The 62,855-nt window shown below is 52.7% G+C and overlaps 23 protein-coding genes across 23 annotated transcripts in view; 9 read left to right on the top strand and 14 right to left on the bottom strand.

Moving 5' to 3' along the window:
• Nucleotides 1–2,322: 2,322 nt before the first annotated feature.
• On the bottom strand, nucleotides 2,323–9,625 carry DACRYDRAFT_95335 (uncharacterized protein). The gene is made up of 28 exons (XM_040777288.1): nucleotides 9,221–9,625; nucleotides 8,922–9,164; nucleotides 8,749–8,866; nucleotides 8,414–8,693; nucleotides 7,441–8,367; nucleotides 6,994–7,392; nucleotides 6,726–6,944; nucleotides 6,205–6,674; nucleotides 5,865–6,154; nucleotides 5,775–5,808; nucleotides 5,614–5,728; nucleotides 5,545–5,562; nucleotides 5,437–5,495; nucleotides 5,341–5,380; nucleotides 5,098–5,294; nucleotides 4,868–5,046; nucleotides 4,666–4,818; nucleotides 4,030–4,616; nucleotides 3,858–3,976; nucleotides 3,759–3,806; nucleotides 3,513–3,708; nucleotides 3,390–3,462; nucleotides 3,184–3,337; nucleotides 2,979–3,133; nucleotides 2,873–2,927; nucleotides 2,576–2,821; nucleotides 2,441–2,522; nucleotides 2,323–2,393 (listed from the first exon to the last, which is right to left on the bottom strand). Exons 1-28 carry the CDS (start codon nucleotides 9,535–9,537, stop codon nucleotides 2,386–2,388), a joined length of 5,781 nt encoding a protein of 1,926 aa, XP_040628048.1. The 5' UTR covers nucleotides 9,538–9,625; the 3' UTR covers nucleotides 2,323–2,385.
• Nucleotides 9,626–9,837: 212 nt separating this feature from the next.
• Nucleotides 9,838–10,897, top strand: DACRYDRAFT_116954 (uncharacterized protein). Its single transcript, XM_040770290.1, has 3 exons — nucleotides 9,838–10,209; nucleotides 10,266–10,672; nucleotides 10,720–10,897. Exons 1-3 carry the CDS (start codon nucleotides 9,852–9,854, stop codon nucleotides 10,816–10,818), a joined length of 864 nt encoding a protein of 287 aa, XP_040628047.1. The 5' UTR covers nucleotides 9,838–9,851; the 3' UTR covers nucleotides 10,819–10,897.
• Nucleotides 10,898–11,413: 516 nt separating this feature from the next.
• DACRYDRAFT_100628 (MFS general substrate transporter) lies at nucleotides 11,414–13,671 on the bottom strand (the record flags this gene model as incomplete). The annotated part of the gene is made up of 5 exons (XM_040767475.1): nucleotides 11,414–12,044; nucleotides 12,094–12,387; nucleotides 12,450–12,809; nucleotides 12,856–13,042; nucleotides 13,096–13,671. 5 exons carry the CDS (start codon nucleotides 13,669–13,671, stop codon nucleotides 11,590–11,592), a joined length of 1,872 nt encoding a protein of 623 aa, XP_040628046.1. The 3' UTR covers nucleotides 11,414–11,589.
• Nucleotides 13,672–15,381: 1,710 nt separating this feature from the next.
• DACRYDRAFT_53804 (glycoside hydrolase family 13 protein) lies at nucleotides 15,382–17,182 on the bottom strand (the record flags this gene model as incomplete). Its single annotated transcript, XM_040775204.1, has 4 exons — nucleotides 15,382–16,077; nucleotides 16,128–16,723; nucleotides 16,770–17,011; nucleotides 17,064–17,182. The coding sequence occupies 4 exons, from the start codon at nucleotides 17,180–17,182 to the stop codon at nucleotides 15,382–15,384; spliced, it is 1,653 nt and encodes a 550-aa protein (XP_040628045.1).
• A 1,188-nt stretch (nucleotides 17,183–18,370) lies between these two features.
• Nucleotides 18,371–18,793, bottom strand: DACRYDRAFT_22917 (uncharacterized protein). Its single transcript, XM_040773015.1, has 2 exons — nucleotides 18,758–18,793; nucleotides 18,371–18,701 (listed from the first exon to the last, which is right to left on the bottom strand). The coding sequence occupies exon 2, from the start codon at nucleotides 18,613–18,615 to the stop codon at nucleotides 18,460–18,462; it is 156 nt and encodes a 51-aa protein (XP_040628044.1). The 5' UTR covers nucleotides 18,616–18,701; nucleotides 18,758–18,793; the 3' UTR covers nucleotides 18,371–18,459.
• A 12-nt stretch (nucleotides 18,794–18,805) lies between these two features.
• DACRYDRAFT_53696 (macro domain-like protein) lies at nucleotides 18,806–19,543 on the bottom strand (the record flags this gene model as incomplete). The annotated part of the gene is made up of 2 exons (XM_040775192.1): nucleotides 18,806–19,298; nucleotides 19,350–19,543. 2 exons carry the CDS (start codon nucleotides 19,541–19,543, stop codon nucleotides 18,806–18,808), a joined length of 687 nt encoding a protein of 228 aa, XP_040628043.1.
• An 833-nt stretch (nucleotides 19,544–20,376) lies between these two features.
• DACRYDRAFT_108476 (uncharacterized protein) lies at nucleotides 20,377–22,503 on the top strand (the record flags this gene model as incomplete). Its single annotated transcript, XM_040768656.1, has 10 exons — nucleotides 20,377–20,408; nucleotides 20,469–20,536; nucleotides 20,588–20,884; nucleotides 20,950–20,967; nucleotides 21,023–21,088; nucleotides 21,137–21,459; nucleotides 21,509–21,639; nucleotides 21,705–21,799; nucleotides 21,880–22,138; nucleotides 22,188–22,503. 10 exons carry the CDS (start codon nucleotides 20,377–20,379, stop codon nucleotides 22,501–22,503), a joined length of 1,605 nt encoding a protein of 534 aa, XP_040628042.1.
• Nucleotides 22,504–24,035: 1,532 nt separating this feature from the next.
• DACRYDRAFT_89506 (MFS general substrate transporter) lies at nucleotides 24,036–26,817 on the bottom strand (the record flags this gene model as incomplete). Its single annotated transcript, XM_040776917.1, has 6 exons — nucleotides 24,036–24,061; nucleotides 24,732–25,415; nucleotides 25,462–25,576; nucleotides 25,626–26,183; nucleotides 26,235–26,394; nucleotides 26,465–26,817. The coding sequence occupies 6 exons, from the start codon at nucleotides 26,815–26,817 to the stop codon at nucleotides 24,036–24,038; spliced, it is 1,896 nt and encodes a 631-aa protein (XP_040628041.1).
• A 2,214-nt stretch (nucleotides 26,818–29,031) lies between these two features.
• Nucleotides 29,032–29,442, top strand: DACRYDRAFT_22912 (uncharacterized protein; the record flags this gene model as incomplete). The annotated part of the gene is made up of 1 exon (XM_040773014.1): nucleotides 29,032–29,442. A coding segment is annotated over one exon (153 nt), but the record flags the coding sequence as incomplete, so codon positions are not given.
• Nucleotides 29,443–29,587: 145 nt separating this feature from the next.
• DACRYDRAFT_116950 (uncharacterized protein) lies at nucleotides 29,588–31,533 on the top strand (the record flags this gene model as incomplete). The annotated part of the gene is made up of 5 exons (XM_040770289.1): nucleotides 29,588–29,611; nucleotides 29,665–30,016; nucleotides 30,067–30,695; nucleotides 30,746–31,200; nucleotides 31,251–31,533. Exons 2-5 carry the CDS (start codon nucleotides 29,836–29,838, stop codon nucleotides 31,531–31,533), a joined length of 1,548 nt encoding a protein of 515 aa, XP_040628039.1. The 5' UTR covers nucleotides 29,588–29,611; nucleotides 29,665–29,835.
• Nucleotides 31,534–31,751: 218 nt separating this feature from the next.
• On the bottom strand, nucleotides 31,752–32,804 carry DACRYDRAFT_108472 (uncharacterized protein; the record flags this gene model as incomplete). The annotated part of the gene is made up of 1 exon (XM_040768655.1): nucleotides 31,752–32,804. One exon carries the CDS (start codon nucleotides 32,802–32,804, stop codon nucleotides 31,752–31,754), a length of 1,053 nt encoding a protein of 350 aa, XP_040628038.1.
• A 5,555-nt stretch (nucleotides 32,805–38,359) lies between these two features.
• DACRYDRAFT_116948 (kinase-like protein) lies at nucleotides 38,360–39,817 on the top strand (the record flags this gene model as incomplete). Its single annotated transcript, XM_040770288.1, has 2 exons — nucleotides 38,360–38,598; nucleotides 38,647–39,817. 2 exons carry the CDS (start codon nucleotides 38,360–38,362, stop codon nucleotides 39,815–39,817), a joined length of 1,410 nt encoding a protein of 469 aa, XP_040628037.1.
• A 304-nt stretch (nucleotides 39,818–40,121) lies between these two features.
• Nucleotides 40,122–42,535, top strand: DACRYDRAFT_116947 (uncharacterized protein; the record flags this gene model as incomplete). The annotated part of the gene is made up of 5 exons (XM_040770287.1): nucleotides 40,122–40,492; nucleotides 40,541–40,555; nucleotides 40,601–40,673; nucleotides 40,726–40,901; nucleotides 40,953–42,535. The coding sequence occupies 5 exons, from the start codon at nucleotides 40,122–40,124 to the stop codon at nucleotides 41,302–41,304; spliced, it is 987 nt and encodes a 328-aa protein (XP_040628036.1). The 3' UTR covers nucleotides 41,305–42,535.
• Nucleotides 42,536–43,980: 1,445 nt separating this feature from the next.
• Nucleotides 43,981–46,199, top strand: DACRYDRAFT_22910 (natural resistance-associated macrophage protein). Its single transcript, XM_040773013.1, has 3 exons — nucleotides 43,981–44,266; nucleotides 44,325–45,290; nucleotides 45,345–46,199. Exons 1-3 carry the CDS (start codon nucleotides 44,193–44,195, stop codon nucleotides 46,009–46,011), a joined length of 1,707 nt encoding a protein of 568 aa, XP_040628035.1. The 5' UTR covers nucleotides 43,981–44,192; the 3' UTR covers nucleotides 46,012–46,199.
• Nucleotides 46,200–46,737: 538 nt separating this feature from the next.
• DACRYDRAFT_108466 (uncharacterized protein) lies at nucleotides 46,738–47,553 on the bottom strand (the record flags this gene model as incomplete). Its single annotated transcript, XM_040768654.1, has 1 exon — nucleotides 46,738–47,553. One exon carries the CDS (start codon nucleotides 47,551–47,553, stop codon nucleotides 46,738–46,740), a length of 816 nt encoding a protein of 271 aa, XP_040628034.1.
• Nucleotides 47,554–47,789: 236 nt separating this feature from the next.
• Nucleotides 47,790–49,296, bottom strand: DACRYDRAFT_22909 (uncharacterized protein). Its single transcript, XM_040773012.1, has one exon. The coding sequence runs from the start codon at nucleotides 49,110–49,112 to the stop codon at nucleotides 47,985–47,987; it is 1,128 nt and encodes a 375-aa protein (XP_040628033.1). The 5' UTR covers nucleotides 49,113–49,296; the 3' UTR covers nucleotides 47,790–47,984.
• Nucleotides 49,297–49,988: 692 nt separating this feature from the next.
• DACRYDRAFT_100623 (uncharacterized protein) lies at nucleotides 49,989–51,230 on the bottom strand (the record flags this gene model as incomplete). The annotated part of the gene is made up of 1 exon (XM_040767474.1): nucleotides 49,989–51,230. The coding sequence occupies one exon, from the start codon at nucleotides 51,228–51,230 to the stop codon at nucleotides 50,079–50,081; it is 1,152 nt and encodes a 383-aa protein (XP_040628032.1). The 3' UTR covers nucleotides 49,989–50,078.
• A 299-nt stretch (nucleotides 51,231–51,529) lies between these two features.
• Nucleotides 51,530–52,548, bottom strand: DACRYDRAFT_22908 (uncharacterized protein). The gene is made up of 2 exons (XM_040773011.1): nucleotides 52,436–52,548; nucleotides 51,530–52,368 (listed from the first exon to the last, which is right to left on the bottom strand). The coding sequence occupies exons 1-2, from the start codon at nucleotides 52,487–52,489 to the stop codon at nucleotides 51,625–51,627; spliced, it is 798 nt and encodes a 265-aa protein (XP_040628031.1). The 5' UTR covers nucleotides 52,490–52,548; the 3' UTR covers nucleotides 51,530–51,624.
• A 448-nt stretch (nucleotides 52,549–52,996) lies between these two features.
• On the bottom strand, nucleotides 52,997–54,199 carry DACRYDRAFT_100622 (uncharacterized protein; the record flags this gene model as incomplete). Its single annotated transcript, XM_040767473.1, has 1 exon — nucleotides 52,997–54,199. Exon 1 carries the CDS (start codon nucleotides 54,131–54,133, stop codon nucleotides 52,997–52,999), a length of 1,137 nt encoding a protein of 378 aa, XP_040628030.1. The 5' UTR covers nucleotides 54,134–54,199.
• Nucleotides 54,200–54,442: 243 nt separating this feature from the next.
• Nucleotides 54,443–55,728, bottom strand: DACRYDRAFT_22906 (uncharacterized protein). The gene is made up of 2 exons (XM_040773010.1): nucleotides 55,705–55,728; nucleotides 54,443–55,641 (listed from the first exon to the last, which is right to left on the bottom strand). The coding sequence occupies exon 2, from the start codon at nucleotides 54,795–54,797 to the stop codon at nucleotides 54,582–54,584; it is 216 nt and encodes a 71-aa protein (XP_040628029.1). The 5' UTR covers nucleotides 54,798–55,641; nucleotides 55,705–55,728; the 3' UTR covers nucleotides 54,443–54,581.
• A 313-nt stretch (nucleotides 55,729–56,041) lies between these two features.
• DACRYDRAFT_22905 (uncharacterized protein) lies at nucleotides 56,042–57,804 on the bottom strand. Its single transcript, XM_040773009.1, has 3 exons — nucleotides 57,285–57,804; nucleotides 56,997–57,234; nucleotides 56,042–56,943 (listed from the first exon to the last, which is right to left on the bottom strand). Exons 1-3 carry the CDS (start codon nucleotides 57,627–57,629, stop codon nucleotides 56,123–56,125), a joined length of 1,404 nt encoding a protein of 467 aa, XP_040628028.1. The 5' UTR covers nucleotides 57,630–57,804; the 3' UTR covers nucleotides 56,042–56,122.
• A 143-nt stretch (nucleotides 57,805–57,947) lies between these two features.
• DACRYDRAFT_22904 (Pkinase-domain-containing protein) lies at nucleotides 57,948–59,586 on the top strand. The gene is made up of 6 exons (XM_040773008.1): nucleotides 57,948–58,117; nucleotides 58,174–58,250; nucleotides 58,305–58,574; nucleotides 58,626–58,874; nucleotides 58,930–59,227; nucleotides 59,281–59,586. Exons 1-6 carry the CDS (start codon nucleotides 58,039–58,041, stop codon nucleotides 59,334–59,336), a joined length of 1,029 nt encoding a protein of 342 aa, XP_040628027.1. The 5' UTR covers nucleotides 57,948–58,038; the 3' UTR covers nucleotides 59,337–59,586.
• A 1,870-nt stretch (nucleotides 59,587–61,456) lies between these two features.
• DACRYDRAFT_89497 (uncharacterized protein) overlaps nucleotides 61,457–62,855 on the top strand; it is a gene marked incomplete at both ends in the record, with an annotated part of 2,015 nt that continues 616 nt past the window's right edge. Inside the window, 5 exons of the mRNA XM_040776916.1 lie at nucleotides 61,457–61,654; nucleotides 61,707–61,817; nucleotides 61,876–61,956; nucleotides 62,019–62,595; nucleotides 62,660–62,855. The exon at nucleotides 62,660–62,855 is cut by the window's right edge and continues 150 nt beyond it. Coding sequence (XP_040628026.1) covers nucleotides 61,457–61,654; nucleotides 61,707–61,817; nucleotides 61,876–61,956; nucleotides 62,019–62,595; nucleotides 62,660–62,855 — 1,163 coding nt within the window. The remainder of the gene's footprint in view (nucleotides 61,655–61,706; nucleotides 61,818–61,875; nucleotides 61,957–62,018; nucleotides 62,596–62,659) is intronic.

The following is a 62,855-nucleotide window of genomic DNA, read 5'->3' as shown; positions in this document are numbered from 1 at the left end:
TTTGAAAAGGGAACGAGGAGACAAGGAGGGCGGAGGCGGAGTACGAGGTTATCGACCCACGCGCGAGGGCGAGGTGGGCGAAGGAGGAAAGGAGGGAGGAGAGGAGAAGAGGCGGCGGCGGCGGCGGGAGGAGGCGATAGTGGTTGATTTGAGGGATGTATGAGTGTTTATGAGCACGAGTTGGTGCGTCACACTCGCCTAGGCTGGTGCATCTTACTCGAATAGGCGCAGGTACGGAGGTGGTACACAGATGACAATTCATTCAATTTCAGGCATACAACCCATCAAACCAGATCCACTCTTCACAACTTCTCCTTCTGCACCACTTGCAGACTCGACATAGCGTTCATTTCTTGCCGCATTTGCACTGGCCGGCCTATGCGGGATGAGAGACGTGTATGGGAGTGGGGGAGTTGACGTACCGCGCAGCTGCAAGCATCGCCGCACTTGCAATCGTCGTTCCCGCAATGGGTGTTCGGGTAATGTCAGCAACCTGTGCGCCAGCTCGCATCAGTTTTCAATTCCACACAAGGCAAGGGGACATACAGCCATTACGTTCGAATTCAAGAATAGTGAATGTGGTGAGATGCGCTTACTATAAGTATCCCAGCGTGGGGTGGAGTGGCGTGTCGGTTGTCGACAGTCATTTCACCCCGCCAACCCTCTACTAGTAATGAGGTGGCACTATGGACTGTCTACACCGCACCTCTATGGAGGTCGTGACGGGACAGCTCATTAGTTAGGGAAGCGCCACCCTCGTTACATTCTTTCTATGCGGATGTGAACTGCATAGCGTTGAAAATTCATTTGGTCGGTCGCAGATAAGTTGTGGAGGAAACGTGTTCGATGTCTTGGTTTCTGCCATTAATTCAAGACCGTCCGGTAAGATACATCGAAGCTGTGTCTCGTCAGCTGTACGCCACAAGAGTTCGTTCAGAATGGACCAAACCAGCCGGCAGGTGATCGCAAAATGGTACGTGTCGCTCACGTTGAAATACTCGGCGATATCGAGAATAACTGAAGACACGATGGGTAGGCGTTTTGAGAGCCATCGTACACATGCGCTGATGACCAACGGGGAGGTACTACGTCTCATTGGAGCGTCGCTAGAAGCGCTCAGGGTGGGAAAGGTGAAGATGGGCTAGGTAACAAACGATTTGAGAAAACGAGGAAAGCGGAAATTGAAAAAATAAGGATACAAGCGGTGATCCGCCAGTACTGGCACTCGCAGTGGGATGATATGCGCAAGTGCAACGGAGAAGTCATGTTCTGATTTTCCACCTCATCACCGAGCAACAAGTTCGGGCAGTACTACACGCCGATGAACGGTTTTGTGCGAAGCACCCCAAATCCCACCCTCCCCACCTAATCTACCAGTACTTTCAACAAAACACAAACTGCAGTTATCCTGACCCAGACAACGGAGAAATGGATCAACTTGCACCACGGTGACGCCCTAACCAGCGTTGAATTCCTCAGCGATCCCGTGCATCAACTGCCATTAAACCGCTTCTTCCCTCTTGCTATTGCACATCATCCCCGTGCAAGTGCTGGAGCTTCCCCCGCACATCATCCCGGTGCAAGTGTTGTTCGTATTTGAGCCGCACATCATCCCCGTACAACCGCTACTAGAGCTTCCTCCGGAACCACCACCCATCATAGCTGAAACAATCATGTCAGACGTCAATTTCGCCTTCCCTTTGGGCATGGGACATACGAACAGATTGGACGGCAGCGATGCCGAACGAGAGGATGGCGAGAAACGTTGCGGTGATACGCATATGCATGTCGTTGTACGTTATGGAGGGTTTATGACCAGTGGACTTGCCTGTCGTTAAAGGAACGACACTTCTGAGTTAAATGTGTTTTCGAACCGGCCATCAACTTGGAGGGGGAGAAATTCTGGAAAAACCTCGCATCCCGCCCTACAGTCAAATAGAACTAACGAGAGCAATTATGGTCCAACCCGCGGTACGTTTTACTGATCGAAAGGGGCTATCAGATTGCATATCCATGCTCAAACGGGGATCTGAAGTTGGTGAAAAGAAGACGGATTGCTGGCTATACACCGTGGCCAACGATAGGATAATTGTTCAGTATGAGGATAATAAGCTATCAGGAGTAGGCTTCGCAGATGAGGCGAAGAAGCATTCTGGACGAGAACGAGGCATTATGGCTCATCGACTTTGAGTATTTCTATTCGTCTACCTATGCAGCTTGTCGTCCGTTGAATACTGCCGCATTCTGCCGATATCCGACTGGCCAACCGTCTCAACAATGGCAGTTTTATCCAGGTTGTGTAGGTATACAATGTGCAGGTATATTGAGAATCTTTGACAAAGCTGAATAGATCATAACGGATGGCATTGGACCGGTGCTTGAGTTTCATGCATCTGAAAATTATCAGCATAACGAAACCGTGCAATACACTGAAACCTACAATACGAGGTGCCGCTGATAATCGTCTGCAGCGCCTGCATTTGCTCTTCATCGAACATATTCTTATCTGTATGCCACGTGTCCTATCATTCCACAGGTGAGTTACATTGTTGTCAGGAAGACAGGGGGCCGTTACCTGATGCGTTCTTCGGAAGTTTGCGGCACACTTGCGTACAGTGGTGGAGATTGGTGGTTTCTCATAACTTTGCTCGGCTAGAACGGGAAGCAGGGAAGGAAGCCAGTTGGGCACCGTGTAAGGATATGCGTCGATGAGGGCCGTCAATCCCAGTACACCTGCATGGAGAACACGCAAAGATGCGCTGTAAACCGCATCTGTCCGCGGAGGAAGTCTGACATGGTGGACCGCGGTCACGAAACGTGCCTGGATCTAACGTGAGTCTTCGTGGTACGATTCGAATATGGGCCTTTGAACCTTTAGATCCAAAATACTGTGGCGTTGTGAACAACGGATTACCCCAGACAATGTTCTTCACGCGAAGCATCAGCTTGAACAAAAGACAACTCATAATGCCACTCACTTCGCCGCCATCTCCCGTACTTCGATGGCTTCATCCTCCAGACATTCTACAAGCACATCCAGTACACGGATGCTGCATTCATCGCTAAGGATGGGCAGCTGTCGGAAGTAGAAAACCTGCATGATAGGTAGTACTTGTAGTCGAACCCTCCATGACTTGGGATAAATTGAATACCCGAACTTTCCAGGAAAGAAAGACTACTCACGGGAGAAGTCCGAACAGCTTCAATAAGGGCATCCATCACTGGTTCAACGTATTGTACAGAAGGGGTGACTGCAGAAAGGATGTAGAGTAAACCAATGGCGTAAGAGCGAAGGTCGGACGAATCCATCAACTCGCTCATGCGTAATGCTTCCTGCCTAGGAAAGGATCGATCTTTAGTCGCGAACTGCCTAATACGAGGAGACTCACATTAAGGGTTGCATGTATGGGTAAATAGAAGGTGCAACACTGCTATGAGCTCGCAACCAGATCCACTTCATAGCTGGATAGATAGTTGGTAACAGCCCCGACGGATGACATAATGATGCTCACCGCTTAGGCCAACTTTGTCATACTCAGATTGATTGACTTTGGGTCCTGACAGGCGTGTTTCTTTCAGTTTTGGTAGGATATCCGCCAGACTTTCAACCCGCTTTAGCTGAGCGGGATTGACAACGGACAACGCATCCACTCCATGCTTCCTACAAGCATCTGCAAAGGTGTGGACATCACTGTACAGTGGGTGCCACTGCAGAATACAATAAGCATAAAAAGGTAGTTGACGCCTTTAGCACTCACTTGGATATTCAAGAAAATTTCAATATTCGCAGCTACTTGCGTGCGCACCTGCACTTCGATCAACAAAGGTCAACAATTGGGGGAGAAGATAGAAGGTACTTCGGCAAATCCCGATCCTAGATTCTTCCACGAGAGGTCGAGGAATCGAGATGTCCAGGGCTCAAATTTCATGGTCCATGCAGCCCCGACAATGCCGGCTGCAGCTACGGCGTTACTGACTAGATATGAATTTAGCCTCAACTAGAAAATGCATACTAAGTGTGGAACTTACTCTTGAAGGCAGACTCGCCAGCGAAGTCGACAGCAAGGCCTCGGTCAATAACAAAGTTAAGCCCAGCGCAACGGCGGGGGTCACGATCCGACAAAACAATGGTCAAGAAGTACTCCCAGTAATTTAAGGTGTCAGGCGTAATACGGTCAAAAATGCCAGGTAGCTTTGGAGTAACCCAATCCCACAGCTGCTTGGTCGATTTCCTTGGCCAATTCTTGCTCCCGCGAAGAACGCCCGCTAACATTTCTGCGGCAGCCCTCTGCTTGAAGCGGTCCTTATCATCCATCATAGGCTCTAACACGGTAATAGCACGTCCCATGGGCTCATCTTCCAAGACCTTGAAGATACGCATGATGAAGCGCACGTTATCGTGCCGTGCGTCTTTGCCGCTGCCACTAGACTCCTGCGAATATAGATTTGCTAGTCTATTGAACCATTGGTCATCGACGACGGCCCGGATAGCGGCAAGTGTTGGATGGCTGTCAGGCTCCCATTCGAACCCGGATTCAATTTCCGGTGCAGGCTTGTAGGCGTCGACCGATGCAGTCATTATTAGAACCCCACTTGGGACCTTGTCATAGAGTGGGCTGGGATAAGAGTGAGAGGACACACGGAGCATTATCGCTGTACCCTCACCCGTGGTTAGATGTCTCATTCTCCCAGAAAGTTTCCGCGCTTGGGTATGGCGCCTTGATTTTCAGCGGGTTCTGGCCCGACTCTATGAACAGCTGCCGCGTGTCTTGGGCCATCGTTCTCAGTTTGATCAATTCCAATACCTTCTCCAGGGCCCTGTTTGTGCGTCAGTGACTTCATTCTATAATATCGCACGGAATCGTACAGTTGAGAATACCGTCTGGTACTAGGGTTATCTGAAGCAACGTTTTTGGCAAACAGCGCTGCTACCTCAGGATTGGTGGCTCGATCTCGCCGTAACAGAACGCGTAAAAAGCGTATTGCCATCTGACCATATCGCCAATGAGTTGTGGGAGCGTTGCCTACAGCGACAATCTTGTCCAACTTGTCCAACATGAGTCCAGGTACCTCAATTCATAGCAGATCACTACGTACGAGATCAATGTAGGCAGACTCTTTTCGCTTCAAGTTCTCCATGGCACACGCCTCAACTGCAGCGATCAATACCTCATTCTCGCCGGCAATCAGACTCGTCAGCCTGATATCATTGACAGCTTTATCCAGGATGGGCAATACGACATGAGGATCCCGCATGACCGTGGCGGATACCGCCTCCGGTAGTGCCGCAAGAACTGGTCTGATGTTAACAGCTGGTCAGAGAGAACCATCTTATCTCACTTTCTTGAGCAATTGAAGATACAAGCTGCTGGATTGAAGGCTTGATGACACCGTCAGCTTCCGTTACATAGAACGCGTCCATGCATTCACGCGCACCTTCTCCTGCCAGGATGACTCAAGGACAGCCATCATGTACCGAGCCTGAAAACGCCAATCTGCGAGACTTCATGAACGAACTTGGGTAACCTAGGCGTGAGGACTCACTCTGAATAACGAAGGCAGCTATGTAGCGTCAGAATCTGCACGCTGTGTAGGATTTGAAGAAACACATACTGGTCGTCTTCTGCCCGAGGACGTGCAACGCTCCTTTCATGCGATCGGGATCTGTGCCCGGATTCAAGGCTTCGAAAACTTTCGGCAGTATGAAATGCGTAGAGCGAACATAAGTCTTACAAGATGTTGGCTTCATAAAATCAAAATGAAGGCTGGCTCACAGTCGAGAGAGCTAAAAGCACTGATTGGCCCGACCTGCAAGTAGATAGATTGTCAATCAGTGAGCAAGACAAGATATTACTGGCACTCACTTCCTGACACGGGTGTAGGGTGAGAGCGAAAATTCTGTGAGCACAGAAATCAACCGATCATCCAGCTCGGATCGCTTCCGGAATAGAGAATGCTGGTACTTCCTAGCCAGGACATGAAGGTATGCTCGTCGAACCCAGATATGCCGGGGGAAGGTCTTCTGTTTAGGCCAGACACGAGTGAGTTCACGGGTGACGTTGTATCGCTTGTGGTCGCTGTCGTATGTGGACCGCTGGACACCGTACTCCGTCATGTATCCATCAATCGCGCGAACGATTTGTGTTACAACATCCTAAGAAACCCTTGAGTGCTCATACCAACCTGACCACGAAAGCTGCTCACAGTGAAATCCTCATTGCCGGAGTTCAGCAAAGACAAGGAAGCACGATGAAGTACCTCGCCCCATGCTTCACGCAGTGCCACAACCTTCTGATATCGTGGATCCTTGGGATCCGTCAAGACAAAGCAGTCTTGTGGGTGTGGACCCTGAGGAGAAAAGTGCTGAAGGTCGACCTTAGGATCCATCATATCCATCCCGCCTTCCTTCGCAGTCTCTTGATACAACGAGCCGAGTCCAGCCCAAGTTGCCTTGGCAGCCGCGGTGAAACGGACAAAATCGTTTCTCCATGCACTGTCGCGAGTTGCGTCCTCAGCCAACAGCGCGTCAAGCTTCTCAGTCAGAGGTTTGATGAGCTTCTCCAGAACATCCAAGATGAAAGCAGTCTCTTCATCGAGCGGCACATGCCACTTGATGTTTACTTCTTCGGCCTTATACGTCTTTCCCCAATACTTGTTGTGCCTCTTCTGAAAGTCTGTAATGAATGAGCACTGAGCCCATCACACCAAATCAGCACCGTACGTGCCTTCACTGTCGAGTTCTTCTGGATTGACAAGATTATACTCTGCAGGATAGACCGTCGAAAGAGCACCCATGACCTTGGTGATGATTCGTGAAGTGTATGAATAGCCTCGTTCACTCTTTGCTTTCTCAATCAAAAGCGCCAAGAGATCTATGACCTCGTCCTTGATCTTCAGCAGCTCCGGGCAGCTGAAATGGAATGCGCCCCTCAGGATAGACAGATCTAGGTACAGGGTCAGATCAGGTATTGAACCCCGGTCAAATTTGCTCACTCCAATGCAGCGCCGTATCACCAGGCACACCCACGCCACTGCTCGTGCTCCGGATACTACTTGCGCCATTCTCGAGCTCCTCTCTGACCCTATTCCTGCAAAGCGGCCAGAAACGCTTGATCGTCTTCCCAGGATCCGCCTTAGCCAAGCTAAGCACGAGGTTGCCCACCGCGCGCACGCCGTTAGAGCGCACAGTTGTCTTCGCGTATTGGTATATCATCTCGAGGACGAAGTCGAACAGCGTGGGCGAGAGGTGCGAACACAGTACATCAACAGAGGATTGGACAGACTTAAGCACGTTGTCTTCCGACTTGCCGCCTGTACGATTGCCCCGCCCGCCCTCTTCGGGCAGGTTCTCGATAAGCGTGAAGACACGTTCGATGTACATCGTTACCCAGTCTTTTCTGAGCTCAGCCATATGCTCTTGAAGGAACTATATGCGCTCACCTGCAAACGCAGCACTGCTATTCTTCAGCGCTCTCTCTTCTTCGGAAATCTCCACTCCATCGAGGTCGACCAAGCTCAGATCGGATATATAGATCTGCTGACAGATAGCCACAACCACCAAAGTGCTACACATTGTCTTCCCCGGATCATTGAGATCGATGCCAGGTAGACACAGCTCAAGCAAAGGAGCAACATGCTTCCCGGCATCTTTCCACAAACTGCCGTTCACCAGAGGCGCCGCTACTGCAGCAGTAGCGCTCATCACTGCAGTCGTCCGGTGCGTCTCGTTGATCACTTCCAAACCCTCATATGCCCGCTCCACAAGTTCAGGCATGATCTCCCCCGGTTCCAGCAAAGCCATGTTACGCAGAGCGAGCTGGGCGTTGAGCACGCTGACAGGATCTTTGGAGAACATCGCTAGCAGTGCGACGGTCTTGAGCGAGCGGACAAGAGAAAGCCGCATGAGTGGGGTGAGCCGCCGCTCAGGTGGCGTTTTGCAGTGCTTTCGCTCTTCTTCTTTCGTACGCTTCAGGAACTCGTACGTAATACGGTTGATGAAGTTTGTCAGGTCGACAGTCCAGACTCCGGCATTAGATGGGTGGAAGAAGGATTCGGTAGAGGTGATGAGTCGATCAAGACTCTCGAGCGCCTTGGACCCACCAAGATAGCCCTTGTTCGCCGCTCCCCCGCCGAGGGAGGCAGGCATTCCACTGGCGATAATGCCGTTCGGAGTAACGGTGCCGCTTGGGCCTGCCCCACTCGTGGCACCCTTTACCGGTCCATCGGGTGCCATGGAATAGACGATGATCTTGGACAGGGACTGGATGGGGGAGCCAGGCCGGTGCAGACGCTGGGCTTTGGTAGATGAGGCAAGGTCAGCATGCGCTGCTGTGCTCGAGGAGCCTGAGGATCCTGCGAGGGGCACATCTGCGCGATATGAGCTGGAAGCAAAGCCTGAAAAGGAGAAACACACTCAATGCCCTCAGGCATTTGCCCATAATCCTCCTCCAAGTCTTGTCCTGCCACATGCCTACACCGTCCTGCCCCTCTCTGATCCGCACCCAGTCCCCACCTTCTCCGCGCTCGTCTGGCTCTATATGGCGCACAGCGAGCGTAGATAGGAAGGAGAGCATCCGCTCGTCGATGATGGCACTGTTTAGGGACTCCCAGATGGTGAGCAGAGGGGGAAGGTAGCGTTCAGGCTCAGTGCGGGGTAGGAGCGCGAGAAGAGGACCCATGTGCAGGAGGTAGGTCTGCACCGGTCATCGGTCAAAGGAAGCAAGTTGCTGAAACAGGGAAGGGACTCACATCGGGAACGGTTATATTCAGCTTTGAAAGGAACGTCTCCAGAAGAGGGGTGATCTCGGAAGCGGGGATGAAGCGGTTAATGTTCCCACACGCATGCAGGTATATGCTTGCCAAGCTCCTGCACCAGCCACATATCAGCCTTCACAACACAACCAGCGACGGTAAAGACTCACGAGGTGGAATCGGCCCTTCGATCAAGCTTATACTCTCTCTGCATCAACTCCCACAGCGGCCTCCAGTCGGGCTGCCAGTCCTCGATCGCGAGGCGCTTCCTATTCTCGATCAAGTTGTACAGACTTGAGGCGAAGGCGTGTATGAGGCGGCCGTCGATGCCGGGGGTAGTGAGGAGGGCATAAAAGAGGGCTGCGAGCTTAGCACGCAAGGGACGGGAAATAGGATACTGGAGCATGTTCCAACTACATTTCGTACATGGTTATCCTACAAGTTGAGAGGCTGGAGGAAAGGAACGTACCACTGCATGATCCCTTCCCAATTAGCGACAAGACCCCAGTCTCTAGCCTTGACAGCATCAAGAATCTTTCCCACGATCTCTCCAAATTGCTGCATCATTTCCTCCTCACTCTCCGGTCGCAGAGGGGTGCTCTCACGGTGAATACGACAGGTCCTAAAGTAGTGTTCGTCGTACTTCGCGTGTATTTGCTCAACCGTGAGATTCTCTTCAGAATCACCTGCTTCTCCGTCGGGCGCACGGTCCCCGGTAGGTGTAGGCACGTCCGTGTCGATCTCCATCTCAGGTTCGCTCACCGGCGTCGCAGGTTCTGAATCCATGTTCTTGGTTGTTAACGTACGCTTCGTTTCCAAATGGTTCTGTTGATTTGCCTGAATAGTGTTATATATGATCGAATGAGAAGGGCCGCGCGTCGGTACACGCAATACGCAGCTGATGAGCACTGTAGAAATGTCGAAGTGTTGAAACTGGTACACGCGTCCCCTTCGAATGTATTGACTAGCTGGTTGCTCCTGATTTGGACCTTACAGATGCCTCCGCGGACCACGCGGACCATCTGCGCCGTCCATCTCGGGCGGCGACAACGACGACTTGCTCGAGCTCGTCGTCTCCCCTGGCAAGAAGACAGCGAGCAATGGCATCCCGCGTAGCCTGGTCACTACTCCGCTCTCCGGTGCTCCCAGTATCCGTGGTGCTCTTCACCGCGCATACATTGTACCGACCTCACGTAGCACTCGATGCACCTCCCAAACCGAAGCGTGCGAAAGAGCCCACCGCGTCAGAGCTCTTTCCTCCTACGCTTCCCCATCCGTCAGGTGCTACGCTCACTCTTCTGGGTACGGGAATACGCACCGTGACGTTCATGCGCATGAAAGTGTACGAAGTCGGTTTCTATGCGGATCTGAGTGAGGTCGCGCTGGAGGAAGGGGAGAAGAGCGCAGCGGAGCGAATGAAGGGACTGCTTGAGGGTGGGGACGTGCTCTTACGCATTGGTGGGTATTGTTCATATTCATCACTCTCTTCTTGTACGAATCTGACCCTCTCGTAGTACCTTCCCGGCGCACGAACTTCACTCACCTCCGGGATGGGTTCATCAAAGCCCTCCAACATCGCGTCGCGCTCCTCCCCTCCCGGCCTCCCGAATCGACCCAGCTCGCAGTAGGAAAGCTCCTCACCCTCTTCCCCAACGCGCCCATGTCCACTACTTCAACACTCGACGTGGCCTATTTCCACCCCGGGCCGACGTCAAGCCAACAGGGTACGCGGGAATGGAAGTCTAATGATGGGAGCAAGGTAGCCCGTTGGAGCTGGAAGAGCGGCAAAACTGAGGGATGGCCCGACGCATGGGTTCTGGTGGGGTGCGATGGGCGGGAGCTTGGGAGGATCGAGGACGGGTGGGTTGCGAGGGAATGGGTGTTGGCGTACTTTGATGCGAGCAGGGAGATCTCGAAAGGGGTGAGTCTTTGATCAGGGTGTAGGCCAGATGCTGATATCGATGACAGCTCAGGGACGGCGTAGGGAAGAGGCTTAATGACCTTGCTAAGGAGGGACCGGCGGTGCCCACTGGAGAAAAGCCCGTCAAGCTCAACTGGGTCTCGTAGCATGAATATGCCTTATGAAGAGAACGCTAATCACCGGAACAATGTACAACAACTTATCTCATTCTGAGCTGCTGATTTATGTCTCATCTACTGTCGATGTCAGATCCTGTCTAGCAATGGAGCATGTTTTCATCTCCTTTCCTTGCTCAATTTCTGGCCGGCAAACCGGCAATGGCCCCGTAAGAATCACCGCCCATTTATTGTGTCTCATGGTGTTCTGTTTTCACCTGGCGGCGTTTCCAGCAATATATCCTATGATGGCGAAAGGATCTCGACGAGGGTGTACAATGACCTTGATCAACGACCAGAAGTCCCGACGGGCGCTTACTCCGGTGAGGATCAACCTGACTTCACTGCTTTGCCTGTTTATTCCAGCAGCAACTCGCTCGAGGAATTCTCCCTGCGTGTCTACTGTTCATCCAATCACACCAGCCCTCCAAACAGTCAAGCCCATCTATTTCACATTCCAAGGGCTACAAGCGCAAAAGCTCAAGAGCGTACAAAAACGAGCCTACATTGGAGTTTCCTGATCCAGCACCAGCCAGCCTTCAGGGTGTCAAACATACACAATCGGCAAAAAATCACAAGTGGTCGAGGAAAGAAGAGGGGGGGGGAAGAAAGGAGCAGAGGAAGAGAAAGGGGAAGGTTAAGAGCAAGAGAAAAAGAAGGGCAAGAAAAAGAAAGACTGTATTTACATATCCTCAGAGGTGTATCCCATGCGCGGTATCCTCAAAAGCCCGCATCGAAACCCAAATGTCAGAACCCATCGACCTATACGTCCTCTTCCTCCAGTTCCTCCTCTTCTAGCTGTTCGCTCCCCGCCTCCTCCCCAGAAGCGAGCTTATACATCCCCTCCTCCCTCCTATCGAGCGGTACCTCCTTAACGAACCAAACGAGCGCAACTGCCCCGATCGCCAGGGCGCCGTTGAGCAGGAAGACAGCGCGCAGTGAGGCAGTGTAAGCTCCTATACTGGCTTGCCTAAGCTCGGGGGACAAGTCCAGGATAGCGGTCGCGTTCCGCCTGACTTCGGAGATGATCTCGGCTGGGGAGAGCGAATTGGACGGAGGGAGCGAGGAGATGCGCTGCAGGAGCTCGGAGGAGAGCACCGACTGCTGTACTGCGGAGGAGATAGCCATGCCTATGAGGTTTCCTAGGGATTGGGAGAGGAAGCGGATCGAGGTGATCTGTGCTATCTCGGTGCGTTTTATCGTTGACAGGATGGCGACTGTGCTTGAGTTAGCGTTGTTTCGCAAGGCAGAGCATGGGAGACGTACTGAACAGCGTGCCGTTGAACCCGCTACTACCAAATCGCTGGGGCATGAGGATGACCCAAGTCCACCCCTCCCACGTATGCTCGCCAAACGTGCTGAGCAAGAAGCACGGCACAAACTGCAAGACCCCCAGGCCGAGGAGTATCCCCCGGTACTTGCCTACCGTGCGCAGGTAGATTCCGGATGAGATCCCACCCAGTGCGGAGGCGACGGTGTTGGGGATGAGGTGTAGACCGGCGAGGGAGGCAGAGTTGGAGCGGACGATCTGGAGTAGCATGGGGAAGAAGAGACCGAGTGCTGCGTTCATACGTCCGTTCAGGGCAGTTCGGAATTAGGGTAGAGGGAGAACGAGAACATACAGATCATCGCTGCCGCTGCGAGCCAGACGCTGCTGAACGACGCTACCCTTTCCCAGGAATTGAACAGCGCCAACTGGACCACTGGTTCCTCGGCCCGCTTCTCGACCCACAAGAACGCGCCTGTGCATATCGCTGCTAGTAGCGCTGTCCCCCAGACCCAGGGGTGCGAGAAGGGAAGGTCCTCGTTTGTCTTGAACGCTATTGAGAACACGAGCGCTCCGATGCCTGTTATGAGTAGGAAGGAGCCGAGCCAGTCTATGCGCTTTGATACTGCGGCCCAGGACCCCGTTTGACCGGGGACGACGTAGTTCACGGAGAGGGATAAACCGAGCATGATGAGTACCAGCGGGGGGACTTGTACTGCTTGGTGTTAGTGAGAGTGGAGAAGAAGAAACAGAGGACGGACAGAGGAAGGCCCATCTCCAGCCGAGAGTGTCCGCAACTACACCGCCATATACCCCTCCTAGGCCCGAGCCGACTGCCCAGCAGACAGAGCCGACACCGTTGAGCAACCCCCTGGTGCGCAGGGTCACCACATCGGAAATGATGATAGAGCCTAGCATGCCTGACCCTCCTCCGCCTGCACCTTGCAGCTGTTACGGTCCTTGTCAGGTGCTTAGGAGCAAGGGGGGAATGAAGGACGCACAAGCCGAGCAACGATGAGCGTGTTCATACCACCCGCGACGCCACACAGAGCGCTCCCAGCCGCGAACAGCGCTAAACCGCAAACGACGGCCCACCTCCTCCCGAGGACATCACTCAGTTTCCCATATATCGGCGTGCAGCAGGCTACGCTCAGCAGGTAAGCACTGTTTAACCACGCGGCGCGGTTGAGCTGCTGGAAGCCGCTTGCTATGGGCGTTGCGAGTGTTGCTACTACGGTACTGTCGATGCCGTAGAAGAGGGTTGCGGTGTAGAGCAGGGTGAGGATGATCGCTGTACGACGGGGGGAGAGCTCGTCCGGTCCTGGTAGCCGCTCCGTGTGCTTTTCCTGCTGTCGACGAGACGGTGGGTAGCTAGGCGCCGGTTCTGGAGAGAAGTGCTTGTCCCTGCATTCTGTTGTGTGCGTCTCGCTGCCTGAAGTGTAGGCTGGCGGTGGGGAATAAGACTCGTTGTTTGCTGTTGCGTCTGAGGGAGAACCTGGAGGTGTCGATGTATCGATTGAGCTGAGGAGTGCGACCGTCGTTGGAGAACGCAAGTGCTGATGAGGTCGTTTTGCCATATTCGTCGCCTAGTCCGTTGAAAATCCTGCTGTCTAATATGTACAGAAATGTACAAAAGTGTTCTCTTGTGAACACTAACAAGAATGAAGGTGGTAGTCCGGGTACAAGGAGTGAAATGGTATAACCCCTGCCACTAGTTTACATTTACTTCTCTCCTGAGCGGGAAAATGCCGCATCGGAAAGTTGAATACATTTCGTCGAAAGACGCAATAATAACTCCCGTCCTATCATAATATTTATTCCTCCAATCATCGCCATCATTGATCACATCAAATCACATAACAATCGTTCACACACACTCGGTCTCGCCCATATTCACTAATGAATATCACCTGATTAATACACTAACTCATTCACACCTATCAATATCTTCAAAGTATCCCACATGGAGCAGAAAGTCGTGTGATCTATCGGCAACCGCTATTATTGGCTCCTCCCAGGTCCACACTCGAACATGCGCCTCTCTTCCCAGGAGTGCTTTCCCGTACGCGAACACAGTTTCCGTACCATCTATCAGTATCTGGGCAGGTTCCTATCTCGACGTTACCTGAATATTCTGTTACATGGCCTGATCTCCCTGCCACGCAACAGTCGCCCAACCCAACTTCTAACCACCTCCAACTGCTTTAGTTGGCCTATCACGCCCTGGATATCCCCTCGGCCCGATTCTTCTTGTGCGAGAGCACGTGTACACGGGGGCAAACTTTTGGCTGGCATGTCAATTAATGCTCCACTTTTGTCTGAGAAATCTAGACTGGCATATTACCTTGTGTTAAACTGGACGATATACTGCGACTCATTGTTTTTCGAAGGGCAAATTTTGGTTAAATTTCCGGAAGGGGGAGCGCATCGTTAGCCACCTAGATTTGAAAAAAGTAGATCCAAAAGAAAAGGGAACAAAGCATAGTTAGATCTTCCTGTAACAAGGCGGGCCTGCAGCGTTATAAGTTGGTCTTACGGGAATGCAGAGGTGTTAAGCCGTTCGAAATCAGAGGCAATTTTGTGCGTGGATGAAGAATGACTTCGCTCGACCTTTGGCGGTGTCCCACGAAAATATGGCAACAAAACGACCTACTGTGCTCTCGTCTAGCGCGACCTGCATATAGAAGGGCGCCCCGCCCAGTCCTGGGACCTTGGTCGAGTCACTGACATTGACAGACCGCACACTTGCTACAAGCAATCTGTAGTCATAATTGTTCTAATCATACATCATACAGTTAATGGCCATGGACTATACGGTAGAAAACACTTTCGAGAGAAGAATACGTTATCATTAAGCGTTTGGAGCAGATACGCTAAGTTCGGATTCCTTGTCGTTGTCTTTTTCCTTTTCCAGTCGCTGTGCTCAATCGGGTGCAATACGTTCGAAAAGATGGGACGACAGCAGTCCTCGATAACTCTTTCTTATTGCAAAGGTCCCCAAAGTTAGCATGATATTTCTTCACTTCCGAATCCGATCCGGAACAAGACCTAATGCGCCATCTGACCAGGCCAAAACACATGCCACACCTCGGGGAATCTGTACCCTAAAGCACTAAGTTACCAAATCACCCAGCTAACGTACAACAAAAGAGTGGTCTGAATTGCCTCCCTCAGTGATTAATGACACTGTTTGAACCGTCCCCTCCTGCTCCTACAAACACCCCCCGCCCCTCTCCCCTTCGTCTTCAGCTCCGCTGGAGATGCACGCACCGCGCGCAACCCAAGCCCTATGAGAGGAAAACGAGCCCCGCCAGGATCAACCCCGCCATCATCACCCACCCCCCCAGGCGCACCCGCACCGCCCGCGCAGCACTAGCGGCGCTAAGCCCGTTCATATCCGGGTTCACGTCCGTATACTGCCCACAAAGCCCGCTCCCCCTCAGGTCATTAGTCCGCATGAAGATGCTCGCATGTCCTCCGGAGGAATAATCTACCAACAACGTCCCTTCTGAGCCTGAGGTCACTTGTTTGCAGTAGAGGATCTCGGTCAGCGGCTGGCCGGCCATGAACCCGGTGTTGAATATCCCCATCGTGGCGTTCACGGGTGGAGATCCGCGGTTGGTCATCACCGCTACCAGAGGCCCACGAGCGATCGCGACTTCGTTACTGGACGTACCGAGGACAGTAACGTTAGACGTCAGAAAATCAGGCGCGTTCGCGATGAGGAAATTGCGTAGCTGGTTCAGGGTAGCCGTAATCTGGTAGGTGGTGGTATTGGCGTACCCTGTGGGCCAGAGCGGCTCGCGGTTGTACGGATCGGCGTTCCCCCGCAGCCCTTGTTCCTGCCCGTAGTAGACGATCGGGATGCCTCCGGCTAGGAACTGCCAGACCATGGCGTTCCACAGAGATTGGGGGTCGACGGAGAGGTTTGCCCAGCGCGGGTTGTCCTGGTTCTCGAGGAACGTGCCGAGGACGGACATGTCCTATTCCAGGGTTAGCTACATGCGCTCGGGAATGCAGGGGGAAGGCTCACTTGGTACAGCTCTTGACCCTGGTGCAGGCCATCAACGAGCCCGGAGATGTTCCCCGGCCCGGGGATGGTGAATGCCGAGACGAGATAATCATAAATAGGATAATCGAGTACCGATGCAAGTGCTCCAGGGCCTTGATACCCCGCGTTGTACGGGACGTCGCCGCCAAACACTTCGCCCATACAGAACACGCCTGCGGCAGAACAGAACCCGGGCCAGAAATCCTTGCGCACATGCTTGGCAGCGTCGATTCGGAGCCCGTCGATCTGGTACTCCTGGACGAGGGAGGCGATCCAGGTGTTGTAGATGTTGATCACGTCCTGATTCTCTGTGTTTACGTCCATGAGCGCGACGACCGTGTCTCCCAGCCAGCAATGCTCGATGCTCGTCTGGTTGGAGAAGTCGATCGGGCAGTAAGGGTGGTACATATCCGTTGATGTGAAGGCAAACTTGGATAGGTCAGGGTCGGTGTAGTTCAGGGTTATGACGTTGTTAGCGACGATGTCGACCATGAGGTACATGCCCCGTGCGTGGAGGGCGTTGGAGAGAGCTTTGAGGTCGTCTGGTGTTCCCATACGCGGGTTGAGTGCAGTCACGTCTGTACGAATCAGCATGAGCTGTCTCAACCCGTAAAGAGAACTCACTCTGACTCCAATACCCATGGTACGCATCCCCATACGGTGTCCTTGGTCCATCATAGTTCTCGCTCACGGGCGATATCCAGATGGCCGTGAAGCCCATACCCTGGATATAGTCCAGGTTGGAGATGATCGATTGCCATGTCCCGCCGCACCAGGTTTGGTCGCCAGGATTGCAGTTGGGGTTGGGGACGGTGAGGAGGTTGGGGGAGGAGGGGTCGGGAAGAGCGAAGCGGTCTGTTATTATTCTGTGCATATCCTTTGGTCAGAGTGTTCGCGGCGAAGGGATGGAGGACGCACTGGTAGATAGAACGCGAACGCCATTGTTCAGCTGTTGCTGCGTGTGCGGAGGTAGGGAAGAGGGAGAAGAAGAGAAGAGTAAGAGAGAGGAGGGATGTGATGAAAGCGAAAGAGTGCATGAGAGTTGGACAAAGGAAGGTAGATGCCTGTTGGCGAGTGGGGCGCTGCTGGAGCGGAGAGAGCGCAAAGAGGTGAAGTGCAGCAGAGATGGGGGTATTGTAGTTGTTTGCACGCGGGGATGCGACGCCAAGATGCGTTTCAGAAGAGCAGAAGGTGGACCACGCTGGTGTCCGCCCTAGTGAGTACTAGTTGACTAGCACGGTGAATGAAGAGACCAAACGAATGTTGCCTGCCAGTGAAGAGGAAGGAAGAGAGGAGTGACCCATTCCCCTCCCACACACGAGACGATGACCAGACATTTTCTCCGAGTGTCAGCACTACCACACAAACAGCGAGAATGCCGTTACCCAGAGCAGGAGACACCCACCCACAAGGTCGTCGATGTCCCATTCCGGCAAACGGCCCTCAGTAATTGATCCCGCACCGGACCTCACCATGCGACGTGCTCCGTTTCTCCCTTCCTCACCTTCTGTCCGCGTGACACACTTGGCGACACTTCCCTGCGATGGGTTTCATCAGTCTATATAAGGTGTTTACATTCCAGTCTCAAATGGAATGATCAATTATCCTCGACCCTCGACCCGCGACCCCAAACCCATACATCCATCACCACAGAAGACAGATTGTAAACCCAGCCAAGCTAGTTAACCCAAGCATCCCTCACTCTCTACTCGAACCCTGCACCCTCTCAAACGTAACATCGCGATATTTCCGCCTTCCTTCCGTTCCATCCATCATTACTACCACGTGTCCCATCCACCAGTTTTTCGCTCCCGCTGACAGGTGTGGGGAAGGAGGTGGGGGAGAGCGTTAACAGCATCCGAGAGAGCACGTGAGACGCGCCTTTCTACGGAAACTTTCTGCTGAACGACGAGCCATACGGACTGTTCATATTCGCTGCTAAGCGGTCCATTCTCTGTTAGATGTTCCCTTCCTCGTACTCGCCCTGTTTCACTATGGCAATCCTATACGATGATCCAGGGGTATGTGGTTGCATGGGGATGAGCGCGACACCGTGCCCGACTTGAGAATGTCGATCTTCGTAATCCTTTCAGTCCGTCCGTGCCTTTCAGCCGTTCCCACCTCTGCCGGTCGAGGTACGAGGCACACAGTCGGTCCGAGGAATAAATACGCAGGGATGAATATTCTGTTCTGGAGCAGTGTACTGCCTTGAATCTGGTTGTGCCTGGGGATACTCGATCTCTCTCGACTGGATGGTGGCTTGCTCTGTGTGTTCGGCGTCTGATTTTCTTGAACGATACAGAATTCTTGGGCATTAATATTGACCTAGTGATTGGGATCGGCACTGCACATTGAGATCTTGTATCTGAAACGCTACCAGCTGCAATCGTGTTCTTGGCGAATCTAGCAATATTGATGAGCTCTCTTCAAGAGGATCATGCGATTGCGGGGGACCAGAGGGATCGTTCATCTCTTCCGCACGTTTTGGACGAGCGGTTGCGTCTTTATCTGACTTGATGCTGTCCGTCTATGATGCATGATCGGTGGATTCGCCATCTGATGCATGTGGTTGTGATCCCAAACAGACCATGCCTTCATTCCAATGTCCGTACCTCGGGATACCAATCCAAGCACCTTCCACCCTCCACCTTCTCCACTCTCTACATCTCCCTCGTCGGCTCCAACTCCTCATGTACCCCATTCACGCTCACCCACGTCATCCTCCTCCACTTGTCCGCTTCCCCCGTCGCCTCCCGATAATGCTTTATGGCCAGTACCATCTGTTCCGCGCATTTGTGGGGTGAGATCCCTCCCACGCCCGTGCCCAAGCCGCTCATGACCACTGTTTCTATCTTCCCCTCCCCAGGAGCGGAATTATGTGCATCAAGCGAGAGGAGTAGGTTCCACATACACTCGTACACTATCTCCCTCTGCCAGTCGATCCGCTCCGGCACGCGCATCGTAGGCAGCACAGCGACGTACTTGCACTTGAGGACATTCTCCTCCCCGCAGAGCCCTTCAAGCAGAGGCACGAGCGTACATTGTCCGGGGGAGATGTACCCTCTGTAGTGGGTGTACAGATGTGCCTGAACAACACGGATCACGGGCATCATATCTCCCGGAGAGATAGCGCGAGCGATGTACAGGTCGATCCTACGCGGCTATCAGCTGCAGCAGGGCAAGAACACCTCTGACCGCGCGCACCCGCCGTCCATGATCCCATACGAATTGGCAGGAGAGACAACGCAGTCGTACGTTCCGGCATCGCGGATATCTTTCTGCAGCAGGGTGACGCACGACCCTATCGCCCCTGGGAGGTACTTGTCCAACGCCGTCTTCCACGCCTCGTGCAGCTCACCCTGTCTGTCCAGAAGCGTAAAATGGATCCCTGTAGCCATTGGCTACGTACAGGCTACGGCTGGGGAATGGGATGCTGAGTGTAGAGTTGAGTACGCATGGTCTGCGGGCCCGATACCGATTCTGAGGCTTGTCATCGCCACGCCACGAGTTGATGGATCTCACGTGCGAGGGCGGTCCGAGGAAAGCTAGCGCTATCTTGAGCGCTCTCGGTCCTGATTCGTTATTATGCATTCCAACGACCACGAAGACAGATGTCAAGGACACGCTGCATGGTGCTATTTGAGAGCTCGGGCGCTGTGCATGTCTTTGACGAATGTTGGACGCGCACAAGAGGGACGGTGAGCTAATCACAGTGGACAGCCCCAAGTCGCCGTTGCGTGCATACTCCCGGTCGTAGGGCCGAGGGTTGATGAGAGAATATTTGCTGGATGTCGGAAGATAGTACTTGCGTTGAATAGGTACGCCTTCATTTCAAGTTCCGACTTTAGGCGCGCGTTAAAGTGTGATTCCAGCCATGGTAAGCCGAACATCTGGGTTTCCAAGGATATGCAAACATGAGGGCTCGGGATATTGGGCGCATTACACGTTCCTTCAACATGTGCCTACGGTCTATCCTAGCAAACCCGATCCAAACTCCGACTAGCTGGCGACTGCGTGTAACCCCTGCGACATCGGGTCATTGTCAACATGGCACTATTTGTGTCCTTGGGGTTTGTTCGTCCTTGGACAGCCATTGTATTGTGAGTATATATAATTGTTAGAGTCGGTATACGGAGCGCTGTGAGTACTGATACTCTTAAGGACTTGGATTGCTCTTTGTTTCTTCGCACCGGAACCACCAGCATCTTTCAGGATATACCCCTCCATCATCATGCCACGCACATTCGGTTACGCGCCTACCGAGTAAGTTTATCAGCCCCATGTTCTTCTCAGCTGATTCTAACTTGATTGGACTTCCAACAGCGCCCCAAGCATTAAGACGGTAGTCCTGCGTGGCAAAGTACCTGTTGATCCCGATTCATCCTACGTCCGTATGTATGTTTTCCCTTTCGTGTTTCTGTTTCACTCTGATCAATGTCTAGATACACACCAAGTTTATGTCGATGACACTGGAGAAGTCTACGATGCGCTGCTCACGCGAACTGACATTGATGTCAACGCAAACAGGTCCTATTTGCTGCAGCTTCTGCACCCCATCACCGACCGGGAGTCTGTTATCCTACATACACGTTGGACCAGGGTGGGGGGGAGGGGACAATATCAAGACAAGGGACCGTGGAAGCCTGCACTCGCGGTGGAGGAGTTCCGAAAGCAATTCAAGAAGAAAACAGGATTTTCGTGGGAAGACAGGAAGATGCCACCGAATATTGGGAAGGAGGGTGCGTGCAATTGTTAACGTTATGGTGTTTCTTGTCCTCTGGCTGACCCGCCGCGTCGCCCATAGGGGAGTACAACCTTTGTGGTGAGTGTTATAATATGTGTTGCTTTCCACTCTAATGTCAAAGCGATTGCGACAGCGCGTGACTTTGATCATTCTGGACCTGAAGAAGCAGCTTCTCCAGTGGACAGTGAATACGTGGAAGGTACGTAAAAGACAACGACATGGATGCGTTCTGAACTCAAGATCGCAGACGGCATGAGATCTCCTGCCCTGCAAGAGCTCATGAAACTGATCTTCAACGTCCCGTACATGGACGCAACCCTCTCGTCCTTCTCGTATGATCAAAAGAAGGCGCCTCTGGGCAAGATGTCGACATCTATACTGTTGAAAGGGTTGGAGGAACTGAGGAAGATCAGCGAGGCGATTGCTCAGCCGGATACGAAGGCAATCAACGAAAAGGGCGGCCTTGAAGCGGTATGCCTGCAGTATAGCAGTCGGTATTACACGTACATTCCCCACCTGTTCGGTCGTACCCGACCCGAAGTTATCAATACTCAACATCTGCTCCAGCAGGTGAATTTGGCCAGAGGTGCTTGTAATATGTTGTTCATCCTTTGCTCAGGAACTAAATCTTATTGATGCGCTTAGCGACATGGAGGTTACTTCAAAATTACTCTCGGATACTCTCTTGCACTTCGGCGAAGGGGATGCTATGAAACGGTTTGACATGCAGCTCGCTTCGCTCCAACTGAAGTACATCGCTCCTCTCGCAAAGGACAGCACCAAATTCCAAGGCATTGCCAAATATAATATGCCAGAGACACGCATGGTACTGCGGAGAACTTCGGAGCTGAGGTGGTGGATGTGTTCCGCATCGAGAGAAAGGGCGAACAGGAGGCTTGGGAGGCTGCTGGTTGGCCAATGGAAATAAGATGTTGCTGTGGCACGGTGAGACCTTTGTCTCGAGCATGTTACAGCCTTAACATAAAGCAGGTTCTCGCGCGACCAACTTCGGAGGGATCCTCAAACAGGGCTTGCGTATCGCCCCGCCCGAAGCCCCTAGCTCTGGATCGAAGTTTGGCAAGGGTGTCTATTTCGCAGACATGATGTGCACTTCTGTCGAGTACTGTCACTCGGAGCTTTCGGGCAACACTGGCCTCTTCCTGCTGTGCGAGGTCGCGGTAAAGCCCTTTTTCGAGGTGAGCCAGGATGACTTTACCGCGGGAGAGAAGTGTTCCAAAGCGAGCGCATTGTGAGTTTTCTCTTTCTCGCCTACGTTCGCAGATGCTTGAATGGCGCAGGGCGACCAAGGCGCTGGGTAAAACGGCTTCTGATATATGGATCGACGCTGGTGTGACTCTAGACCGGGACGAATTGAAGGGTGCCATCATGCCCGGCGGACGGGGGAAGGCCGCCGATATACAGGATTGCCGTCTTGAATACAACGAGATAAGCATCGAGCACAATTGCGACCGAGTAGAGGCTGAGGAGCAAACAGTATGTGGTTTACCAGACGCATCAAATCAGGCAGCGGTACTTGGTGCGGTGCAAATTCCCTCCAGCGGAGAAATCCAAATAGAGCAGTTGAGGTTGATGCTTTCATTCACGCCCCTGTAGCGTAAACTGTGTGCTTCGGATTTGGCTCGGTAGAAGTTGTAGAACGCCGGGAGATCCTGGTGACGAGTAATTAATCATAATACAGCAAGCCCCTTTCAGCGAGGTCTATGTGACCTTTGTCATTTGGATTCCAACCGCAGAAGGATAGACTAGACGACACCAGAGAGTCATCACACGTCCATCATTCAGATCCAACACGAAAGGAGACGATCCTCACGCACGGAGAGCGAAACCCGAAAGAGAGGAAGTAAGCAAGAGAATACCTCTGCAGCCCATCACAATCGACCTCTAATAGTCGTTTGCTCATACTGTAGCAGGTATGACGCAGACGTGGATAAATGACGGGGACGAAAGGCGCAACGAAGGGTTTTCGAGAATAAGATGGGAGAGCAGGGCTTGGCGGGCCCGCTTGTTAACCTGCACAATATGCCGGGAAATCAGAGATAAGAGAGCTGGCAAGAACAACCAAGACCCCGAATATAGGAAGCAGGATCCCAAGGGTAAAACGAGCTCAGGCAGGCTCCAGAGCTACTAGCTTGGGTTGAGGAAGTTCCGGAGGAGAGAATTAGGACAAGTGACCAGAGCTGAAGCAGGTTCATTGATGCCCGAGCGCTGCATCTGATCTAATCGTCGTTGACCGGGTATCAACCAACCCACCCTGGTGAAGGTGTGCCAGGACTTGGACAACCAGTATCCTAGAAATCTATCGGGTAACCGGCAAGGGAACCAAGGTGAGATGCAGACAAAGGTGAGAGAGAATGGGTGAGAAATATAATGCAAGATCATACAGACCCCACCATCCGCAAACGTCCTTACCGTCGCGCACAGTTAGTCCGGATGGGCGAAGTGGGAGGTACGCACAAGGCTGGGGACGTCGGACATGCTAGGAATGACAGGGTCATATGACCAGACAGCAGGTAGAAGGGGGAGCTGAGGAAACAGCCAGGGATGCGGAAGATGCAGCAGGAGCAGTTGAACCCAATGAGCCCCAAATCCTGCAACAGAACCGTTGCGGGGTGAGCATCACTGGTGCATGGAGGACAAAGGCTGGACATTGGGGACTTTCTCCTCCGCTCTTGTCGTAAATGTCGAGATTAGAGACAGCGGAGATAAGGAGATTAGAGAGGATATGGGACAGGATGATGCAGGATCTTGGGAAACCGACTGGCATGGTGCGTCTATGCAGATTGAGTTATCATGCCCCAGCAGAGGGATAGTTCACGGGAGAAACGCAAGCAGGGAAATGACAAAGAAATGCAGAGACAAGAGGGAGGCAGGAGGAAAGAAAAGGAAGGACGAAAATGGTTGCAAGGGATTTTGACCCTCATAGACGCGCACGGACCATCTACGGAACGGAACAGCGGTTAGCGTTCGGAGCCGAAGTTGGACATGCGCAAGGATCCAATTAATAGGAGCACTTTCCTCCGGTGCCCCCTCTGCGGAGATACCCTGCCTACAATGCCCAAGCAATTTCCTCCGGTGCCCCCTCTGTGGAGATACCCTTCCTACAATGCCCTCTGGGGGCAATTGCCCTAAATGCCCCTCTTCTTCACATGTGCTGCGTATTTACTTGCGCGCTCTGTGGCAGTGACAGGAAACTCGTAAGGGAGATAGTTTAGGGTCCCACAGTTGTTAGAGGTCATAATCTAAAGAACATACACATATTCAAGAAGTATAAATTCTCGGTCAATTTGGTGCATTGTTGTCATTATGGCCCTCAAAAGTACCTGCCTATTCTTTGTGAGCACATCTTCTTTATTTTTTATAACACCGTGGGAGAATATATTTTAAGACCCCTGCAACCCCGGGCCCGTTGAGGTGTGCCGTATTATTTGCCATCACCGTCCCTGGACTGGATGTGTGTGGGGTGAGCAGCTACATATATTGTAGATCTCCTTACCGGGAATTAATGTCGGGGATCGGCTTTCTCCACCGCCTTCAAGTTAGACTGAAGCGCACATGACACGTAACGATACAATAGCAGGTCTACATGCACAGCGTAATAGTTCGTACATTCTCGTGATACGTGCGATGCAAAAGCCCCAAGGAAAACGACATTCGATCGAGAGATCCATCCGTCCTGATATCTTTGCCTGTGTCATGTCAACCCCACTCCCCGCTCTATGCGATCCCCCCGCCGGCAAGAGCAGCCTCCATCTCCGCCTGCTCCTCTTCGGAAATCTGCTTCTCTGTCTGCCCCTCCCCGCTTGTTTCGGCAGCGGGTTCACCCTCAGCAGCAACAGCAACAGCGGCAGCCTTTGCTTTCTCCTGCTGCTCAAGATCCTTCGCTTTGACAAAATTCCTCTGCAAAGAATAGTGCCTCACAAACAAGCTTAGGACAAGACATACCCCGAGCAGGGGTGCAATGGCGGTCCATACAACCCCTATACTCTTCGCGAACGCATGCAGCACTTCTTGACGAACGGAAGCAGGTTCGATATTCCACAGCGTGCGGTAATCTATGTTTGCGTTGGACAGGCTCTGGTACTGCGCTGGAAGACGCTGCGCAAGCTGCGTATTCATGATCGTGCCGCCTATGGCGATACCGATCGTGGAGCCGAGCATGCGGAGGAGGAAGAACGCAGAGGTAACGCTGGCCATCGCGTTGAGTGGCATCGCTGCCTGCACAGCAACGAGCGGGGCTTGGAAGAACATGCCTATTCCCAGGGCAGGGATGAGGATGTATATTTCCTGCTGTGCGACGCTGCTGGTCTCGTCCAGCGTGGCCATGAGCGAGAAGCCGAGTGTCATTAGGGTGAACCCGGCCCAGAACGCAGGGCGGATGCGGCCTGTTCGGGTAATGAATTGGCCAGTGCCCACGCTGGTGAGGGCGGAAACGACAGAGAAGGGTATCATCCGTACACCAGACATAAGCGCATCTGAATCCATCACGGCTTGGAAGTAGACGGGGACTGCGCGGGTCAGTTTGGATACAACGAGATAGGGAAGCGGGCTTACGGTAGTATGATCCAGCTAGGAAGGCGATACCGTGAATCAACACGTTGAACATGAGAATACCTGTTGTACGGGTCTTGAACAACCGTGGCGGGATGATCGCGTCCTTTGTAGTATACTACACGGCCATCAGTACGTTTCGTGCATGGAGATAGCAAAGGACTCACAAACTCCCAAATGATCGCAGGCACGTACAGGACGAGCCCAGAAATAAGCATGCCCAACGTCCTAGCATCCTGCCAGCCGTTGGAGATGCTCCATGTCAATCCCAAGAGGACGAGGATGGTTGCGCTCATGATAAGCGCCAATCCGACGAAGTCGAACTTCCTCGCCATCTCAATCGCGCTCTGCTTCTTCGGCGGATTGAGGTGCAATGTGATGAACAGCATCAAGATAGCTGCGCCGCCCGTGGGGAGGTTGATCCAGAAGATCCAGCGCCAGCCGACCTTATCCGCGAAGATACCTCCAATGAGTGGTCCGATAACGGCGGCGAAGCCCCAGGTTGTCCCAAGGTAGCCGGACCACTTGCCACGGTCTTTGAGCGATACGATGTCCGACATGACGGTGATGACGAGCGCGACAACGCCTCCACCGCCAATGCCTTGCACGGCTCGGCAGACGATTAGCCAGATCATGCTCTGTGCGGCGCCACAGAGAGCGGAGGCGCCGAGGAAGATGAGGATGCAGGTGTAGAGAACGGGTTTGCGCCCGAAGAGATCTGAGGTCTACGACAGCGTTAGCCCAGTATTCGAGCGGTGTAACCGGGAGGGACGCACCTTGCCGTAGATGGGCATCAACGCAGTTTGGGCTAACATGTAGCTGACTCCGACCCATGAATAGTCGCTCGCGCTACTCGACAAATCCTGGGCGATCGTCGGCAGGGCTGTACCGACGGCGGTCTGATCCAAGGCCGCGAGGAACATCACGAGTGCTAAACTGCATGTGGGGGAGAAGGCGGATGTCAGCGGGGATGACACGGACAGCGGTACCATGGGTAGGGACGTACCTAATAAATACCAACGGGAGGTTGTTCTTCGGTAGCACTATGGCTTCCCTCTCCTCTGCCTCGCGCCAACTCTGCTTTTTCTTCCCTCCCTCACCATCCTCTTTACCCTTGCCTTCTTCTAGTTCTCCTGGTGTGGGAGAAGCGACGAGCGTAGGTGCCTTGGAGAGCACTATGCCGATCGGTTCGTCATCGACGTCCGCGGGGGAGGCGGTGAGCTTGCCCTTGTCGGAAGAGGAGGAGGAGAGGATGCTGCCTGGTTTTGGGGGAGTAGGGACGGAGGCGTTGAGAGTGGGAGTGGAGAGGGCGACGCCTTCTGACGCGTCGAGCCAGGTGGAGGGCTCGAGGGATGTCATGTTGCGGGTCTGGAGAATGACGAGCAGAGCACGCAGAGGCCGCCTTTTAGGGATATCGATGTCCTCGGGTGCGGGGAAGGATAAGAGACGGTCCCTCGGTCCAGGCAAAGAGAAGAGGGGCTAAGAGGGGCACCAAACGTTTTGTCATCTTGCAGTCCGGATTATCCACCCAAGCATATCCACGGATGAAAGGGCATCGGGTCGAGTAAGCCGTCCGTGAATTGGGCAATCAGGTGAACCTTTCTCCACCCAACAAATCCACAGTATTTCCCCCTCGTGTGGAAGTAGACCGAAGGGGGATAAAGGGCCTAAAATGTGACGGCCGATATGCCGAGACAGAATGCGGGCCGAGTAATATGCCGCTGGTCAGCAAGCTAATATTTCTTCCGGAGTAAATTTGTCCGAATGTACCACCGAAAGTTCCTGCTTGCAAAAAGGAGATGAGACGTGGCATGAACCGCTGACTGGGCGACAAACAAATGCGTTTGAGGACGGAGGGCTCTCGCCGTCTGGTTCGCGGTCGTGGGAGGAGATCCGACACCTTCTACATGACCCCTGACCCTGCGCCCGTGCCGAGCGTGGACCCAAAGGGAGAGATCGTTTTGCAGTCTCCGAGACAACAAGCATGTTCGTGCGTGTCGTACATGCACGTTACGCAACTTCGTAAGCTGGCCGAGGAAGATCATATCTTGCTGTGGACGCGGTGCGCACGCTTGCAGACGCACGTTCCTGAGGAGCTGCGGCAGGTGCCGAGGCGGATCAAATTTGACTAAAGGAAAAGCACTCGGACAAGGCCGGGTTGGGCGGGTTGGGAAGTGGGAAGATGGCTGCGCATGCTGGATTCAACGGTCTGGCCTGTGGTTGCCTGACAGTCGGCTCTGTTGATCGAATGATATACTCCGCTGTTGATCGCTATTGATCGGGGCGGGCCCTTATCGTCCGTTTCATCAGTCAAGGTCAGTTGTCGAAAGGGACAATAACACTACAACAGTGACATCTTGAAAGAGGCTGTTAAGTGAATGTCATGGTGAAAGTAAGAATACCGGAGTAGCTTACCACACGAGGTATACAGTGGGGCGGCGAGGCACGTGACGTCTGTGTCATCTCTCAGGGTCCCAGCCGATAAGCGCTCATCCAACTTGACCAACTCCCATACAATTACAGTAATGGTAGCATCCTCATCCCGCTACATACCCAACACTCTACTTACAACTCGTTCTTCTCGATCTATCCAGCTGGTTGAACAACAACTACACAGCAGCCTAATTGCCGCTCTCTCCCTCCTTCAAGCCCACCAGCCATCTTCCAATCTTCGCACACGACCTCGCCTGTACACCGGTGCAGTCGGACACGCCGTTCTCTATCTGCGTCTTTACCTACAGTCTTCAGGAGGCTCCTTTTCTATCTCTATACCAGATGAAACACGTGAATACCTTCCGAAACTGATCAAGTCCATTCTGGAACCCTCCCTTTCCTATCCCGTTGGCGCACTAGCCAAAGCAGCATCTGCAGACCCCGAACAACGAAGAGAAGTCATCTCGTTCGGACATGTAGGGGCGATCGACACACCTGTAGGACCTGCCGTACTCGAGATTCTGCGCCAGTTGCTCTTCGGTGGGGATGAGGGAGGGGACGATGACCTCTGGGATACGTCGATGCGGTCGTGCAGGGCGCATGGGAGGCATGTGGGGAGATGACCCTCGAAGAGTTCGAAGCTGGTGATATGGCTGAACTACTCTACGGAGCCTCTGGTTTTCTGTACGCCCTGCTAGGGTTACGCTCCGCGCTTGACTCTGGCATAGGCGCAGGAGGGCGCAGAGCCGGGGATGTCCAACTCAGACGACTCACGGGAGACGAAGCGATCGCTGGGGTGGTGGAGAATGTGATTAGGAGCGGGGTAAGTGGAGCAGTCTATTTCAGGGGTGTATTAAGGGAAGGGGAGAAATCCCCTCCACTCATGTGGCGAAGCTTGCATGAGAGGTACTATGTGCGTCTCCTCTCCATTGATGATCGACGTACTCAGTTGATCTATGGTAGTTGGGAGGAATACACGGGATCGCCGGTGTCCTACTCACACTTCTCCAATGTCCTCCAAGCATCGCCGTTGTCTCCTCACACCTCACCTCCCATATCATACCAACGATCGATTACCTACTAACCCTGCAAGAATCATCTGGCAATCTTCCCTCCTCCTATCCCCCACACCGGGCCCAGCTATGCCAATTTTGTCATGGTGCTCCGGGTCTCGCACTTCTCCTCCAAGTATTGAAGCAGCGCATGCCGTCTGCATTTAAGGGAGAGATGGGCCGTTGGAGGAACAAGAGGCTCGAACTTGCCCTGGAGTGCATATGGCGCGAAGGGCTGGTGAAGAAGGGGCTTGGGTTGTGTCATGGGGTAACGGGGAATACGGTGCCCTTCTTGATACAAGCGGTGTCGGAGCTCAGAGAAGGTGCAGAATCTAGGTGGGCTATTATATGCTGCAGCTCTTTATATGCTAACAGATGTCAACAGTGAAAACCTGAATAAAGCCCTGACCTTCCTCGCGCTATCCACGACCCTCCCTCCTGTACCCCCTTCCACGTCTCTGATTCCCGATCTACCACAGGCATCTCTCTTTCACACCCCTGACAACCCCTACTCGCTATACGAAGGCCTTGCGGGCGCTGCCTGCATCTGGGCCGACACGCTCGTTCTGATCCAGTCGCTGACCGGCCAGAGAAAGGGCATGGGACAAGGGATGATCGGCTTTCCTTTGGTGGGGGGGACTGGTGTGGTCTGGCCGCTTTGAGCTTGTGTGCGCCTCTTTATGTGTTTTTGATGATATTAAAAATGTAATAATGTAATCAGATGCTGTCTATCGGATCTACGGGGTTTCCAATAAGGTGGAACCAGATGCCAACACGTGATTACGCCTAAGGGACCTTTAATGAGCTGGCAATCCCTTTCCCACGCGTCTAACACCGCATTCTAGATCTACAACGACCTTGTGTCCTAACTTTTGTGTGTCACTTCTCTCGGATGGCAACAGATCCAAGCTTCTATCTTCAAAACAACTTGAATCCATCATATGATGCAGATATCATTGAAAAGACTCGAACGACGCTAGGAGCCGCGATCGCATTCTCGGTTGATGAGATCGAGAAGCACCTTGATAGTCCTGATGAGCCCACAATCCCGAGGATATACAGCAGTCAGGTTGGTCAGTATCGCTTACCCACCCGCATTTCCGATGGATTGATCATCTGCTAGGAGAGGCGGTTGGATTGTTGAGGCTTTATGCACAGGCTGGACGACTCGGACTGCCAGACGTTCTCAAAGATCGTCTTCCGGCGCTAATCAAGAAGTTCATCGGACCCTGTTTCACGGACAAGAACCCGGAATTTTTCGAGGCGTCGTCCAAGAATCCCGATGTTCGGAGGAAAGTGCTCAACTTCGGGAAATGCGGCATGATGACATCTCTTCCCGGTCCGGCATTCCTCGAGATATCCCGACAGCTTCTTATCCCCGAGACTGCGGACGATGACGATGATATGTACGAAATAGCGCTTGGTGTTCTGCAGAACGGGTTTGCCGCGTGCTTTGAAGCGAGCAATGAACAGGATCTGCAAGGCGATATGGTTGAGCTTATGTGGAGCACGGCTGGGTTTCTGTATGGCGTCATCGGAATGCGGGCAATGCTGGACGGCATGCAAACTACCGATCCTGGAAAAATAGCCAAGGCGAAGGATTCGCGCCTGCTAGATATCGTGTCCAACGAGAGCATTGGCCGGCTTGTGACGGAGATCATACATACCGGAGTACACGGATCGGGACGCTTTCGCGAACAATTCGGGCATGCCCCCCCAGTCATGTGGCGAGATTTCCGACGGTCCTATGCGGTACGCATTTTACTTCGTGTCGTTGCGTCATTTGCTGATATGCCCGTCAGTTGGGTGGTATACACGGTGTGGCTGGTGTACTGCTCATTCTGCTTCAAGTTCCCAACGCGATTATATACCCTTACCTGAATGGGCATATTCTCCCAACGCTCGATTGGCTACTTGCACAACAAAGGAATGGCAATATGCCCCGCACATACCCAACGAATGCGCCCCAGGCGGGTGGGCCAGCATGGCAGTGCCAGTTCTGCCATGGCGCCATTGGCCCTGCCCTCATGCTTACGGCGTATAAACACTTACTTCCATTCCCAACCGAAGGATACACCCCAAGGAGCATTGTAGCGAAGAGGCTAAATCGTGACAAGTGCTTGGAAGATTGTTTAGATTTCATATGGAAAGAAGGCCTGCTGCGCAAGGGCATTTCCGTTTGCCATGGCATTACGGGAAACGCTGTGCCTTTTCTCATACAGGCAGCCTACGACTTGAAGGAGGGAAAGACAGAAAGGTGGGTGGTCAGTACCAGTGGCAGAGCCATACTCATGAGCTCTGTGACAGCTTATCGCTTGGCCGTGCGTTGGCTTTGTTGCGGTATGCGAGCGGGCTCCCTCCCATCAACATGCCGCAATCTGAGCAGTCTCTGACATTGCCAGATGGCCAGCCCATCTTCGGTCCGCTTGAACACCCAACTTATCTTTTCCAGGGCATCGCGGGCGCAATGTGCGTGTGGGCGGACGCGCTGGTTCTGCTCAACAACCAACTTGAAGGGGCTGAAAATGTGACGACGGGTATAGTTGGCTTTCCCCTGGCCGGTGGTCTTGGCATTCGTTTGCCCTTGTGATTCTATGTCCGTTTTTGTAATTGATGACAACAAGTGATAGGTACAAGAATGAACTAGAACATTGCCATGGTTTCTACGATTCCTACCCTAAATTGTGATCTTCACGTACGGCTTAGCTGAGATGAGAGAGCAACGAATTTCTGATGCTAAACGCAGTGCTACAGTCATAACCTCTGCCTTCTGTCTCTCCCCTGTCCCTTGATCTAGAGGTAGTTGGTCTAATTGGCCGGCTTGAAGGGCATCGTCGGGAATAAAGAAAGCTTCTTCAGATTCGGCAGCCAATTTTGATTGTTAATGCATGTGAGCCACGGAGCGGTGTTGCTTATGAGGGCAGGGTGATATCGGAATGTGAATGTTTCGATCTGATCGGGTAAATGGGCTGGTAGCCCCTTATTCATCTCCGCTGCCCGCTGGATGCCAAAGGAGAGCCCGAGTATGCGCAGGGTTGACGTCGCATGCAAAGCCGAAAAGAAGTTGTTCGGATTTGAATCGAATGGGAAGTCGGAACCGTTGTAGGACTCAATTGTCAAGACTTCGAGATTGTCGAGTAGATTTGTACGATATCTCATCTTGCCGAAGCTTTCCCGTGCATCATTGCCCGTTAGGATGAGGTGACGAAGAGCTGATGGACCTGGAATTGGATGCAGGGTTACCGCAAAACACCAGAACAGCTGCAATCCGTACGGACAAGCGAGGCTTTCCGAGTCAAAAATCACCTCAGCATAGTATCCACGTCTGATGATAAGCCATTCAAGAGAAAATGGGCTCCGAAGCTGGCTAAAGTTGGTCAGGTTGAGATTGTTATCGAGGTAATCAATGTCCAGGACTCGAGGATGCAGCCCATCTAGTGCATTGCAGAGGTCGATGTCCCATGGTTCTTTTCCCCACATGCCTTGAATGGAGATCGCATCTATCGCTGGAAAATCGGCCTGCAAACGAGTAATTCGAACAATTTCTCTTATTCGCGCGAGGAAGCCAGCATAAGCATGCGAGATCGGGAGCTTGAGAATGGGGTACGGAGGTATGTCGCTTCCCTCGAAGTCGATCATCTTGACATCATCCCTACGCTTTGGATAACGAGGATAAATTTCCGGCACTGGAAGACCCAAGTTGAGAACCAACACGTGACAGAGTTTTAGTTTACTGAGATCGGCACTGAGGACTTGAAGTTCGATCAGTTCTTCCGGGTGCCGCTCCTCCTGCCGCATCATCCCGGGTAATAAGCTGATCGTGGAAGTTTTAATGAAGCATGGATCTTCGGGCGCCGACATGTCACACTGGAAAGACTCATTGTGTACTCGTGGCAAGACCTAGATAGTATGCTGTGTGGAAGGAAGCTATGGAAGCAAACAGGGACCCATGCACCCTGTCAACTATCACGTGAACCTCCCACAGTTTGCTTGTTGGCTACTTTCAGTTGCGTTTCTTCATCCAGAACACCCTGACTATATTCCTCACGCAGGAAAAGAGTCACATTCATCTAGTATTTTTGCTACCTATCCTCTCAACAAGCAGCGCAGATCAATCTGGTTAAATGATGTGTACACGGACTTGATGATATGTGGTGCGACACACACAATAGAATTCGAGAATGAAGGGAAAACAATGAAGATGAACAGGGGGCATAGGAGGCACAGAAAAGGAAAAAGAAAAAAGAAAAAGAAAAACAAAGGTTTATTAATGTTAATCACGGCGATGCGGAAGAATGACGAGAGGACTCAGTCCAGCAAAGAGACGACATGAGGGTAATGAAAACCAGACATTCCCCGTCACACGTACATTCCTCCGTATACAACAGCGACCGTTCATTTTTTGAAAGAAGCAAGCAGATCGAGTTTCGCAGATAGTTAACCCACACCATCCTAGTCTGTCGTGGGTCCAAGATAATGAGGATTGATTGTGGTTGTTGATGATAAGAATGATGAGTGCCAAACGCGATCCATCCGTTTGTCAGCTGGGTAATTCCACCTGATATGTCGTCTCCATAAGTACCGGCGGCGTCCACTTTATAACGGTAATTGATCTTGTGACCGAATGTCCAGCAAAGGATCCGGTCTGAATAATAACATCGTATACAGCAAGGTGTCCCAGGTCGCGACAGGTAGTTGACCAGAAGTTCACAAGCTACCAGCGCTTGTCGCCATTAGGTCCACCCACAGAAAAAGGCTGAACCCAAACATTCGCGCTAGCAGTCATGGGGGGGGTACAGAAGGTCTCGATGACGGCGGGATTGGGAATATTGAGGGCGAGCCCATTCACAGGAGCTGGCGTTGAGGTTGAAGACTCTGAAGTACGGCACCCACCCCTACTGTGCGCCATTTGCAGCCTTGCAGATGGAGGCGTACACATGGAGTTCATAGTTGAGTAGGGAGATCCGCGAAATGGAGCACCGTTGGAGGGGACTACGGCAGGCGCACGTGCAGAAGGAGTAGAGGCAACGAGCAAGCCAGCGGCGTTGCGCTGCAACGTCGGACTGACCGGACCGAACAGAGAGGCGGTGGACATGGTCGCACGTGCAACCGGGGCAGTCTGCGGACCTGAAGGAAGGGTGTTGCTGCTCATGGAGGTGTTGAGTCGTAGATTCAGGGGGGGCTGAAAGTGTGAAGCTCTGGAAGAGGTGGTGGAAGCTGTAGAGGGCATGATAAAGTGCGATGGGACGATGCGGTCATTCGATACGCTTGAGTCACTCGCGGTTGGTGTTGTGGGAACAGTCATAAAGGCGCCCGTCGCATCCTCATCTCGCACAGAATCAACGCTTCCTGAACCGGGAGATGCATTCGACAGACCACGCCGGCTGAGAATATCGCGTTCAATGAGGCTCGTCATGTTTCCGGTTGACGAAACACGTGGTAGGGGCGAGACGTTCTGGAACGCACTTGCATTAGAGACCATCCCCGGCGAAGTACCTTGACGAGTGTTCAACGGGCTCGTGATATTGTGGCTGGTTGCGCTGACATCCGTCTGCGTATCGGTGGTGTTATTCCTGATGCGCTCAAGCAAACTTTGACCACGGCTAGTATTGGAGGGAATGTGAGGGAAGAACGGTTCTCCACCTGGACCAGGAAGCATCCGACCAGCCGCAGACGCAGCAGTCGTATCGGCCGGATGGATGAAGCAGCAACGACCAGCGTAGGGGCAGCTTCCGTCGGTATACCAGGTCTGAGACAAGTCAAGTCACGTGTCAGTCTGAATCAACAATGTGAGACATCTTCTTTCTGACCTTGCAAAATTCAGTTTTGTATTTAGGATGCCTGGGAGTAAGCCGAAGCTCATGCACTCCATGCGCAAACTGGCATTTCTCCTGATATCTGCACTCCCCACGTTCCTCCCAGTTCCGGCACGGCTCCGTCTTATATAGGTCTTTTTTCCTGTTGTTCGGCGCTATCCCGGTCACCTCCATCTCCCTCTGCGGCTGCGGCATCGGCATGCAAACACCAGTACGCACGTCTCCCGAGGGATACATGAGCATCTGTGGAAGTGCGGCCCGAGCCATGAGAGCGCCGTGCTGCGGGGAGATGAGCGGCTGAGGGTTCCAGGCCGCGCCGTTGTTCGCGTTGTAGGTAACGTACTGCGTATTGTTCTGGTGATAGGTCGCGAGGAAACGTTCCGCTGCTTGCACGGCTTCGGTCGTATCCAAAGGACCATCTCGATTCATCGCAGAAAAATGATGCATCGCCTCGCTCACCCAGGCGTTGCTTCCGATGGCGACAGGTGGGCGGGTGGGTGCAGGAGGGGCATAAACTGGAGCGGGAGCAGGGGCATAGGTAGGGTAGGCGACGGGATAGATAGGGGGAGCAGCAGCAGCATGATGATAGGCAGCCATGTCGGCCTGTGCGATGAGGTTTGCATATCCGGGTGCGACGCCGGGAATCGGAGCGGACTGAGGGAAACGGGCTCCACCGGGGTTCGGGTAGGTCATCGGCGCTGCCGTCCATGGGTTCGGACCAGCTGGGAAGGGAAGAGGGAATACAGACTCGCCACCGCGCATAATCGGCATGTCGAAATCGGAGTCGCTGGGTGAGTCAACACCTGGTGCGGGCTTTTCACCCGGGTTGATAGAGTCGGGAAAGTTCAGACGCCTGTTCAAGTCCACAGAAGTTACTCCACGCGTAATCGGATTGGGAGGCGGTGGGAAGCTTGTAGGGGACTCGGCGCCCGGTTCAGAGGTGCCGGGAGAGGAGGTGTAACCAGAATGAGTCAATTGTGGTGTAGCGAGCGAGGAGTTGTATGCAGCGGTGGTCTTTACCTGGATGATGAGGGCAGAAAAGGAAGGGGTAAGAGAGCTGACGGCGTCGTCGTTACTGAGGGTAGGCAGAAGGCAAGGTATGGCTTGTCGTCTGGGGGATTCAGGAAAAACCGGGATCTTGGGTTTGGGAAAAAGGCGCTCAGTCTGCACCATCTCAGATAGAAGGGATCGGGATGGGACGAACTCGCGGCTCGCGGGAGTGAGCAACGACCTGGAGCACGGAGGTGCGATCGGTCCGTGGGATGTAACAGATGCGCCCCTCCTGAAAAGCACTATATCCTCGCCCGAGTCGTCGGACCGTGGAGAGGGAGATCGGTGCAGCATCGCAAAAATTGGATGGGAGGGATATAGACAAGAAACGATATAGAGCTGAAGGGAACGAATAATTAGTATGGTTTTGTGGTGAAGTGACAACAAAGTGTGAAAGGGGGGAAATATTGTGAGATGCGAAAGCACTAGTATATGGGCGTAACACGGAAGCAGACGTACCTGTGGCCTAATCCCGTAGGGACTTGCTGTGCGTAGACGATATTAGACTCGCAGATGCGTTCTGATCGCGGATGACCAAGAGAAAACAGACGGGGGCCGAAGCGCCCTGTTCGTGCCGGTTGATTTTATGTCTGATGCGGACGGCAAGAACAGCAAGAGGAATAAGGATATGCAGGCGTAAACGGCGTTAAGGAGACAAAATCATGCGGCGATGGAATGGGACAGAAGATTGTGCGGCGACGGAATGGGAGGTGACTGGATGAGGAAGTGAAGAGAGGGGAGAAAAGAGAACAGGGGGAGATTGTGGTTGAGAATGCGGAGGAGATGTTGGTGTTGGTGGTTGTTGGCGGGCGATGTACCACTGTACAGCTTGTGAGGAGGAGAGGGGGTTTAAGTACCAAGTACGGGGGGGGCTAAAGGGTGCGTTGAGGCGGCGGTCGGCCTTTCCCGTCCGCTGCACAGCCAAGGTTCTGCACTCAAGAGAAGCACCTCAATATTGTCCCTCTCCCTCTTACCACACCGCCCCCGGCCGAACGGCAACCAGAATACGTCTATCAGCGTTCCCTTCCAGATCCTCGGCATGTCGTTCTTGTCATACTTGACAACACTTGGTATCGATGGTATTTTGCATTGCACCTCTATGTCATGATCCGAGTGAGAACCAACCGTAGACGCCCGTGTATGCTCAGGCCCTATGTCCAATCGCATACCCGAAATCTAATACGAAAAATCACCCCAACCTGCTCTTCCGTAATTTATTATCACCGCGCCCCACTGGCCTTTTGCCGCCATTCAGACAGCTCCATTCAGTCCACTTGTCGAAACGTGTCAAAGGCGTGCAACTTCTATTTGCATCCGGTGCCGCCCAGGGTGCATGCTTATTCCCAGGATTCAAAGAGGGGCGGAAACAATTGGCACGTTTATGGGCAATTCCGCGCCCGATCTGAGTCTCCTCACCAACATTCTCTACGTCGCGGATATCCACGATACCACGTGGTATCGTGGACAGCGTACGACAAGTACTGATAACTGTTGTTGTACGCAGAGTGTTCTCACAGCTCGCAATGACGCGCTTGGTCGCTTCTAGGAAGATTCCTCTGGCAACCACGTCACCCGTGATCATCACTCATCCATCACACCTGTCCGCTCGCGTCGCACGAAACAGGACCATATTCAGCTCCGCCAACCTTCGCTTCACCCACATTGGGGTGCCTGGAATGTCAGAACACCAAGCACCCTTGCAACCTGCGCCCCTCTCCGATTTCCGTGTCGCATGCCACACTTCCACGCAAGTTTTCTTAAGCTCCTCCAATCATCAATTGACTACATCAGCTGACACCAAATAGCCGAAATTCTTCGAGCTTCAGAACCCTTGGAGAGGATACTCCTATCTCCACCAAGATATGAGTGTATGTGATATCACAGTGGTAAAGTGGTTCTATGGAACCACTTTACTACTGTGATATTGGAACAGGAGATAATTGTCTGCTGATAAACTGCAAAGTATGCTGATGCTGACAGCACTAATGCTAAAGTCCACATTTCACACATTTCTCTGGAATTTCCAATGTATGATGGAAACAGCTCCCCTCTCATCATTTACAGTCACAGTCTTTGCTGGCACAATGCAGTGGAGGTGCATGCCTAAGCAGCCTTGTGACCACTGAGGCAGCTATGGCAAGAGTGCTCATGAAAGGGGGGTCTGAAAGGGGTTTGCTCAGTGGCCCTTTCAGGCCGACGTTGTCCCTTCCCGTCGCAACAAAAGGGCGGACAAGCCCAAGTCAAGCCGCATCAAACAAACTCGCTGACCCCCAACAACTTCAGCCCACGTGACCAAACCAGGGTTCCCCAACGTCGGGTTGTCCCGGATGACGTTATCGGTGACCTCCCGTAAGCACTGCCACTCGGCATGATGGTCGTGTGCGCCGTGATTGGGGCCTTGACTCAGGTTGGGGCGCTTTGGTCGCACGACTCAAAAATCCTCGGTGGATATGCTCGTGTGACGTATTCACTTTCCTCTTCCCATTTTTCCATCGCATTCAACAAACATCCCTTGATATTCACATATTCCATAGCCTTGTTACTCAAAAGATGTCGACACCTACCCTCGGGCCTTCCCTCCCGCTGGACCTGCCCACTCCACCACCATTGCACCTCAGCAGCAGCTACACTAGCGTTATCAGTATCGGAGGGGGTTATGCTGATAGCAGATCTCGGGCGAGGAGTGAGAGCCAGACGAGGTGGCAGCTGGATGTCGAGCAAGACGAGCCTGAGCTCAGGGAGTATCAGCTTAAGGACCTGCCTTATGCTGATGTCGAGCTGGATGCCAGGTACGTGGGAGATGCCGATAACGAAATGGTAGCTGATCCAATCCTCAGGAAACATCGTTCCCCGAATTTCGCGACAGTGTTACTTTCCCTCTTCCGGACACTGAGAATACCGGGCTGGTCATCGCACCGGCTCACCCCTGCCAACGTTCATCTCCAGAAAATCTCAGGAGCACTCACCAATGCCGTATTCTTCGTCTCTTATCCACAAGCTCCCAAGCCTCCAACCCTGGTCCTCCGCATCTATGGCCCCTCCTCTTCTGTGCTCATATCCCGTCCCTCCGAACTGCAAACACTGCACATCCTCTCGAGCCAATACAGCATCGGCCCCAAAGTGTACGGCACCTTCGCCAACGGCAGAGTGGAGCAGTACTTTCCCAGCCGGACGCTGACAGCAGCTGAGATGCGCGAACCGCAAATGAGCCAGTGGATTGGAATGCGAATGCGAGAGCTGCACTCGGTCGACCTCGAGCGTGTCGTACAGGACGACATCAGTCTCCCAGGCGTCTGGAAGAACATCACAAGCTGGCTCGTTCCTGCACGGGATGTACTTGGGCTACTCGCAAAAGTACCGTTACCACTACAACATAAATGGGCCAATATCAGCACCGACATTGACCTCCACCGCTTTGCGCAAGATGTGTCCACATACCAAGCTCTAATTTCCTCCCGTACTCCACCAGTCGTCTTTGCGCACAACGATGCGCAGTACGGCAACCTCCTTCGGCTCACCAAGCCTCTTCGCACTCCCTCTTCCTCTCCGCTCGCGGGTGCAACCCTCCCTCCGCAACACCAACTTATCGTGGTCGACTTCGAGTACGCCTCCCCCAACCCAGCTGCGTTCGATATCGCGAACCACTTCCACGAGTGGTGTTTCGATTACTCGCGCCCGGTGGAGACGTCTTGGTACCTTGAGCGAGCGAATTACCCGACACTCGGGAAAAGGCGGAACTTCTACCGCGCATACCTTGGTCACAGCGCTACGGAGGAACAGCTCGACCAGCTGGAGCGAGAGGTTCGTGAGTGGAGTCCAGCGAGTCACGCTATGTGGGCCGTATGGGGGCTCGTACAGGCGAGAGACGACGTGATAGGTTTGGTGAACGAAGGCGTCAAGGCGGAAGGAGGAGACTTTAACTATTTGAGATATGCGAGGGGTCGGATGGAATGGTTCTATCGGGAACTGCAGGATCTGATTCAGTTGGAGAAGCCGCAGCTGGCATAATTCGATGTGCTCAGGCGATTTATCGGAGATTTTCTTCTTGGGTTCATGCTGTGGATTCCTATTTTTTTAGACACGAGATCAGGGGATTTAGTAACGATACATACCGTTGATAGCAGTCAATGTTGTTGTACGATACACGCCTAATGTTATCCTTCCGTATCTCCAGAGAATGGGGCCACAGCTGCCGCGTCTCCGAGTTTCTCCGCGGATTGTTTGTGGTGATGCAGAAGCCGAACGCGCCCAGAGGGCGTTCAACAATACACTCAACCTCTTGCTACGACTACTAGACTACGTTCTCTGCAAGATGCCAACCGCGGTGGACGTCGACGAGTATGATGAGTTCTTCGAGGATATGAATTGGGAAGAAGTAGGAAAGCTGCTCGATGCTCCCTCTCAGCCTCGCGCGCCTACAGCTTTGGCCCCTACGACTTCCCAAATCGCGTCGACCTCGAGGCCATCTGTGGTCCGGCAGCCTCCTGTATACAAACCTCCCCGGAGACAAACCAATCGTAACCAGTCTCGAAGCACACCGAGCCTCCCCTCTCCCTGGGAGAGACCTGCTATCAAGCGCGCGAGATCGCCTGACGTCGTCTCGGGGGAGGAGTCGGTGAAGAAGATGAAGATGTATGCGCAGAAAGTGCTGAAAGAGTTCGAGGAAGACTTCACTTGTCCTATGTACGTCTCTTTGATCTCAATGTGGAGCTCACACTGATACGTGAACAGATGCTTTGACCTTATGTATGCACTAGACTGTCTTGTGACTCCTCTCTGACTGTTTCTAAGTGTTGCTTGCCACTTGGCGAACCCTTGTGGGCATTCTGCGTGTGGAGAATGCTCAACCAAGTGGTCTCAACGCGTGAGTGCTTTTTTCCTTGCCATAGGGATGACAGTCTAATTAGTACGAATAGAAATGCAAACCCACATGTTTCGCCTGCCGTGCTCCGATGAACAAAACCACTCCCTTCATCCCTGGGCTGATCGTCGACAATCTTATCGAAAAGCAGATCAGCTCACTTGCTGAGAATGGGGACGAAGAGTGGCAGGAACAGGGGCCGAAGAAGAAGGAATGGGAACAGCGGAAATCGTATGTCTGCATCCCTTCTGCGCGCATATATGGTCTCACACTGGCGCGCAGGGCATGGACGAAGCAGAAGTCAGAGTCGAAAGTTCGCGTACAGCGAGTCAACACGATCCAACGCGCTATGATGATGAATGTGCGGCCTGAGGTCGTGACTATCTCCGACGAGAGCAGTGAGGAAGAAACCGAGGACTTCGTTCAGGCTTATGACGATCCGACACCCATCAGGCAGGCCCCAGTTGTCACGGTATGGAGGGACATCGAAGATATGCTCCGACGCCCCCGGGTAACAAGGCATATGCTTCAAACTCCGCGAGATGAGGACTACGTGCCAACCCAGTTGCCTGGTGAGGTGGAAGCTGTCGCAGAACACCCTGCTGTGAGAGAAACAAGGAGAATACACAGATGAACTTCGTGCTATTGTTTGCTTCATTGTATTCTATTCTTTCCATCGTCATGACTATACATGATCATCCAGCTGTAGGCGTCATTCACGACTCGCACTTGTACATTATTGATAAACATGAAATGCATCCTCATCCAGTCTTCACTGCATCATCACCCAATCTCAACCACCTGCTTCCTGGGCTGCGACTGTATACCTTATCCCAGTTGAAAGGATCTCCTTTCCTGGACCCGATGAAGGCGACTCGCTTCAGCTTGGGACAGGCTTTACCAACGGCATCTCGGAACTTGAAGAATGTGAAAGGTGCGACCTGTTGCATCCGACGTCCATCAAGCGATAGCCGCTCCAAGCTGCAGAGTCTTGAAAAAGCGGATAGTGTTTCCGGGGAGCCCAGGACTGCCATTGCCTGCGTGACAAGTAAGACGAGGCTCAGTTACGGCGAAACTGAAAATCGTGCTTGCCTCGTTACAATCGCGCCACAGGACAAACAGCGTGATGTCGATCACATGGACCACGCTGCACAAGATAGCACGCAGTGTATCCCGCGATATCTGGGTTGACACCAAGAGGAGATGTTTGACAGGTCCTGTAGATAAAGCGAGGCAACCCGGTTGGGAGGCGCTCAAAGTCTCGAGGTTTGAACGATTTCCACTCCAAGTATATGCCTGAACCGGGCGTTTCGGTACAAAGTAGGCCGCGTTCACCCACGTGCCGTTGAACCTTGTCAGCCGAGGCAGCAGAACATCGTCCTTCGGCAGAGCAACTTCGATATCGCAGTACAGTTCTGCATCGTCGACTCGCACTTGCTGTTGGAGGAATCGGACACCATTCGATCCGACCGAGCCTTCGATAGCCAGTCGACGCAGCCGGAAATTGCATCTCAGCAAGTTGAGGAAGTCTTCATCAGAGCTAGTAATAATCCGGAGGAAACGAAGTCCGGTCATACAGGGCAGCAACTTGCAGACAAGACGAGTATACGACGGCATAAGTACATCTCGATCGGGTTTCTGGAACAGCTTTTCCGTAAAGTCCAGCTGGAGCGCTCGTACGCCAACAGCCAGCTGCGGCTTGAACTGAAGCGTCCTACACGCTCGTGTCACCGCGATCCGTATTTCGGCATCCTCGAGCCTGCGAGACTTGGGAAGTCGCTGGAAGTCGTGTAGGTTGTCATAGAGCCGAGGCTGGGCGAGCTGACTGATATGCCAGCATATCAGACAGGCTGAGTAGAAGTCCGCGCGTTTGTCTAGGAAGACGAGGATATATTCAAGGATGTCGTCTGGGAGTTCCTGAAGCCGCATGTTCGACAGGGGAGGACTGTCGGTACATGAGCTCCTCTCAATCACGAAGCGGCCAGGAAAGGGTCGACTCGTTGATGATGTGGATTCGGAACAGAAGAGACGGGGGCGGATCAATGGCAGTGCTATCAGTCTCCGGCTCTCGTGATTGACACCGTGATGACATGAGCGTGTTCTGAGCAAGGCATCTTGAAGGAATAATGACGGCAAATCAGCATTTCACAGCGATAACCATAACTTCGCAATACGATCCATCGAACCCGGACTGATGGGCCGGGCGCTATCCGCAACATGGAAAAGCCGATTATCGAGCAAATCGGAATCGGTGATCCACCCCATCCCGAGACCCGGAGAGATGTCAAAGAGGCTGGAACACTATTTTTGTACGTCGCAACCCTCCTCTGAAGGAGGTAGAGAATCCTATTCGTATGAATCTCGTCAAGACTCCGGAAGCCGAAGCGAGTTTCTTCGAGATCCGCCCACTATACGTGTACTCGTTGCACCTCAGTAGCTCAAGAATCGCTTTCCTTTAGTCCCAGTGCCTGCTTCAGAAATTCTTCCCTTTCGCCAACGACGTGACATGGATAAGTTGTGGGCACTGTATGGCGCAGTCGGGTATGCAACTTCCCTGATCTGCTTTAGTGAGATGCAGCTACCTGCAATGGCACCTGGACACCTGCCAAGCAGAACACGGCGACTCGTTCTAACTGACAGCTGGCCAGCACCGCAGCGGCAACACCAACAGGCACATCAAACGTTGAACAATGTGGGTGAATCATTGCGCTGCACTCCCCGAGTCGCCGCGGCCTCACCGGAGATGTGAGGAATAAATTGGTTGGAAATGATTGGTGGAAATCTCCGGTCCGCAGAATGCGATAGAAGAGTGGTGATTTCTTTCTGTACGCCTAACAAAAGTAAGATAGATCAACCATCGCTCGTCTTTGGTAGCGACATCCTGTTATGACGAGGATGGAGTGATGGACGAATGGGAAGTGAGACATTTACCATCGCCGTGAGCTGATGTCGTGGAGCGGGATCAAATAGACGCGTGTTGAATGATGGTTCGAGTGGCAGTGCAGAAGTCATCGCAACTGTTCTGAGCAGTGGACTTCCCTGACTTGGCACGGCTGGGCGGGTACTCCCACCATATCGAGCAACGACCGCACTTGTTATATCATGTCATTCCTCACCACCCTCGCGGCTTAACTGCTTTCCTTCTTTCTTCTCCCCCCACCTCGTACACACTTATCTCTCCCCTCTCCGAGGTTGATGAATCTCGCCCACTTGTCTCCTCGTGAGCGTCGTGCAGGCCTCACCGCCGCACGCGCAATACTCTCCCCATTGAAGAGAGACAAACGTCGCCAGCAACAGAATCGGGAGGCCCTCGACCTCCACTACGACTATAACCCCAACGCGTTGGCCTCTGGGGGTCCTGGAGACCCAAACGCTCCGAAGCCACCGGACATACATTCCAGTGGGGACCCCACTGGAGAGTTGGGGGGCGGGCAGGATGGCGAGACTGGAGGTGGTCCGAAGGCACCTGATGCGCTGCCCGAGAGCGCTCCGCTTAAGATGATAGACAGGCTTAGTGCGGTGATGCGCAAGATCGGACATCATTGTGCGTATCATATTGGTCCAGGCATCATAGCCAGCGTGGCGTACTTTGATCCGTGAGTCTCCATTTTTGCTCCTTATGGGTAATGGATGTTGATATCTTGGCTGCTTTAGAGGCAACTGGACCGTCGATCTCCAGGCTGGTGCGGAGTATGGGTATTCCCTGCTCTTCGTCGTCCTCATTGCTGGCCTGGGCGCCGTGCTCCTCCAAGTTCTCGCCTGTCGGATGGGCGTAATCACCGGCCTAGACCTGGCACAACACTGCCGTCGTCTGCTCTACCCGCGCAAGCTCACACGTTATTTTGGACTGTACCCTCTGTACTTCCTCTCCGAAGCGGCGATCATCTTCACCGATCTTGCCGAGTTACTCGGGTCAGCCATAGCGCTCAACCTGATCTTCCCGTCTCTCCCTCTCTGGGCGGGTGTACTGATCACCTCCGCTGATGTCCTTGTCATCCTCGCACTCTGGCGCCCTGCGCCAGATGGCGGACTAGGCAAAGCGGGCCGAGCTTTTGAAGCGGGTATCATCATCCTCTGCCTCGCCGTTCTAGGATGCTTCGTCGTCCTCATCGTCCGCGTCGGTCCGCTCTGGGGACCGGTATTCAAGGGCTTCATCCCCAACGGCGCTGTATTCCAACCCAATGGGTTATACATCTCCATCGGCATCCTGGGTGCCACCGTGATGCCACACGCGATCTTCCTAGGTAGCGCGCTGGCGACACAGAGCCGTCATCCAGCACACGCGAGGGCCGCGGGGCTCGCTCGCGCCTGTCCAACTCGCAACGGCTCAACAGAGGGCAGCCCGACTGCTCCCCAGCTCCCTGCGCTCCTCCCCCTCCCAAGCATAACCTCATATCCATCTTCACCCGTTCACGCCCAGATGGACGAAAGCCCGAAGAGCTCCGTCGTCCATCCCTCGGTCTTTGGAAAGCTCGAGAGCCTCTTTATCTGGGACCCGCGTATGGAGGCCCCGCGCTGGGAAGGGAATAACAGTATGGCTTTTGTGCGCGCGCATTTGGGCCACGCCACGACGGATATCGTCTGCAGCTTACTGTTGCTGGCGTTAGTCATCAACTCCGCGTATGTCTTACATCTCGAAAGTGGGGATGATACTAACAAATGATGGACGATTAGGATCCTCATCTTGGGTGGTACTGCCTTCTACTACCACACCGGACCCAGCCCAGACGCCGATATCTTCAGTGCTCACGCCCTGCTCTCGGACAAACTCGGTCCACCAGCAGCGTTCCTTTTCGCGTTCGCCCTTCTCTGTTCCGGCCAAAGCGCAAGTGTGACCGCCACCATGGCAGGGCAAGTCGTTTCCGAGGGTTTCCTGGAATGGCGTGTCTCCCCATTCGCGCGTAGGCTGTTGACCCGCCTCATCGGCTTGATACCTAGTACGATCGTCGCCGTCACCGCTGGGAGGACGGGATTGGATACTCTGCTCGTTGCGAGCCAGGTTGCGCTTAGTATCTGCCTTCCAGGGGTCATACTTCCGCTGTTGTGGGTCACTGGAGGGAGGAAAGCACGGATGGAGGTTGTTCTCGATGAAACCCCTTTCGAGCGCCCTTCCTCCGCAATCTCGGCTCCGCAGTCTTCCGACGTGCAAGCAACTGCTGATGTCCATCCCGTCCAACTCAGCCAAGCCACCGCAGCTACAGATGCGGAGCAAGGCTCCAAGCACGTCAAATCGTATGCGAATCATTGGACGGTCAATGTCCTCGGCTGGTTGCTCTTCGTGGCTATCTGTCTCGCCAATGGATATGCGATCGTTGAGCTTTGCTTGGGAAATTCGGGGTGATCAGGATATCCATCGAGAGCAGGTGATGGAAATAAGAATGACGAGAAAGTGAACGGACTGAGCTCTGATGATGAAATGCGCACTCTTTTAGTTACATGGACTCGAAGACCCATACATCCAATCGTTGGTGCAATCATGTGCCTCTTGAAGCTGCCACCGCTTGTCTTTTAGACGTTCAATAGAATGCCGTGCAGTATTACATTGAAAGTCGGGTGTGATATGAACTACAGTATAATGGGTGCGTAAGCAGGTATATCATGATTTGTACATGAGAAGTGTTAGGGGAGTGGAGTGTGATATAAAATACAATATAGTGGGTGCGTAAGCAGGTGGATCATGAACATACGTCAGGAGTTTTAGGAGACATGGTATGTAAATCTGCCCTTTTTTTTTCTCGACTTACCCAACTCCTCTATGGCATCAGCGGTCGTTGCCCCCCGCTGCGTCTATCCGCTTCCATATATCCGTTGTTGTCATACACAAATGGTTCGCACCTCCGGTCGAAACTCGGCCATCGTCTTCCCGATCTTCTCTGAAATGCCGTCCGACACCGATGATGGTACGCCTTCGCCTTTCCGTCCATCCGATCGATCCCAGGGTGCTCTGATGGCCGTGATTGCCTCATCATCTATCGGCATATCCAGCGAGAAAGTAAATTCCTTCAGATTCGGCAACCAAGACTTGTCCCGCAACCTCTGAATCCATGGCTCCGCATCGGTAATAATGTCAGGCGGGCCCCAGATGAGTTTGAGGCAGGACCACGGGAAGCCCATTTAGTGTGGCTTCTTCAAAGTAGCTCAGTATCCTGTGAGAAAGCTGTAGCATTCGAAGGCGAGGCATCTTTTGAAAAGAATCCAGGTATTGTTGCCAATCAAAACAACTGGCGAGATCACACCCGTTGGTGCCCGTGAGAACAAGCTCCTCCAGCTCTTCCAACATATGTGTTTCCTCCGCCATCCAGCAGATCATGTCCATCACGTTGTTCTCTACCATGATCAGCCTCCTCAGCTTGAGTGGAGACGGCAAGGTAGGAAACCTTAGTCCAGAGCAATAATTCAGATAAAGCGTTGTTATTCGGGGAAGTAGGGTGCTTTGAATGCTTGTCTCGAGCTCGATCGCTCCGCTGATAATCAGCGTCTCGAGCGGGAAAGGCGTCCGGAACATGTCGAATTCATCGAGCGAACAGTATTCGTGACACCCAGCAGCCAGTTCGAGAAGGCGTGGCCGGATCCCGTCCAGTACTTCAGCGAGAGCCTTGATCCATTCATCATGCATGAAGAACTTGTGGAAGGGGAGCCCGTCGATGGGCGGAATACTTGCACTCTTCCTATCTGCACGGAGAATCTCCTTCACCCGAGTTGGGATACTTTGCTTCAACAATGGAGCAGGTCGTTCCCAAATGGGCAGAGCTCGCGGGATGATCTGGCGGTTGTCTCCAAGATCGATGTCAAGCAGATGGCGCAAGCCGAGCCTGGTTGCCTCCTCTCCCAACGGTGCAGCATGAGCCTGAAGAGCACGACGTGTAATTTGGGTTGGTGTCATTGATGTTGTCAGTATTGCACGTATTGTGCGTTGCATAGACATGCTGATCCCGGAATTCCGCGGTGAGGAGAGTATGATGAAGGTGACCTGAGAGAAAGCGGTGAGGGAAACAGAAGCAAGAAGATTGCGCAACGCGCACTGTCTATGACTAACTCCAGAGCATGATGGAACATCAGATCGTGGAGTATGGGGTGATCACCAGCTAATACAGCTGATACATAAATGAGTTGATATATTGATAAATGAGTGGGGTGAAGACAGGATTGGTGAGGAAGGTGTCGCGTATCTATACAGCTGCAGATACTTGTAAGTTGCAAGACTTCGGACTTCTCCCACTCCCATGTATTGATGATGTTAGGATTAACATACACAGTCCCCCTTCCTATTCCCGATTTCTCCGGAACCTCTGGGTAGCGAATTCCATTACACTTTCATCCATGTGTGATAACCGCGATCTTTACTCCTGGTCGAAACTCGGTCATCGCTTTACCGATTTCAAAGGAAACGATATCCGATGCTGTTGTTTTCTCTCCGGTATACTGCTGTACTTCCGATCGCTCCCAAGGTGGTCGAGCGTCTTTGCTTGCGACTTCGTCGGTTTTCATATCCATCGAGAAGATGAACTCTTTCAGATTCGGCAGCCACGACCTGTCTCGTATCCTCTGAGTCCATGGATCGTGATCGGTAACAGCCCCAGGTGTGCTCCAGAATCTGAAGCACTCGAGTGCTTGAGGGAGAAACTGGGGAAGAGCATTCATCGTGATAGGTCCATAGTCTCGAATCGGCAACCGTTCGGAAATTTGCAATACTCGGAGACGTGGCATTTTTTGGATAGATGACAAAAATTGTTCGAGTTCGTAACAGGTCATGAGATCACAACCGTTTGTGCCGATTAGTACAAGTTCCTCCAGTTCCTCGAGCATGTGCGTGTCCTCCGCCAGCCGGCATATCGTGTCCATTATGTCGTTCTCCTCCACAACCAATCTTCTTAGCTTGAGGGGCGGGGGGAAGCGCGGCAAGTATATACTACAGCAAAGGTGAAGTCGTAGGCTGGTTATGTGTGCTAGCTGGGTGCTTTTTAGACCGATGTCAGGTCGACATGCACCGCTGAGAATAAGTGTCTCGAGGGGGAAGGGCGTACGCAGTGTGCTGAATTCATCAAGCGAACAGAACTCATCCCACCCGCAGGAGATCTCGAGTAGGCGTGGCTGCACACCATCAAGTTCTTGAAGAATATCCAGGCCGGAGGGAGTCTCCGTCCTGACATTCGTCAACCGGAGGGCATCGATCGAGGGCACATCGTTCTCCTCCCGCCCGTAGCGTGTTGTACTGATGACCTCCTTTACTTGGGCTCGTGTGTCATTCTTTCCCTGCACGTTGAGGTTCAAAAGATTCGTGCGATCCAAATGCATATGTGGCAACTGGTGTGCATTGTTTATCACCTCGACCTCGAGCAAATGACGCAAACCGAGCTTAGCTGCTTCTTCCCCCAAAGGGCCAAATTGAGCTTTGATGGCGCGGCGTGCGAGATGGTTTGTTGTGATCGTCGTCGTTAGCATGTTACGCGCTAGTGGATGTAGCGAAATCTCTGGTCTACGATTTGCGACACGGAGAGTAAATGTGTGTATGTGGTTCAGGAGGGGAACGAAGGCAGTTGCGCCCCGCGCCAAACTTGGTCAGTAACTTCCGACTCACCTCGACTCACTCTCGACTTCAGCACTAATCTGTAAACTGGTTACAGTTAAAAAAAATATCAGACCGTGCGCCATACGACGTAGGAAAGAATGCGCTAGTGGACATCATAGAAGAAGTCGGAAAGTCTCGGATTGACTAGTCTCAGCCCCAATGACTTCACACGAACTGGGACAGGTCGCACAAACATGATACCTGCTGGGTCCTCTCCGACTTGTATTTGAATTCTGAAAAGGGCACTGTTAGCTCGGGTTGATGGACGCGAAGGAATGAGGCGAGATGGGATGGATTGGCGTAGGATTATGTAGCAGATCGGATACTAAAGGTGCGCATTATCTCTCTTGCCCACGCTCTATCACTACTGACAAACTTCATAGTTCAACTGCCTGATGAACGAGTCTAATTCTGTTCATTCCGATCCAGCTCTATATGTCGTGCCCGTACATTTGACTACCTGTTCCACCCTCGCGGCCCACCCATACGCTCTGTCAATCCGGTCCGTTCTATTCGCCATCACAACATCCATCGAAGTGCTCCATTCGTTCGCCTAGCCCATTCGCCAATATCATCCATCAATAGGCGTTGTAAGATATCGTTATTGAAGACGTGTTCGCTAGGACTTTTACAGAATCGGCGCGTAATGATATTGAGTGGATCGAGATGTATTCAGTAGTGAGGGGCTTTACAAACATACTCAGACGGGAATGTGATAGCCTATTTCTCTTAAAGAGCTCTGTTTGTGTGTTTCCTCCCCGTCCGGACATGGAACCATGGTATAGACATGTTTCCTTCAATACCCCTGTGCAGGAAATTCCCATTCATGCTGAGCTTTGTCATGCACACAGGATATTCACCTCCGGTCGATAATCCATCATCGCCTTGATGACCTCCCGGGAAACGCTGTCCACTGTCGCCGTTCGCTCTCCTGTCTGATCGAGTCCGTCCACTTGCTCCAAAACTGCTCCAGCAGCCATAGGCATACCTCCATAGTCACTTGGCATATCTTGCGCCAAAGCAAACTCCCTGAGATTCGGTAACCAAGTCTTGTCTCGCACTTTTTCGACCCATGGGTCGGAATCGGTAATAGTCTCAGCCGCAACCCAAATCCTCAGATACTCGATCGTTTGAGGGAGAACGTCGAGAAGCGCATTGAACGTGTAGCCTTTCATCCACCTGCTGTACATATGGTGAGACAGTTGCAGGACTCGAAGGTGTGACATCTTCCGGATAGACGCAATAAATCGATCGAATTTGAAACAACCAAGATCGGATCCGTTCGAATTGCTGAGAAAAAGCTCCTCCAACCCCTCCAGCATGCGCGTGTTTTCCGCAAGACGACAGAGCGTGTCCATCACATCGTTCTCCTCTAAGAACAATCTCTTTGGCTTGAGCAGAGACGGTAGGCGTGTGAACCTCAGACCCACGCAATAATGTAGGCGTAGGGTGGTTACGTGCGCGAATTGCGCATCTTCGTGAGTCCCGTCAAGTTCGGCTGCGTTTGTGATGATAAGTGTCTCCAGCGGGAAGGGTGTATGGAGGGACGCGAGTTCATTCAGTGAACAGTACTCCCTAAATCTGCAGAAGAGCTCGAGTAGGCGTGGTCGTACACCATCCAATGCTTGAACCAGGAGTCTGCCGGGTGTTTCATCAAAATCCCCGAGGTTAAACAAACGGAGTGCGTCGATGGGCGGGATATTACTGTCCTCCGGTCCGTGTTTTGTGGTCTTGACGAGCTCTCTCACTTGGGCCGCTATCACCAGCTCCGAGGTCCTCCCTGGCCTATATTCCACCCGACGACTGTGTTGCTGAGTTGGTATCAGGCCTTCTTCGGACTCTGGATTTGGTAGATCGACCTCAAGCAAGTGACACAAGCCGAGCCTAGCCGCTTCCTCTCCTGTAGGTCCAGAATCAGGTTGTTCCGCGTGTCGTGCGAGTTCATTTGCTGTGATGGTCGTCGTCAGTATTGTGTGCGTTATTGGATCCATCGATAATATCAGTCTGACACAAGCTAGCAAAAAAGTGAACTGTCGTAGAACTCAGGAGAGGAATGCCGCGCGGGCAATTTTGGCCCCAGGTACGGTCAGGCTCATGAATGGGCCAGTCACAACCAATCATATCCACCACACCTCACCTAGTCTGTCAACAAACATACAATTAAATCAGGCCTTTGATGGAAACACAGAATGACTCCACTCTCTGAAAAATCTTCATGAATCATTGTGCGAGGTAATGGTCTACGTATGATGGTGGTATCACCATAGCCAACAAACAGAGTTGAAGCTCCATAAAATGAATTGAGATTATCAAATGCCGTTTGAATGGATTCTGTATTCCACCTCTGACTTCCCTTTTATGACGCAAACTCGTTCTCTGCTTTGATCAGTGTCGTGCACACGTGATCTTCACCTGCGGTCGATACTGGACCATCGCCTCGATGATCTCGCGGGAAACGCGATCCAATGTCGCCGTTTGCTCTCCTGCCGAATCCGTTCGCTCCCAAGGGGCTCGAGCCCACAGCCATGCCGAGTGATCACCTGTTGGCATGTCTTGCATTAAAGCAAACTCCCGGAGATTCGGTAACCAAGTCTTGCCTCGCACCTTTTCGACCCATGGATCGGAGTCAGTGATAGTCCCAAGCGGACCCCAAATCCTCAAACATTCGACCGTTTGAGGGAGAGCCTCAGGAAACCCATTGAACGTGGGGATCCCAATGCGCTCTGACAATTGTTGACACAGTTGCAGGACTCGAAGGTGTGTCATCTTCCGGATAGAGGCAATGAATTGATCGAACTCGAAATCCCTGCGCCCAATTCCGTTCGAATTCGTGAGAAAGAGTTCTTCCAACTCCTCCAGCATGTGGGTACCCTCCGCCATTAGACAGACCATGTCCATCACCTCGTTCTCGTAGAGGATCAGTCTCCTTAGCTTGAGAGAACGTGGTAGACGGGAAAACTTCAAACTCCTGCAAGAATTCAGTTGTAGGGTGGTTACTCGTGCAAGTAGGGCGCTTTCGGGACTCGCGATAACTTCGGTTGCGTGTGTGATCATGAGTGTCTCGAGCGGGATGGATGTATGCAGCGACGCGAATTCTTCCAGCGAGCAGACCGAAAACCAACAAAAAAGCTCGAGCAGACGCGGTTGCACACCATCTAATGCTTGAACCAGAAGTGCCATGGGTGCTCCATGAGACCCGAAGCGAATCAAACGGACGCCGTCGATCGGTGGAAAACTCCTGTCCTCCCATCCGTGTTTCGTGGTAGTGACGGCCTCCCTCACCTGAGCGGCGACGTCACGCACGAGCTCAGCGGTTCTCCCCTGACTATGTTCCAGCCGTCGATTTTGGTGTTGAAATGGCATCAGGGGTTCGGAGTCTCTCAGATCGACCTCGAGCAGGTGACGCAAGCCGAGTCTGGCGGCTTCGTTTCCGAAACGTGCAAAATGTCCCACGTCCACGCGCTCTGCGAATTGATTTGCTCTGATGATTGTCGCTAGCACGTGTACGTCATTGGATATATCGTTGTCAGTAGTCAACACACAAGTGTATCGTAGGATAGCAAAAGGAAAGAACGGGAGGAACTCGCCAACGCACGTCTCCTAGTCCGAAACAAATACAAACACAAAGCGGGTCTTGATGTATGATTCTACTTCCCTATACATTGGAGTTGAAACTCAAAGTCAATCAAGTGGGGACTATATTTCACCTCCGACTTCATTTGTACTGTAAATTCGCCGCTCTAAATATTATTCACTGTCATGCACGAATGATCACCACCTCCGGTCGATATTCTACCATTGCCCTGGTGATTTCGGAGCAAACGTTGTCCGATGTCGTCGTTTGCTGTCCTCTCGACTCATGTTCGCCGGTTCGCTCCCATGGTGCTCGAACAGCTATCCTTGCCGCATATTCTTCGGGCATATCCAACGACAAGGCAAACTCCTGGAGACTCGGTAACCAGGACTTGGCTCCCAGCCTCTGAGTCCATTGTGTGGAGTCGGTAATAGTCCCAGGGGCGCCCCAGAACCTGAAGCGTTCGAGAGTTTGGGGGAGGAATTCGGGAAGCGCATCCAGCGCAAGCCCTGTGAATGGCAATCGCTGAGACAGTTGTAGCAGTCGAAGGTGTGACATTTTCTGAATAGAGGCCAGAAATTCCCAGTATTCAGTAGAAGAAAGATCACACTCGTTGGTGCCGGTTAGTATGAACTCTTCGAGGCCCTCTAGCACATGAGTACAGTTGGACAGCCGAGTTATCGTGTCCATCGCGTCGTTTTCCTCTACTTGTAGCGTTCTCAGCTTGAGCGCGGGCGATAGAAAGAAAGGGCTTAATCCGCAGCAGAAATGCAGGCGGAGGGTTGTCATGTGCGCCAGCTGGGTGCTTTCGGAACTGGCTTCTAGCTCGCATGCTCCGGTGATAATAAGCGACTCGACCTGGAAGGGTGTGTGCAGCATGCCGAATTCACGGAGTGAACAGTATTCTTCATATCCACAGGCCAGTTCGAGGAGGCGTGGTCGCAGGCCATCTAGTGATTGGGAGAGAGGCAGGGCAGGGCATTCATACTTCCAGAGATTCTTCAAGCGAAGTGCGTCGATGGGCGGGATGTCCTTGTCGTCCCGCCCATCCTGCACCGCCCGGACGATCTTCCTCACCTGGGCGACGACGCCATACTTCATCCATTCAGAGACATTCCATGGAACTTTGGTCACCCTGCGTCTCCAGTTTCCAATTGGTTGCTGCGCTTCACGGTCTGCGTGGCTGCCCAGATCGACCTCCAGTAAGTGATGCAACCCGAGCTTCGCCGCTTCTTCACCCAAGGGGTTGGAGTGGGTTTGGACCACGCGTTGTGCGAGTTGGTTTGCTGTAATCGTCGTCGTGATCATCGTGTATCCCATCAGAGGCGTTATGAACTAGGCTACTGAGCGTAGAATTGATGATGCGGAAAAACAGTGATGTGATGTGATTGTAAGGAGCTTGGAAAGGAACGGTGACGGTGACGAGCAGGACGCGTCAACAACCAGATTTTTATGAACCCTGCAACTACACTAAACATGGTGCACGATGAGCTGGCATTTTCCAACACGTGTCCAAGGACACCCAATTCTCGCAAACCTTACTATACATTTCCGAATTGCGAATGAATGAAAGCACACTCTAACACACAGACGCATATCAGTAGTGTTATATTCTCGAGCCCCTTTTTTAAATCCATCCACCCACCAAATGTCATCGAAGTGTGATCAGTGAAGGTGTGATCCTGGATCGCAAGCGCTGAACGGTGACGCTCGAAGTCCGATCAACTCTTCAATATGCAGAGTGACTTCATTTTGACATTTGTGTCATTCACCGGTGATGATTACCCCCGGTCGAATCTCCGCCCTTGCCTCCATGCCTGTCCGATATCGCTGTTTCTCGTCTTTCGCTTTCATGTCTTCCCACTCGCTCCCAAGGTAGGCGAGCAGCCTTCCTCAATGTCCTGTCGGTCGGCATGTCCATTGAAAACACAAACTCCTGCATATCAGGCAGCCACGACTTGTTTTGTGCCCCCTCTGAATCCATAGATCGGAAGCAGAGATAGTGTCAGCAGCGCCTCAGAGTTTGAAGGATTGGAGTGTCGAGGGAAGAAACTGAGGAAGGGTGTTCAACGTGAAGGTCCCATGGCTCCGGGTCGGCAGATGCAGAGATAGTTGTAGAACTCGGAGGTGTGACGTCTTTGGAACGAAAGCCATGAATTGATCGATTTCGCAATGTTTGCGATCAGAGCCGTTCGTGCCTGTGAGTGCGAGCTCCTCCAGCTCTTCCAGCATGTTCATATGGGCGCCAACCGGAAGATCATGTCCATCACAGTCTTCCTGCAACACCAACCTGCTTAGCTTGAGCGGAGGTAGTAGGCGGGAAATATCACACGGGCGCAACTAATGCAGGTAGATGGTGCTTATATGCGCTATTTGGGTGCTTTCAACACTGGCGTCTAGCTCGCGTTCGTCATGATATGAGTTGGGAAGGGCGTTTGAAGAGGGTCGAGCTCGTTGAGTGAACAGCACTCATCATAATTTCAAGTCGACGTGGCCGCAAGCCGACCAGGGCTTGGACGGGAACTACTCGTGATTCGCCACACGGACCGCATGGATCGGCAGGATTTCCATGTCCGGCTGCTGATCCTGCGGCGTGGACGGCCTCCTTCACGTGAGCGAGGATGCCGTGCTTCTTCGCCCATTCAGATTAGTTCTCTTGGCTCGATATGTACCGCCCTGCGACCCTGCTGCTCTGTCGAACTGGTCCTTCAAGCTGCGTTCGTCGTTTCCCAGCTCGATGTGGAGCAAGTGATACGAACCGAGCTTGGCAGCTTCTTCTCCTGGGGGGTCTGAATGAACTAGGATTGCCCGTTGTGCCAGTTGGTTCGCTGTGATTATCGTTGTAAGCATCGTGGGCATCATGGGATGTATTGGCTTGGCAGGTTACGTACTTCGCGATGTATAAGGAACCGGGGGTGAGTCCGCGGGGCTAGGGGAGTTGAAGAAATTGAAGTAGCTTGATCCAAGCTGACTTGGACAACTCTATGCTCAGCTCCGCGGGTCTTCTTGAGAGAGGTCCTCCGATGTCCGCCGTTCACCGTCACAAACAGTGTTCAGAGGGACAAGGGACATTCAGAGCATGGGATATGGGTTGTTCTTCGAAGCTGTTCAACCCGTGGTCAAACAGGGGAGTCATGACAGGCAAGTACGCACGGAGGCAGAGAAAGTGTTCACATTTCCATGTGGCGTGGTAGCCTATTACCAACCAGACGCAGAAAGGTTATAGAGCAGAGAGAGAGAGCAATTACATTACATAGTAAAAGACAAAGTAAAACCGTGTTTAGCGATATATGTATATCTCGGATCGTGTCACAGTTCGGCCCATCCAGGTTCATCCAGATCACCCCCCAACAAACCGAGACAGAACACAATCACACCTGCTGTCAGAGCCATGCCGTAGCCACGATACAGCTGACGAATTACTGTGCTCGTCCAGAAGCTCGTTGCTGCCTTCTCGCGATGTTCCGGTAACGGTGGCGGCACCGATGACTCCTCGGACATGATCCGGTAGAGTGTGTCGATGATGCCGTGGTAGGGCATGGGACGCGTGAGGACGCGATGTTGCGGTAATTGGGGGGTATGATCATCTTCAGATGTCGTGACGGGAGGGGGGTCCACCAAATTCAGTGCTGTTTGTGCCTGCAGCCGTCGCTTGACAGTCTCGAGAGGCAGGGTGATCAGCAAGGATGCGGCAGTGAACACCAAGCTAAGAATAGGTTGCAGAACAGGACTTGCAACAAGCGTTGGGGTGAGGGAAGGCGGGAGTAGACGTGGAAGGCATAAGGAAAGGACGTGGGGAATGGAGGACGTCAAGAGGGCTGGCAACAGCAAGTGGGGGTGCATGTACTGAGCCATCAGGGAGGAGAAGTACAGGCGAGGCGGTGGAGTGGTGCGTTGATCGGGTGGCAATGATCGGGATGAAGGGTTGAGAATTAGGTGTGTACGCAGGTGATCCAGAGGAATCAGGAGAACTCCAGTCATGACATGGGACAGAACCAACGGAATAGGTGCGGGTCCCAATAGTAAATCCGGTGGTGCAGCTGCTAGGAAGGGTATGCTCGCGAGAATCGTGTGCAGGAAGGGTTGTACCGTAGACGTCAGGATGTCGATCGTCGTAGACGGTAGTTGTCCTGATTTGGTTGTGTCAACGGATGCGACATTCTAATGATAGACGCATACGCACCATTCCACAGCGTGTAGACACCTTCGGTCCGAGTGCGCATAGTCCGCTTGATCATGCCCCATACGCCAGGATCGCCAAATGGAGGTAGAACCCATGGAGGTCGTCGGTAGATACCGACATTCATCGGCGTCGGGCGCGTGGATGACCGTCGTCGCACTGTCATTGAAGATGTTCGACGGGTAAAAGGGTGAGCTATCGGATTGGGTGAAGGATCATAGAAATAAGATGGGCCAGTATCCTATCTCAAGAGTCAACGCGGCTTGTATATGCAAGAGGATGGACACTTACTGAAGCGTCCGACGCATCATCCCTCTCATCCTCGACCTCCTCATCGACCCATTCAGCTACGCCGTCTCTCGGTATCCACTCAACTTGGCTCAACACTTTTGCACCCTCAAATGGCATTGCAATTGCCGTGCTTGCATACTGGATGAGTAGCAAAGTTAAGATCTTGCGGGGCCAGGTGGAGGCATCGATGTCTGAGAATGCACCGGCCGCATTCGGTAGAGGGAGCTCCACGCGTGGGGAGGTGGCTGGTGGTGCAAATGATCCAGAAACCGCGTTTGTAGGGGTGTCAAACGTCCACGATGATGATGAGGGATGGTAGCCGTGTCGTAATGAGGGATTCGACATGGCCGACGGGTCTGTTGATGTGAGCTAAGCCCGAAGTGGTCGTCCGACCTTAACGACCACTCCCACACCGCTGAGAAACAGGGGCAGTTTTCTTGAGGACGACCCAGACGAATGAAACGCCTAAAGCGCAGGTGGTGGTGAGGAGACAAGAAGTGCAAGTTGATGGTGAGGAAAGAGCCGGTGCCGTTACGACTTCTGGCAAGGTGGACGACAGGTCGGCGCCATAACCCCCATGTAATCCAGTTGCTTCCGCGGAAGTAGACGTAAGCATATTCGCGAGAAGGCAGGCGGAGTCTGCCCGCTCACCTCGCGCATTGCCTCTGCCTGTGTTAGACCGCGTCACTTGTCGTATCGTCTTGTCCTGCCACACTGAAGCAAACTGCTGAACGAAATTGAGGAGGAGCTAGGCATGGGACGGGAAAGGCGCTCGCAGGCGCGCGTCTATGCTAATGTAAACGAACAATTGGGGAGATCATGGTGGGACTACGGTATGTGCCATCATGGAGCGCTGCGGAACACCAGCCTAATATATCCATAACCGTAGACAACCTCCAAGTGCAGTGGGGTAGTCAAGATCATTACGAGATTGTGCGGAAAGTGGGTCGGGGAAAGTATTCTGAGGTATGCCTTCATGATTCCGTTGCATGTAGACTGGTCCATTAAAAGGAGATATAGGTCTTCGAGGGTATCAATATTGTCACCGATACCAAGTGCATCATCAAGGTGCTCAAACCAGTGAAGAAGAAGAAGATAAAGCGCGAGATTAAAATCCTTCAGAACCTCGCCGGCGGACCCAACATTGTTGCCCTTCTTGATGTTGTGCGAGATCCAGCGAGCAAGATTCCCAGTCTTGTCTTTGAATGCGTCAACAATGTTGACTTCAAGATCCTTTACCCTAAGTTCTCGGACTACGATGTCAGGTTCTACATATTTGAGTTGTTGAAGGTGCGCATATTCTTGCTTTGGTCAGGGCATTACCCTTATCTGTATCCACAGGCATTGGATTACTGCCATTCTAAGGGTATCATGCACCGTGATGTCAAGCCACACAACGTGATGATCGATCATGAACGACGCAAACTCAGACTCATCGATTGGGGATTGGCTGAATTCTATCATCCCAATACCGAGTACAACGTGCGTGTGGCAAGTCGATACTTCAAGGGTCCGGAACTGCTCGTCGACTTCCAGGAGTACGACTACAGCCTCGACTTGTGGAGCCTAGGGTGCATGTTCGCGAGCATGGTAAGCCATTCCAATACGACCTGTCCGTGAAATGAATAGTGACAATCCTGCGCAGATATTCCGGAAGGAACCCTTTTTCCATGGCCATGACAACTACGATCAACTGGTGAAGATCGCCAAAGTATTAGGCACCGATGAGCTTAATGCCTACTTGGAGAAATATGACATCGAACTCGACAGCCAGTATGATGAGATCTTAGGACGCTACCCTCGCAAGCCATGGTCTCGCTTCGTCACGACAGATAACCAACGTTATATCACAAATGAAGCCATCGATTTCCTGGACAAACTCTTGCGCTATGATCATCAGGAGCGGCTCACCGCAAGGGAAGCGCAGGATCATCCCTATTTTGGTGCGCCGGAATCTAGTCAATGAAAGCAAGGTGTACTGACCGTATACCCATAGACCTTGTCAAGCAGCGTGAGATGATTGCCGATGTCAGTGGGGAGGAGTCGGGCTGAAGGGATTTCACCCTGCTCAACCCCCCTCCCCTCTCTTCCCCCCTCTCCCTCCCTCATTTTCTTCCCTTCGTCAACTTCCGCAAGTGCCCCTCTTTCGCACCCGAAATTCTGTTTTCTCATCTCCTTCCTTGTTGTCTTACATCCCGGCTTGGTATTATACAATATGATGGCGTAGGACCGAATGTGTTACGGTCTTTTGCTACGATGTTGCATATTTCCCTCTTCTGATCTCGCGTTGCGTTTGGATCGTCCCATCTTTCCAGAAGGTCTTGACACTGGTGTTGGAAACATTGCCTCGTGGATGAGTTCCACGGCCTGGTCTGTTCGCACTCCATGCACTGCCCAGCTCGGAATTCCGTCGGCTCAATAAGGTATGGTGAGCGGTCGAGTGTGAGCATATTGAATTGGATGTACAGAAGGGCTAGTTGAACTAGGAAGTAGGAGAGATCCGTCCATTCAATGCGATTGCCTGACAAGCGTGGCGAATCACCTCGCAGTGCCGCGGACTCCGTCGGCCGGTGTCCACTCCCATCTGAAAAGCGTCAGTCACGCCTATGCAAGAGCAGCAAAATTGCCTTTCATAAAAGCCTTCCGCGTTCAGCAAAGTCACACTGCAGCGGCCGATCGCGCCGGGGTGCAAAAAAATGGTGATGTTCCTGATGTTCCTGATGTTTCGTCGAGTGTATTCCCCGCGGGGCAAAGACCCTCGTAGCTTCCCAATCTCCACAACTGGAAAATGATCCTATTTAGGCAAGTCGTGCCAGCTGTACGTTTACATGAGATATCAGCGATACAGACTCCGGGAAACCGAGAAATACAAGGAAGGCAGTCAATGACCGTCGGATGATGCGGATACGCCCAAGACCTTGTCGCAAGAACGCGGCTGGGGCATAGCACTCGGGCTCGTGCCTTCGTTAGGACATGGTCCTATACGCTCGAGTGGGACGTCTGATGGTGAAGGGCTAATTTTCTGACCGCCGGTATCCAGACACCCGTGTACATAGTCCAGTCAGACGGGATAAAGACGTGCCGGTAGACATTTTCCGTGCTAGCTGATCTAAACTCGTGAGGTCTGGCACATGCGAGAGTATTTGGGTGCGTGTTGTTGAGAAGATAAGAGGTGCAAAGAATTGGATCTTTCGGTAATCCCAAGTGTCGGACCTTGTCATTGACATATTCTCCCGGTGTAGGGTTACCGATTTCGACCAGCGTCATGAAAGATCGTGGGTGACAGACAAAAGACCAGGCCCTCGCCCTTGCCACTCTCCAGTGAAGACGGGCCCTTCTACCGCAGGGAAGTATGCATCAATACAATAAAGGGTCATTCAGTTCGAGCTTGCCCCCTGTAGAACTGGCCACGTTCGGTAAGGGCTGTCGCCCGTTCAGGCAGGTGTTTGATATTGCAGGCTAAATGCAGACCACGCTACCGACGGGTGGGTCGAGTTCGGATACCGACGGCGTCCTTCAGAAGCGGCCGCAGCAGGTTCCGATCTTCATTTTGTCGGTTGAACTTAGTAAGTTGCAAGGGATTCGTCAACCCTCTCCATGCCCTCGGCCCGCTCAGGTGACCGGAAAACAAGAGACTTTAGGAATGAACGGCCCAGTATGCAGAATGCCCAGTTTAGTTCGTTCTGATCAGGACCTGCCCAGGGAAGCATAGAGATTCTGAAGACGTAGGCGAGAACCAGAGGGCAAGACATCCTTCGTGAGAACGAGAAGTGCATAGCGTCAAGGGACCAAGTCCGCGGAAACTTCAGAGGAGAAGCGACTTCCTTCAGCGGTGTGCAGGAAAATCCCATCCTTATCCCTTCTCACGGCTGACAACAGATAGGTTGATGTCGATTGTGCTGCGCAAATGGCGATCGCAGAAGCGTAGCAGAAGGGTGGTCTATTAAATAAGATCGGCAAAATCAGGCACTTCTGCAGCATGGGTCGACGGCGATGGAAAGCCACGCTGATTACATAATTTCCGAAATATTTGCCTCCCATTTTTTGCACCCGTGTCCGTCCGGCGAAATTTCTGGCAGCCACAACGTCGTCAAGAATTGAACGCCGTCGGCGAACCTCAAGACGGTCTGCTTCACTGTTTTGCCATTCGAGACGACCATCTGTTCTCTGTCATGCCTACTAGACTCGCTGCGCGCTCGTTGAGTCCGTTCATTCAGAGCATTGCCAGCACAAGCACGGGCAAGACACAGCATTACCTTCTCGCCGCACCCAGCCGCCGCACAATCTTTACCGGTTCAGTCCCAAATTCGAGCCATGCACACATACACAAAAGAAAGAGGTTATCAGAATATGGAAATAGCGTGCAACGCGTGAGTAGCGTTACAAAGCGGACTTGCTTCGATATTGACCAGCTGTTTTCAGCGTTGCTTCCATGCGTCACATCCCTCGAATGCCGCGACCAAGGATCCGTATCAAGTGCTGGGTGTGAAGAAGGACGCGTCCAAATCCGACATTAAGAAGGCTTACTTCGACGTGCGCTTGAGCTGCTGCTCCACGTTTTCACGTCAGCTGACGCAGTTTTGGTTACCAGCTCGCAAAGAAGTATCATCCGGATACAAACAAGAATGCGTCTGCGAAAGACAAGTTCGTAGAAATCCAGTCAGCTTGGGATGTGCGTAATTTCTCGGAATCTCAGCTCAAAATGAAAGTGACTGACACATCCGAATACTGTAGATCCTTAGTGACGATCAGAAGCGAGCAGCCTACGATCAGTACGGTGCTGCCTCCACTCAACCTGGTTTCGATCCAGATGCTTTTGCATCCGGACGTGGTCCATTTGGTGGCGGCGGATTTGGAGGTTTCCAGGACTTCGGTGGCCCATTTGGTGGTGCTGGAGGACGGTCAGGGGCAGATATATTCGAACAGCTATTCGGCTCCGCATTCGGTGGAAGACGTACACGAGGTTTTGCAGAGGAGGTCACACGAGGAGAAGACGTCCAGGTTTCCGTTAATATTGGCTTCCTCGATGCCTGCAAGGGCTGCGAACGAACGGTAAAAAGCACGCCAGTCGTGGACTGCAAGACCTGCTCTGGCACAGGCCTACGACCCGGTCACCAGATGGCTCAGTGCGGCGCATGTGGTGGGACAGGTACGCGGACGTTCATGCTAGATGGTGGGTTCCAGATGGCAAGCACGTGTCAAGCATGCCACGGTCGTGGAACGACAATACCCAAGAACGGATCATGCGTTGATTGTTCTGGCATGGGGAAGGTCAAAGAGCGTAAGACCGTGGATGTTACGATTCCTCCAGGTAAGAATCAGGGTTCTATCGATTGTATTGATTATGTCACCGACCATACGTTCTTGCTTCGTAGGCGTGGAAGACGGCATGGTCATCCGCATTCCGGGTCACGGCGACGCTCCAATGTCTGGCAAGGGTTCGGCTGGAGACCTGCACGTCCAGGTTCACGTTACACCTTCCAAGGTTTTCAGGCGACAGGGTTCGAACTTGTACCACGATGCGACCATACCCCTGCACACCGCCCTGCTTGGTGGACAGGTTAAGGTACC

This window comes from Dacryopinax primogenitus (genome assembly GCF_000292625.1).
Source record: "Dacryopinax primogenitus strain DJM-731 SS1 chromosome Unknown DACRYscaffold_11, whole genome shotgun sequence".
NCBI lineage: Eukaryota > Fungi > Basidiomycota > Dacrymycetes > Dacrymycetales > Dacrymycetaceae > Dacryopinax > Dacryopinax primogenitus.
Note: the sequence above shows the minus strand (reverse complement) of the source record. Positions and strands in the feature narration are given on the sequence as shown.

Coding starts and splice junctions, on each gene's coding strand:
- DACRYDRAFT_95335 (XM_040777288.1), bottom strand. CDS start 9,537: ATGGATTCAGAACCTGCGACGCCGGTGAGCGAACCTGAGATGGAGATC. Junction 5,381..5,436: donor AGTCATCCTGGCAGGAGAAG/GTGCGCGTGAAT, acceptor GGTGTCATCAAG/CCTTCAATCCAGCAGCTTGT. Junction 3,338..3,389: donor CCATACATGCAACCCTTAAT/GTGAGTCTCCTC, acceptor ATCCTTTCCTAG/GCAGGAAGCATTACGCATGA.
- DACRYDRAFT_22906 (XM_040773010.1), bottom strand. CDS start 54,797: ATGGATTCAGAGGGGGCACAAAACAAGTCGTGGCTGCCTGATATGCAG.
- DACRYDRAFT_22909 (XM_040773012.1), bottom strand. CDS start 49,112: ATGCTAACGACGACGATCACAACAAACCATCTCGCACGCCGCGCCATC.
- DACRYDRAFT_22917 (XM_040773015.1), bottom strand. CDS start 18,615: ATGAACGATCCCTCTGGTCCCCCGCAATCGCATGATCCTCTTGAAGAG.
- DACRYDRAFT_116954 (XM_040770290.1), top strand. CDS start 9,852: ATGGCATCCCGCGTAGCCTGGTCACTACTCCGCTCTCCGGTGCTCCCA. Junction 10,210..10,265: donor GGACGTGCTCTTACGCATTG/GTGGGTATTGTT, acceptor ACCCTCTCGTAG/TACCTTCCCGGCGCACGAAC. Junction 10,673..10,719: donor GCAGGGAGATCTCGAAAGGG/GTGAGTCTTTGA, acceptor TATCGATGACAG/CTCAGGGACGGCGTAGGGAA.
- DACRYDRAFT_22910 (XM_040773013.1), top strand. CDS start 44,193: ATGCGCAAGATCGGACATCATTGTGCGTATCATATTGGTCCAGGCATC. Junction 44,267..44,324: donor AGCGTGGCGTACTTTGATCC/GTGAGTCTCCAT, acceptor TGGCTGCTTTAG/AGGCAACTGGACCGTCGATC. Junction 45,291..45,344: donor GCGTTAGTCATCAACTCCGC/GTATGTCTTACA, acceptor ATGGACGATTAG/GATCCTCATCTTGGGTGGTA.
- DACRYDRAFT_22908 (XM_040773011.1), bottom strand. CDS start 52,489: ATGGGAGGACAGGAGTTTTCCACCGATCGACGGCGTCCGTTTGATTCG. Junction 52,369..52,435: donor GTCCGTTTGATTCGCTTCGG/GTCTCATGGAGC, acceptor CGTCTGCTCGAG/CTTTTTTGTTGGTTTTCGGT.
- DACRYDRAFT_22904 (XM_040773008.1), top strand. CDS start 58,039: ATGGGACGGGAAAGGCGCTCGCAGGCGCGCGTCTATGCTAATGTAAAC. Junction 58,251..58,304: donor GTCGGGGAAAGTATTCTGAG/GTATGCCTTCAT, acceptor AAGGAGATATAG/GTCTTCGAGGGTATCAATAT. Junction 59,228..59,280: donor GCAGGATCATCCCTATTTTG/GTGCGCCGGAAT, acceptor GTATACCCATAG/ACCTTGTCAAGCAGCGTGAG.
- DACRYDRAFT_22905 (XM_040773009.1), bottom strand. CDS start 57,629: ATGTCGAATCCCTCATTACGACACGGCTACCATCCCTCATCATCATCG. Junction 57,235..57,284: donor ATGATGCGTCGGACGCTTCA/GTAAGTGTCCAT, acceptor CTCTTGAGATAG/GATACTGGCCCATCTTATTT. Junction 56,944..56,996: donor TGTCTACACGCTGTGGAATG/GTGCGTATGCGT, acceptor CAACCAAATCAG/GACAACTACCGTCTACGACG.